General features: G+C 45.4%; 3 protein-coding genes across 3 annotated transcripts; 1 reads left to right on the forward strand and 2 right to left on the reverse strand.

Moving 5' to 3' along the window:
• Positions 1 to 248: 248 nt before the first annotated feature.
• On the reverse strand, positions 249 to 6634 carry LOC142765599 (uncharacterized). Its single transcript, XM_075866852.1, has 2 exons — positions 6477 to 6634; positions 249 to 4806 (listed from the first exon to the last, which is right to left on the reverse strand). Exon 2 carries the CDS (start codon positions 4680 to 4682, stop codon positions 582 to 584), a length of 4101 nt encoding a protein of 1366 aa, XP_075722967.1. The 5' UTR covers positions 4683 to 4806; positions 6477 to 6634; the 3' UTR covers positions 249 to 581.
• Positions 6635 to 12107: 5473 nt separating this feature from the next.
• Positions 12108 to 31247, reverse strand: LOC119168398 (peptidase M20 domain-containing protein 2). Its single transcript, XM_037419803.2, has 6 exons — positions 31016 to 31247; positions 26246 to 26391; positions 24111 to 24260; positions 22639 to 22780; positions 15969 to 16211; positions 12108 to 12436 (listed from the first exon to the last, which is right to left on the reverse strand). The coding sequence occupies exons 1-6, from the start codon at positions 31245 to 31247 to the stop codon at positions 12108 to 12110; spliced, it is 1242 nt and encodes a 413-aa protein (XP_037275700.2).
• Positions 31248 to 46821: 15574 nt separating this feature from the next.
• Positions 46822 to 57036, forward strand: LOC142765600 (uncharacterized). Its single transcript, XM_075866853.1, has 2 exons — positions 46822 to 47148; positions 55632 to 57036. The coding sequence occupies exons 1-2, from the start codon at positions 46867 to 46869 to the stop codon at positions 56820 to 56822; spliced, it is 1473 nt and encodes a 490-aa protein (XP_075722968.1). The 5' UTR covers positions 46822 to 46866; the 3' UTR covers positions 56823 to 57036.
• Positions 57037 to 72089: the final 15053 nt, after the last annotated feature.

The following is a 72089-nucleotide window of genomic DNA, read 5'->3' on the forward strand; positions in this document are numbered from 1 at the left end:
CTGCTTTTCTTTCAAAATATCAGTTCCACCTAATTCTAAGGCTGCATACATTCAAGATATTCATGGATGTCACCCGATAATATCTGGTTGTAAATGAAACAAGAACAGGTGCAGTTGAAATTGCAACGCTTCCTTTCTGAAGGTTAATTTCGTGTGATAGATTTTTAGGTCATCGAATGCTGCAATGATCTCTCCGCAAAATATTCAAGTGTCATTTTTATAGTTCAGTGTAGAAAAATTATCAGGTGTAATATTTCTGACGACTTTATTACCGACATAATGCCTGTATACTGGTCGCGTTTCACACACATGCGCAAACATTGAATAAGTGGTACAGCAGTGCAATTACGCGCGTTAAAAATGCGTTTAGTGGCCTTCAGTAACGCGAATCTACTCAGTGGAGTTCCATAACCAATAACGTGCTTCGATCACTGCGAAAACGTTCTTCACCAGTTTATAGGCGAAACACCTTAGTTACATGTAGGCCGCCCTTGTTGCATTTTGTCCAGTTCATCGACCAACATGCGCCTTCCGGATAGTATCAGTGTTGCCAACAGGAATTTTTTTACTAACAAGGATAACTAAAGGTGTGGCGGGGAGGTTCCTGACAAACTTGAGGATGGCTGTGTCGGCAAACTGGACGTATTTACGGGCATTGATGAATTTTGTGGTGATGGAGCAGCTGGAGACTGTTGTGGTGGGGATAGTGCTGCTAAGCCTGGGGGTTGTAAACCAGGCAGATTAAAGAGACTGAACAGATTCTGTGAAGATGGAATAGCCGGGGAAAGTTGTGGCTGGGAAAAGTCTGCGAAAGGTCGTGATGGTTGCGATGGGAAGCTATGTAGATTAAAGGGGTATGATAAACTCTGGGTTGACGGAACCGGCGGAGAAATTTGAGGTTGAGAGGGTATTTGTAAACCTGGAGGTTGCCGAGTTTCAAATCTAGGTGCATTAAAGGGAATCGAAGGATTCTGTGGTGATGGAGCAGCTGGAGAGAGTTGTGGTTGGGTTAGGGCTGCTGAATCTGAGGTTTGTGAACCAGGTTGAACAAAGGAACTGAACACATTTTGTGGTGAAGGAATAGCCGGTGAACGTTGTGGCTGGGAAAAGGCTGCTAAAGGTCGGGATGGTTGAGGTGGTAAGCCATGTAGATTAAAGGAGAATAATAAACTTTGGGTGGAGGGAACCGGCAGAGAAGAAGGAGGTTGAGAGGGTATTTGTAAACCTGAAGGTTGCCGAGTTTCGAATCTAGCTGCATTAAAGGAAATCGATGGATTCTGTGGTGATGAAGCAGCTGGAGACAGTTGTGGCTGGGATAGTGCTGCTAAGCCTGGGGGTTGTAAACCGGGTAGATTAAAGGGACTGAACAGATTCTGTGATGATGGAATAGCCGGAGAAAGTTGTGGCTGGGAAAAGGCTGCGAAAGGTCGGGATGGTTGCGTTGGGAAGCTATGTTGATTGAAGGGGCATGAAAAACTCTGGGGTGACGTAACCGGTGGGGAAAGCAGTGGTTCCGAGGGTATTTGTAAACCTGAAGGTCTAGGTGCATTAAAGGGAATCGATGGATTCAGTGGTGATGAAGCAGCTGGAGACAGTTGTGGCTGGGATAGTGCTGCTAAGCCTGAGGATTGTAAACTAGGTGAATTAAAGGGATTGAACACATTCTGGGGTAATGAAATAGCCGGTGAAAGTTGTGGCTCGAAAAAGGCTGCTAAAGGTCGGGATGGTTGGGGAGGGAAGCTCGGTATATTAAAAAGGAATGAAAAACTCTGTGGTGACGGAACCGGCGTAGAAAATTGAGGTTGAGAGGGTATTTGTAAACATGAAGGTTGCCGAGTTTCTAATCTAGGCACAATAAAGGGTATCGACATATTCTGGAGGGATGGAACAGCCGGAAAACTTCTTGGCAAGGAGGACGTTGCTAAGCCTGAGGGTGACGAGCTTCGTAGTCTAGGTGGATTAAAGTGAAATAATGTATTCTGGTTTGAGTAAACAGCCGAAGAAAGTTGTGGCTGGGATGGTGTTGCTGAAACTGAAGGTGGCGGTGCCGGGAAGCTAGGTGCTAAAGGAATCGACATATTCTGTGGTGGTGGAAAAGGTGGAAAAGGTTGTGGCCAGAAGGGTGCTCCTATACCTAAGGGTGGCGAAGGCAATAGTCTAGGTGCATTATTGTGGGTCGACATATTTGTCGAGGATGGAACAGGGGGAAAATCTTGCGGGTGGGATGGCGCTGAGAAATTCGAGCATGGTTGGGTTTGCAAACTCGGTGCGATAAAAGGGAACATGTTCTGGGGTATTGAAGCAACCGGAGAAGGCTGTGGCTGTGTGGGGGCTGCTAAACCAAACGACAGATGAGTTAGGGACCGTGGTGAAGAAAAAGCCGGAGAAGGCTGTGGCTGGTTGGTAGGGCTAACGCTTTGGCTTTGTATATCAGGTGGTAGAATTGTCATGGAGGACATAGAAGACGTAGCTGTTGGAAGTCGAAAAAGTGCACTACCTGGCATGTACCACGCCTGAAAGCGTGGTAGTATTGGTGACACAGATCCTAACGCTGACGCAGTCACGGGGGATTCGCCCTGGGCGTTCACGTTGCCGCCAAAAACATAAGGGGACGACGGGGATTGTGATAATCGGGGCAATAAACGTGAAGGCTGTCTACCTGCCGAGAGGTTTGACATCTGAGCATTTTGAGATGCTAGCACGTGCGGCGGCGATGGCACAGAAGTTGGTGGTGGAAACTGGATAGGCGTGGGCACATCTCGCATTTGAGCAGCTGACAGCATTGGGGAAAAAAAGGATGAAGATGCTGTTGAAGGTGCTGCCTGGTTAGGCATAGGCGCACCACGCATCTCAACAGCGGATGGCACGCATAGTCGAGGAGATGGAGGGGGTATCATAGAAGCTGGCAGTTGGAAGTTCGAGGAAAGGCCTTGAAATGGTACGTGAGATATCACCTCCGTGGCCGATTGCGAAGGCAGAGGAGAAGCAGGCAGTTGCGTGGCTTCTAGGAGGCTGTGCATCGGCAAACCTGACAGTATATGGGCTGAGTTTAGCGACCGGTTGAGAGCGGGTAATTGTTGTTGGACACTCGGAGGAGTTACAAACGCAGGCCATGACCCTGCTGCGGGAGATGGGAGTAGCGTAGACCTAGACGGTACCTGTGCCGATCTACCGATCTGCTGCATTGCAGGTGGAAATTGTGTGACAGAGGTCGAAGATGGGGTTGTCGGTGGTCGGAGCTGGGCGTTTAGTGCGAAGCCGGGTATCTGTATGTCCGAGAATGCTGGTGGCACAGCGAACGGGGATGCATTCGAGAATCCTAGCGACTGTTCACACACTTCTTTTCGCGCCTCTGTGAAGGGCAATGATCCAATGGTCCCTGCATGTCCTGCTGGAGTGGTTGTGGAGGCGCCACTAACATGTACGCCAAGTTTTGAATGACACCTAATGCACGTTAGTGAGATGCTCACTCGCCTAACTGTGGCGTCTTCTGAAATGGACCGCATCGTCACGTCGGAATCCGATAGTGACATCCTTATGACGTCATGCGCAGTCAAGCTTTCCATATGAACGTCCGGCTTTGTAACTGAGGCCCCTTCGAAATCTTGACATTTTGCTGCAACTATTGAAATTCCGGAATCTGTTGAAGAAATCATTGCCACGATGGCGTCAGACTCCGCAACGGCTTCTGTTGCACACGGTAGGAACGCTGTATTTCTGCTCGCAGTCTTGCCTAACGTCCCGCCTTTGGCTCTTGAAGTTGAATCAGCAGCACTTGTGAAACATGCCTCGCCACTGCTGAGCTGTGTCATACCTTTGAAGCTCGTGGTTGAAGTGGTCACGCGTTTGGAAGAAGCCTCACCTGTGTTGTTTTGTGTTTTGCATTTGCCTCCTGCAGTTGAGTCTGCTACACATTTGGGACACGTCTTCTTTGTGTTGTACGTCATCCTAGCTTTGCTTTCTGTTGCTGAGATGGTGGCACTTTTGTAGCAGGCCTGGTCTAGGCCGACGGCTGCGCCACTTTTGCCTCCTGTGATTGAGTCGATGTCACATTTAGATACCCTTTGAGTGTTTTCCTGCGTGTCACTTCTGCCTCTTGTGGTTGGAAACATTGCATGTTTGAAACACGCGTTGTGTCGGTGGGTATGCGTGCCACCTTTGCCTACTGCGGTAGAGGCGACAGCGTCCTTTGAAGGACTTTCCTCGCGCTTGTCGTGCCAGTGACCTTCTGTGGTTGAGCCGGCTGCACATTTGGAGGATGCTTCCTCTCTGCTATCCTGCATCTCCCCTTTGCCTCCGGTTGACGAGTCGCTTGCAGATGCCGAACACGCCTCTACTCTGTTCTCTTGTGTGCCATCTCTCCGTCCAGCGGTTGTGTCGGTTACAGCGAATTCAGCATGCCCATTGTGACAATTGAGCGAGTTAGACGAAATAGCGCCCGGCAGTTGTAGTTTACTTCGATTACCACAACAGCAGTGTGCCCCATTTGGTGCATTGCCAGCGGTCTGTTTCATCTGAATGCTCAGGTCATCCGCATCAGTGTTCACCATGCTTAACTCACTTGCGGAGGTTCTGGTCTGAATGTCGGGCTCATACATCTGTGTACCTTCCGCGGCACTTTCCGCATTCGGCATCGTCTGGAGGCCCAAACCTTCGCGACGTCGATGTGGCCTTCGCATCATTTTTATATTTTCTCACAGTTTCGACGTCCAAAGGAAAGCGGCCTGGCGGGTAGCCGCAACCACCACTTGAATTTTTTTCTGTATGTAGTCCCTTTCCTCAGCGTCGCAGTAAGCACCGGGCAGCCTGCAGAACAAAAGTTGTTACATTATTAGTCAACCTTCGTGACGTACGGACTGTGATTTTGTTGTAGTTTACTGCGTGAGGGGTTAATGCGCTTGCAGAGTTACATGCTGGCGAGATTGTGTGTAGTATAGGTTACATTATTGAGAATTGCTTGGCTATATGTCAGGCTAAACTAAGCGTGTTATTTATCTTTGCTGGGTATATCTCTGCTTACCTTCGGAATTTTTTGTTACGTCCGGCACGCATTCTGTCATCCAAATTTCTTAAGCTATTTGCAACATAGGCAGTAATACGAAATTCACTGCTTTACAAACATCAACCTATTCGTTGCTACATAAGGGTCACTAATTCTAAGTAATACAGTATGAGTACTACAGAGGATATGCCATAGCCCCGCCGGGGTGGTCTAGTGGCAAAGGTACTCGGCTGCTGACCCACAGGCCACGGGATCGAATCCCGGCTGCGGTGGCTGCATTTCCGATGGAGGTGGAAATGTTGTAGGCCCCTGTGCTCATATTTGGGTGCCCGTTAAAGAATTCCGGGTAGTCGAAATTTCCGGAGCCCTTTACTACGGCGTCTCTCATAATTTTGGGATGTTGAACCCCCCATATCAATCAGGACGTGTCATAGTCGATGGCAAAGTTGTTTCTACATATTTTATTTTTCGACAGCTCCTCTCAGCGTGTAACACTACTTACCCTCTTGAGCACAAGATTTTACTTCACACACAACTAGTCATTCCTCAAATTCCAAATAGAAGCCATAATATTGATAAATTATATCATCAACTAATCTGGAATGGCACGTCCTTCTGAATGAACGGCATTTCTTATTTTAGTGATGGACGCAAGTGATATTATTGTAGAGGGTTCACACACCTCAGAGTGAAGACTTTTACCGATTATGGTTTCTGTAGTACAACTTTATAGCAGAAAATTCATTTTGAACAAACGGGAGGTTTAAAGCTGTTTACGCGATGAGCGCCTATAAGATAATGCAAAAACACACATGTCTGCTCGAGCTGCGACGCACACACTTCAAGCTTTTTTAGACCCCTAGTATATGTTCTGTCGTAGGAACGACAAGAGTACAAACGAGGTGATTACGCAATGCACGATAAATATCTAAACTGACGTAAGTGTTTCATTCTTATAGCTAAATGATTGTCCATAACACAATCTTGTGCTGTGGTACTGGGCACATTGCTTCCTCTGGAGAGTGGAACTGAGGCTGCATGTATTACCGCATTTGATTCACGTGACAATCACGCACGCTTTTATTGGTGAGTGAAAGCTGGCGGAGTTCAATTGGAGCGGCTGACAGTTAATTTAGGCGAAAAGATTCGATGTCCCGTCGAGTGCGCAAAATGATCGGCGTTGGTGCAGGAGACGTCCCCGTGCGTCGGCGTCGACAGGAGTGATGGAAGAAGTCATCACGTGATAACGCCATCATAAGCCATCAGCCCTTCGTCACAGACCGCACGACGTCACCATGACGTCAGGGTGCCGTCACGTAACATCAGTCAGCGCATGAGATTACATAGCAGAGTTTTGTGCATATGAAGGTGCTTGTGCGTGGCCCCTTATTTTTAAATTGGTATATGCCATTCACGGAGACACCGGCGATGCCGTACGGGACGAACACAAGCAGAACTATGAGTGTCAGCTTACCAATTTTGATGAGGTTGTTTGTCGGAGCCAGGAAAGGTTTTGCGTAAGCCCCATCTAGAGTGTAGCGATGGAGGGACGGGGCTTGGTGCTGAGCTGCCCGGCGCTGGCTGGCGCGTTGCACCACCGCCGTCGATGGCTGCGGCCGCAATGTTTCTTGTTCCTGTTCGCCTTCTTCTGTGGCTTACACCCTCTGCGGGGGATCGGCCATGAAAAGAGTGGTCTTACAAACTCCTATGAAGTTTTGGACTATTGGAGGTTACACAGAAAAACATTACGAATTTTAGTATGATGTTTTGATGCTAACTGAACTGTACAAAATATAAAGCTTTTCATTATTAACAGATAAAAGTTAAATCAACACCATCATTTTTCAAGAAAACATAAACAAATACAATATAACCTATGTATGTGTTTACACTGAAGGATAATTTATAGATTAGTTTGTTAGTCTTTTGGTTTCGCTCAGTATTCTTGATCTGGTTTTCCTTCTCACACCTACGGGCGCACACCCACTGTGGAGCAGGTGCCAACAATTTAGTTGCCCTATGAAATCTTGCTGATTCGTTGCTCTGTTCTGGCTCTTACCCACTATGGAGAATGGGCATATAAGCCAACCATTCATGTAAATGCCAAAATTACGACGAAGGTTCGAAAAGAGAAAGGTGTTACTGAAAAAATGGGGTGTGATAATTTACGTGACGTAGAAAATAAATAAGTAATTTTGTAATAAAAACATTATGAATTAAAAACGATTATTCGTAAAACATGAGTACTGATTGGGTTTCAGTGAATGAGACTAGAATAATCATGAAATAATGATTATATTTTTGGTTTGAGATTGATCATTAATTGTGATAAGTCAATGAACAAGGTAACCTCATTGTGTGACCTAGAAATTATCAGAAGACTCTTCAGACAATCTTTGACTATATTCCTGTCACGCACTCAGAAAGGAAAGAATATTTAGGATAACTAGTGGTAGACCTAGTTTACCTCATAGTGACGGCAAGAAGCGGTATACCTTACGGGGCGCGCTGAAAGTTTCGAGCTGCTTGCCGTCAGTCGCTTGACATTACAATTCATCGCTGTAGCATTCATTTTTTCGCCCTTACGGCGAAATCATGGACAATAAACGCTCGACTTCCTCTGTGGTGACATGTTTAACTTTCGTGTTATAATGATTCCTAGACAGAGGAATCAGCCACGTTTTTTTATATACTCTTAGAGGTATAGTGTACAAGGAAGTAATCGATGGTCGTGATGCAACTGCCATATAACGACATAAAAAATTGGCATCAATTGTAATGAAGGCAGGGGACATGCGGCGTGACTAAGAGGAAAGAAATACTACGACGAGCGATTGCTGCCTGCTCTGCTATCCCACTGCAACGCGATTCATAGCCAATCCCCCGTAGTGGGTTGAGCCACTCCGCTTGGGTCCCACGAACTAAACAACCAACCAACCAACCTGCTGCTAGCAGCCCTTGTTGTAGGCAAACTTGTGTCTATGAGTCAGGAAAACTGCACGCAAGTTTTCCTATCACATGGGCTAATAGCAGCGTGGGTAGCCGTCACTTGTAGTAGGCTTGTTTTCACAAACGCTCCTCGACTAGAAAGTTCACCTCAAAGGATCCTTGAGGAGTGTATAACGTTACAATTTTTACAACGTGAAAAGTCTCAAGGGTCTCTTAGAGTCCAGTTTTGAGTTTAACAGCGTTTGGGAATACAGGCCGTGTTCTTCCTTTTCTATCTCGTTCTTTTTTTTTCTTTGCTCTTTGGGGTACCACTTTGAGGCAGTTATGAGCTCTGACGTGGTCAGCCTAGCTGTTAGGCCACGCATTCCCTTCGAAATATCATGTCAGATCCCGAGACTGCCTCAAAGGGTCGCCCAGCCTAGCGTAAACCAGCTGCTCGCGCACTCTACCCAGAAGTTGCCATGGGTGTATGTTTAGTGTCTTCCCGCTTATGGTCCTTCTGGTATCCGGGAGACCCGATTCGTTCCTTGTTTCTATGTGATCGCAGCTTCAAGAGTCAAAGAAGAAAAATCCTGGCATGTCTACGAAGTGAATTGTGACGAGTGGGCGAAGCTCCGGGGAGTTTATTCATTTGACCACCTATGCATCTAAATGAGTGACAACGCGTGTGTACAGTATAGGCAATGTTTTATTGAATATAACTCGCACGCATTGCTGAGCTCTTCATTCCGTTCTGCCTTCAATATTCTTGATTTGTGGTTCCTGAACTGTACAGGCAATGGTTCTCTCACGGGATCAAGCCTAAAGTTGGCAAAGGTGAGGTCTGTGCACGTTATTTATAGTTATTTGGGTCTGGTATAGGGGTGCAGTACCATACAGTATTACATTACAGTACAGTAGTTGATCCAGTACAGGGGTGAGTCTTCTAGGTACTTCGACCACGCATGAATGCTTGGTCTCTTGTTTAGGCCAGACGTGTACGTGAGCTTGCTTATCAGCTTTAGCTCTATCTGCCTGTCGGTGGCTGCGTAGTACGGAAACATTGCACCATTCTCTGAACGTCTATGGGGACGTTCACCACTCGACCTTTGATTCCGCACGGCTTCTTGCATTGCGTGAAACGCCTGAGGCTCACGAACGGGATCTGCGGAGCGATTCATCGCTGCTACCCGAGCTCTCGCCTTCGGGGTAGCTGGCTGTCTGCGCCGCCTCCGGAGTATAGCAGCTCGTTGTCGGCATTCCCGCGTTACCACTGCTTCTTAAACTATCGCCTTTGGGATATCTTGTTTTCTGCGTCGGCGTTGCATTTCATGGGCGAGAGTGCGTTCATATTTGTTTTCATCTATGGCTGGACGAGAATGTGTGGTCTGGAAAGGGCTTATTCTTCATCTTCATCAGCCACTGCACCAAGTGCTCATAATGTCTTACAGATGTGTAGTGGGTACCTGGCTTATCAGCAGAAAGACGAATGACATAGTGGCTGCATCCCTACTTCATGAATGTTACTGGTGGCTTATAGCGGGTACCGTGCATATCCTCTGCCGTGACGGACGTGTGGTAGGCATGCAGGGGGTACCTTGGGTGCACCGTGCCGGAAAAAGGACAAGCCTAGATGCTAGGGTGATTCAACTCTTAAAATATCTGTAGATCATCTCCGAAAGCTGAAATGAAAAAAAAAAACTTTATTCAGTTCTGTGGCATGAAATAGTTCATAGCGGCCCGCTTACAATTCGGGACAGATAGGCCTATATTCTTCGCCACACCGTGGGTACATTGGACTGCTCATAGTTGTGCTTCCTAATCCGGACTGCGTAGCGCAGCATCCCACTTGAACATGTAACGTCTGCGTCAACCCACCAAGCGGGGAACTACCAAAATATGTGATCTAAGCAGTCAAGTCTCAGCAAAGCGCGCAACTGTTTGACGTTTGCATTTCGCGATAGAAGTTGTGCAAGAGTGCGAGACTAGGATATGCCCTCACGGTGGAAAAGGCACTCAGCGTCAGTTACTAAGGCCTTTTCAGTTTACTGTGTGTCTGTCGAAGCTTTCGCCTCCTCAGATAAAAGTTCTCTGTGAGTTCAGTTTACGTGGCTGGCCCTGGAATAACGAGAACCTGTTTACCACTCGTTTGGGGCTTCTATTTTAGGGTGCAGCCATTTGAGTATATTCTGGGCTACTAGGAAATATATTTTATAAATTAAACCAGTGCTTTGATAAAATTTTCCACTATAAAAATATTGGTGTTGATGATGTGTGAGCCACAATGGCTTATTATTTCGCTAAGCAGTTTAAAAGTATTCACCATTAAACTAAATGTAAAATTTAGCCCGAAATTTGTTCTATCCTCGGTAATGAATATCAGCCATCGCATTGAGGCCAAGAAGAATAACGAGCGCGCCACGGGTCCTACCATACAAGTCCATCTGTAAAAGCTTGCATGTCCCATTTTAACTAGCCAAGTGTACCGCCTAGCTGAATAGCTAATTAGCCAGCCGCACGCACTCGGGTGCTATCCAGTGACGCCCTGCCGCTGTGGTCTAGGGGATAAGGTACTCGGCTGCTGACCCGCAGGTTGCGGATTCGAACCCCGGCTGCGGCACCTGCATTTTCGATGGAGGAGAAAAGGGTGTAGGCCCGTGTGCTCAGATTTCGGTGCACGTTAAAGAACCCTAGGTGTTCGAAATTTCCGGAGCACTTCATTACGGAGTCTCTCATAATCATATGGTGGTTTCAGGACGTTAATCCCCACAAATAAATTAATCTATCCGGAGATGAAGGCGAGGAAGACGCGCACTGGCCGAGCAGCGAATGTACTATCGTGAGCAATAGCAGTTCGAGCCACGACCATCTGAACACGCAAACGCGTGTTAAATAGCCCCAAACTTTGCATCGGCTGATCCGTAGCTACCGCTGTCAGAAACGCAAAGAGAAGGGAGCTGCGATTCTGCTAGCTGTTGAAACTCTGACCTTTATATCGTTGCTACAAGATGCATCTTATAGCGTATAAGTGGCTGCTAGCTGTGTTACGAGCACAGATCAACGTTCACAGCCAACAACGATGACCCATCAGGCTATAGATCTACAAAAGTATCGGCTGCGTCATAGCCGGCCGTGATGCACAGACCATGCTTTAATTATATCTAAGTGGTGTTTGCTGAGCGTTTTGTCACACATCTTTCGCTTATTTAGTTTCTGGTGCATTTTATGTTCGTGTTATCAATACCAGTGACTCATAGTGCGTGATTAGCTGCCGTTTCACAGCAAAGATTATGCGGGAGTGCCTAAACTCAGTGGAAGACCGCCATCCTTTCTCCTCTCGTTTCGGCAGCGCCATCCACGTATTACGTTTTCTTAATTTTCAGGCTATCTTCCATGCGCTCGTGCGTTCGAGCACACATTTCTCACTATAGTATGCAGGCTGGCCATGAAGAAGAGCACGTGGCCTCAGGTTTAGGTGCAGTCACCATGTTGTGAAGCCCTCAGCCGGAAGGAATCTCAAGGGCTGCTGTACTGGTTATTCTAAAGCAGACCTTATGCAGTCCCTAAAAGCTTCAAAATGAATTGAAACAGCTCGCGCCTTTAAAGATTAAAATCAGAAGAAGATTCAGACACATTTAAGGCGTGGGTGTCCTTTTGCATCCGGTGGAAGGAGAAACAAATGAAAGAAATTGCCTCTGGTTTGAAAACCCCGCCCAAAGTTGTCAATCGTGCTTGACGCGATGCCGGGTTTCATCATATTCGATGAAACGCAGCGAGTTAAGGGGTGAATTCGACGTTTTCGCATTGTTGGCTCATCCACTTGGGGACGTCCCAAGAGCTCGAAAAGATCTCGAGTTTCGCCAAGCTTAGGCGATCCTACATAGCACCCCATTTCTTGATATTCACAGTGCCGAAACGTACCACTTGTACCCTGTAACGTTAGCCAGGTAGACGCTTATGCGATGACCTTTATATCGCGTGTTACTGTAGAAATGCGACTGCCCGTCGTGGATTGGGTTTTGTTTGACACCGATAGAACTTTTCGGTGTTCTCCTCGTGAAAGGCCGTGCCGCATTATCTCAAGAATGTACCACCAGCTATCCCCAAAACGTGTTTTGTTAAGGGGTGGATATTGTCAGCTCCAAGCCTGGCTATAAGGAACCGCGTGAAGTTTTATTCAGCGTGTCATTCTTTCTATCTGCGCATTCGATTGCAGCTGCAGATTATCAAATTCGGCCCGCGCTTTGCGCATCAGCTCAACGTCTGTCAGCAGGTCGAGCACGGTCAGTGCAAGCACTTTGGCCGTTCTCAAAGTGGCCGGCTGGGCTTCCTCGGATCCGGCCAAGGTTGCGAACTCGCGCGTGTGGTTGGATGGTCCCCGCAAATGGCCGGCGCCAATGGTGTACACGGCGTGCAATGTGGGCACGTGATGAGCCACGTTGCCACAGTCGGTGCAAGCGCCACTGACCGGCAGCTTTTTCACGTAGTCGTCGAGGAAGGACAACCCTGCGTGTTAAAAAGAGGAAGGCCATTACTTTTCCTGTTAGAAAGACTTCACTTGTATTAAATATTGGTAATGTTGCTGCTGTGTTCACCATGATACCATCCATGCAAGTTTTCTACTCTCTTTCATAGGATTTATTACGCGTTTACAGACTTTAGGACTCAAAGGTTCGTTTCTCTCTACACATTTTCCCTTCATTTATGTATGGCAAGGAATACTTGCAGTGCAGGCTTTTGTTCGAACGAGATGGCAATAGACCTTTTTTGTGTATTTTGTTTGTGCTACTCTTTTTAACCTCAGGCTAGGTCTGAAAGCCACCTTACCTTCCTGCCCTTCAATTTCGGCTGTTTTTCAGCCGTCGCTATATATATATATATATATATATATATATATATATATAGCCACGAAAGCGTAGTTCCATCGACATAGTGACAATCAGATATTAAACATACGCAATTTACCGCTAGCCGTAAGGTGGTTTCGTAGAAAAAATTGGCCCCGTATCTACATGTTACACTGTAAATTTTGTCGAAAGACGATAGTCTTGCCTCTGGAGAGAGGGAACAAAACGTTTACTTGATGTTCTGCGCAAGAAAATCGGTGTATGGTATTTTGGAGGCGCTGCGTTACAGTGCTTCGAGCGTGCAGCGGAGGCGAACGAGCGCATCAAGTCACGTCACACGTGAAACATAAGCGCTATCTGACAGTTATCTTGGAAAACAAAGCACGCGGCGTGCTCACTCGTCTCGGAGGTGTTAATAATTAGAACGCAAGGCGACGGGTAGGTGCCACCACCGTGCCGGCTTAGCAATGCATTGGAAACACCTGCCTTTTCGTGCTAGCGTTGTATTGTCAGCGCAGCGTGATGAACGCTCCTATCCTTAGAATTGCTTATGTGTGCCTTTTCTAGTTAAAAATACACACATACAGACTAGTGACGTTTTGTTGGTGCCTCAGATATGCGCAGTAATTGCTTTTTAATTGACAACCGCACAAGTATGAACACTGAATCTTGAGCGATATTGGTGGGCGCTGCTAATGGGGTCGGCCGTTTGGGGTATCGTTTGGTGACGTTTGATGTATCGTTTAAGAAGGTCAAACAGACAAATAGGGAGACATACATACATACATACATACATACATACATACATACATACGTACGTACGTACGTACGTACATACATACATACGTACGTACGTACGTACGTACGTACATACATACATACATACATACATACATACATACATACATACATACATACATACATACATACGTACGTACGTACGTACGTACGTACGTACGTACGTACATACATACATTCATACATACATACATACATACATACATACATACATACATACATACATACATACATACATACATACATACATACATACATACATACATACATACGTACATACATACATACATACATACGTACGTACGTACGTACGTACAGACAGACAAAATTTTTTTCCGTCGAAGGTTGCCAAGAAAGCCTTTAATAAAAGCGTCTTGTCAGCATTACCAGCTAGAAGGCGAGATGGCGCGAGAAGGGTGCCCGGCGTACATGCTCAAGCTCAGCACCTCGCACCCATAGACTTATACTTCCCTCTACAGTGCGTGGTCGTTTGTGTGCGCGCGCGCTTATCTCACGGTGGTGAAGAACGCTGCATGCATCTTGGACTCTCACCGGGACGATTGCTTTGTAGCTACGGTATGCAAGAAGGTCACTTCGCTCGCTAGAAAGTCCCCCATAGCGAAAAGAGCGCACTTTTGAAACACTGCGAAGTAACAACCATGAAAATTGTTAGTTCGCCCTGATCCAGTGTATACCTTTGCGTGTATATGTTTCGTGCGTACTTCGTGTTTGAGCAGCGCGTCGAGTGTTTAGCTGTGAACGTGAATAGTTCGCACTGACCTTGTGTGTTTTCTTTTGGCGTGTTCTTCGCGAGCAGCTCATTGCCCGTTTTGGTCTGGTGGCTGGTCGCGTGGAATCACAGTTTGTTGCTCTCACATACATTGCTTTGACCTTGAGCCATAACTGTGAATTTTTATGCCTTTCTAGTTTCCTTTCTCGTCAGCCAAAATACCCGTATATGTGTTTAGAAAAAGTGGTTAACGATTGAGAGTACTTGGTACTCTACTATGGAAAGGCATAAAGCCATCCCGTGTGCCTTGAAACAGCGCTCCGTGCACTACATTGTGGTAGGTTGCATGGTTATCGGTTAAAGTATATGACGTTACACTGATGTTTTAGATTCGTGCTCACGTTTCCTTCTTGTTTCTCTGAATTTCCATACGCGTATATGACGCTGCATTATAGCTCTGGTTATGTCCTCTGATAAAGACCAGTCACTTGACTTCTCAGCAGTATGTTTGCTTGAGCAATTTATGCCGTTAGATAGAAAAAGTTAGATAGAAAAAGAAATGAATGAATGCAAGGCGTAAAATAGAAACAGCAGGTAATAATGGTGAAATAAGTAGTCTGTTATTTCCTTCAAACCCTCCTGGTTCAGTGACTGCTGTTGGCTTATAAGCATAGGCATGCACAGGGTTCTCGTTCGGAGGGGGGGGGGCGTATAGGTTCATCGCTGTGCCCCCCCCCTTCATATTAAGTGAATGTATGGATCAGATTTTGCGCCTCTCCTCTTAGGTGACTAGGAAGGGAGGGGGCGACCACTCCCTCTGCCCTCCTTGTGCTGACTCATATGCTTATAATTTTAACGTTTTCTTTTCCCAAAGAAATACTTTCAAATAGTTCAAGTCTTTGCTTACGGTACAACAGCGATGTCGAACAGGGAAAGGCGTAGCGACACATCATTTTCTCACTTTATTGCAATATTTAGCTCTCCCTCTCCATAAAGTGTGTTGGGAATTCTGCTTGAATGCTTCAAAAATGCCTGGAAGTAAACCTCGGTGCCTTTGGAGGCGCTGAGAGCTTTTGGACACGGACGGACACCGAAAAACTAAGGTTGCGTAACATTTACAGCTTCAATGTAGAAAATAACCCAGTACCTTTACGGGCATTTGTCCGTCGTGTACTTCTCGACGATGCCGTCAAGTGGCACATGGGGTACAGAAGGAAGTTCAACAAAAAAACACCGCTAAGTTGCAGGTATTTACATGTAGCGTTTATAGACAGATGCTATGCAACTTGGAGATGAATGGTGACTGAGGTGATCTGCAGCCTAAATGCTTATCACAATTAGATGTACACTAATCTTGAGATTATTTTTCTTCAAGCTTTTCAGGTTCCGCAACATGCATGGGGAGTTGTATATTAATAATGCAAAATGTAATTTCTAAGGGCGATTAACCTGGCGAATTTTGTTTTAAGTGAACGCCTAGCTTGCGTAATTGATCGCCATCAACGTGGGTTCCACTAATAATGAAAGGAATGTATCTTGAAAGTATTCAAAGTTGAAGTGTTCACCCGCTACAGGCTGTTATTGTTAGGCACTTTTTACAAGGTGCACGTGCTCATAATACTTTTTCGCACGCATTTTCTATGTTCACTTCGCTTTACCTTACCGTGAGAGTGGCCGTGCTTTCGGTAGCACGCGGCGACTGCGGCGTTCTGGATGACGTCCATGTAAAACGGCTCCCTGCGAATGCCTACCGAGCAGCCTGTGGCCTCGGCTGCGCCCTTGAAGCAGGCTTCTACTCGGTCACGGAGAAGCAGCAGTTCCGCGTTAGAATCAGAGCGCACACAGAATTGAAGCTCCGTTTCCTCTGGAATGACGTTCGGGTACCTTCCGCCTTCTGTGATGACCCCTGCGTGAACAAAGATGAAAAAGAAAGTGCTAGCAGCCAGAGAACCCTCTACTTCAGAGTAATGTTATTGGATACAGATACTACGTAGTGTAACTCAGCAGTGCCTACTTCTCTTTCTGTTTTAATTACCCTGCTACGTTTCTATAACCCTCTTCTATTTTATCCACATCATCGAACCCTCGTGAAAAGCAGAGAAACACGGCAGTTTGTATACAGCTGCGACTTAAACCCGAGTACGAATCGTATCGCGTTAATACTTGGTGAGAAATAGACACAGCTGTCAAGACTACGAATTGCAGGATAAAGTTCGCAGCGCCACAAGTGGCTACACCCTGATTTGACTCTGGTTTTCGAAATTTGTTCCGAGCGCTCCCTGTTGTAACACGCTCATAACAGTTAGGCTGGTCGATACAAGTAGGTGGCATTATTGGATAATGCAAGGTTACTTATAGCCTATAGTCTAGTTTCAATCTTAGTTTCATTAGGTATGGCTATTTTTCAATTCTTCAGCTTAGATGGTGTAAGGAAAGGACACAAAAGTGCTGTGCTTAGGTACGATTTGTGGCTAAAAGGACTTGAAAGCGCCGAGGGACGCCAAACCGAAACTGAAGAAGACGAGCGGAGGGCAGGTGGCACGAAGGCGATAACAAGAAAGGAAAAAGAAGAGGAGAAGAAGAAGGAACGTGCGAAAGCGAGCTCGAGCGTGGAGGCCACGAAGGCAGACGAAGCAGTGCGCCGCTCGAGAGGACGAGTTCCTGGGAGCGTTCCTGAGCCGGACGTGGGACCCGTACGTGTCGGCCAGGTCGAGCTCCGGCGTGTTCGCTCGGGGTCGAATCCGCCGGCCGGTACAAGGTGCAAGGACGGGGCCTGCTGAACGGCTCCTGCCTGGGTGCAGTGGCCGGGAGCAGGTTCGTGGGCGAGGCCTACCGGGCGTGGTCCTCGTGAGCCGGGGCCTGACCCTGAACCTCTGGAGTTGCGACCCTGTTTGCTGGCCGCGACGTCTGACTAAACGGCGCTGCACACGGTAGCACATCCGTGTGCCGTCAGCCGTTCCAGCCGCTCCAGCCGTGCCACCTTTGCCCTCGCGCACGTCGACGAATGCATCATGTCGGTACGACGAGGACCCAAACTGTGAGGCAGCGTTTTTCCTCTTGCGAACTGAGAACTCTACGCGCTGGACTCGGAGTAAGCGTAGCCGCGAGCTCTCCGTATAATAGAGGTCTGACTCTCGTACAAGTTGCGTGACGCTTGGCGTGTAGGGTTGGACATATAGTTTTATTTTCACCTGCCACTTCGTTCTCTAGTGTACAATATAACGCTTCTTTTGTTCGCATCCATTGTTGATGTTAATCCTTTTTCGTCCGCTATCAACAAACACACTGACGAACGTCCTTAACCATCACAATTTCTGGCGTCCGCGACAGGACGAAGCTCTCGCCTCACATCTGAGAGCCTCACGTTGTTTGTGTGTGGCGGACGAGGATGGACGACAAGAGAAAGCTAGTTGAGCTAGGGAAGGAGATGGGGCTGAGTGGTGAGGCTCTGCTGGCATGGGTGAGCACGGAGGAAAAAGAAATGAGGGACCAGAGAGCGAAAGATCGAGAGGAGGCACGGCTAGCAGCACAGGTGGAGCATGAGCGTGAAATAGCTCGCATGGAGGCTGAAAGGCTCCAGCTCGAGGAGCGACGTCATGTCGCAGAAGCGCAGCGGCCGAGCACGAGTTCTGCGGACGATAGTATGGGTGGTGGTCAGAGTTTTCGCAGCCCACACAAAATGATTCCGCCCTACAATGAGAGTAGGGACGAACTGGATGCGTACATCCAGAGATTTGAGAGGGTTGCCATGAGCCAAGGCTGGCCAACCGACAAGTGGGCCCTGTCACTGAGCTTGTGTCTAACGGGTGAAGCCTTGACCGTGGTAGGACGGATGTCTGCAGAAGACTCTACGGACTACGCAAAGCTCGAGCAGACGCTCCTCCAGCGGTTCCGTTATACAGAGGAGGGATACCGCACGAAGTTTAGGGATGCCCGGCCCGAGAATACTGAGACAGGTCGACAGTTCGCGGGACGTCTCTGTGGATACTTCGACCATTGGCAGGAGCTGGCGAAGACTCCCAAAACATATGATGCACTGCGAGACAAGATGGTGTCCGAGCAATTCCTCAGGCGGTGTGACGAGAAGTTGGCTGTCTTCCTGAAGGAGCGAGGATGTCATAACCTGGACACGTTGGCAACGACGGCTGATCAATATTTCGAAGCTCAGGGAATTGTGAATCTCGCTAGAGGAAAAGACGAAAAAGGGAAACCGATGGCTACAGCTAAAGTTGACACTGTCAGCGAAAGCAAAGGAAAACCGCTTTGTTTTCTGTGCAACAAGCCGGGTCATCGAGCTTCCGATTGCTGGACAAAGTCTCGAGCGCCCAAGTCGACGTCGTGCTGGATCTGTAAGAAGTCAGGGCACAGATCCGATAGTTGTCCCTCAAACTCGGGAAAACGTAGAGAGGCATCATGTTCCGTCTTGGGATACCAGAAAGCGCAGCATGAGAAATCAATGGAAGATGCGCCTGACAATCAGGATGAGAAACATTGTCATGACATGTGTGATGGGACCCAAAGCAACGCAACTTGCGACAACGGGTCAAAACAAATGCCAACTGTAAAGGGCTATCTCGAAGGGAAGCGGGTTACCGTATTGCGGGATACCGGTTGCAATACAGTAGTGGTGAAACGATCGCTAGTTCCTGACTGCAACTTGACTGGCAACACCCGTACCGTTCGCTTATTGGACCGATCTGCAAAAGTCTTACCAGAAGCAGAGGTGTACATAGATTCTCCGTTTTTCAGAGGTCAGGTGCTTGCTGTTTGTATGGAGAATCCATTGTACGAAGTCGTGCTTGGCAACATTGCGGGTGTACTGTCAGCTGCCCGACCAGCCCCGAAGCAGCCAGCAGGACGTCCAAAACTAGCACAGATTCACCGTGATCCAGTATGCACTGAAGAAGAACCTGAAGATGCAACCTCATCAGATAGAAGACGACAAGATGACATGTCGGCAGCTGCAGGAAAAGAAAGGAAAAAGCCCAGTGAACTGATTGTTCCTCGGATCCAACCCCTGGATATCAGCCGGGAAGCGCTAAAGAATTTACAGCACGCGGATCCCACGCTGGAAACCTGCTTCACCGCATTGGGAAAGATCATATCTAAGAAGCCAGCAGTCACTGAGTTTGTGCTGGTACGCGACATTCTTTTCCGGCGCACTGCTTCGTCTGCCTTCGAGGCCTCCACGCTCGAGCTCGCTTTCGCACGTTCCTTCTTGGCCAGGGCACGAACGTCCTTAACCATCACAGATGGCTATTGGATGGAACATCGATTTGTCTTCATATAAGCTGCTTTGTTTTTGTGAAAGTGACATGGGTCCAATATTCTCCGCTAATTTAGTTGCAGCACGTCCAGCTTCGTGCTAGGTAGCATACCTGTCGGGTGTACGGACCTCTACGCAAGACTCATGGCTACAAACTGCATCGAAACGGCCAGGCGCAGCTCTTTTAATATAATCATTGTTGAGGATTAAACGTCTCAAACCACGTTATGGCTACGACAGATGCCGTAGTGGGGGGCTTCGGAAATTTCGCCCACCCGGGATTCATTAACGTGCACATAAATCTATAGGCACACGGGCCTCAAGCATTTTCGCCTCTGTCGAAAATTGGCTGCTGACCCACGACCGGCGCGTCAGCATCAATTGTGAAGCAGATTCACAACAGAGGAATCAATATCAAAGTTTGCAAGTTTAACTAAAGACAGTGAGCGGCTGACTACGTCAAAAGCCTTGCTCAGGTCACAGTAGGCTACGTCAACCTGTCCTCTCTGATAAATAGGTGAGGCTATTTGCGTCATGAAACTAGCAAGATTAGTGGCCGTTGAACCGCCAGAGAGGACGCCATGTTATTCCTGAATCCATGTGTTTTTTACGCTAACATACAATATGTTGCGAAGAGCTAGTTCAAAGATCTTCGATGTGGCACGCAGTATAGAGAAATCGAGTGATGATTAGAGACATCAGTTTTGCAGTCCGTTATGTAATAGAAAAACACGTGCTGGTTTCCACAACTGCGAAATATGGAGGCGTTTAGACAGCTAATAAATACTGCAATCAGTACTGGGGAAAATATGCTACCATAAGAAGTATATGACCCAGTTGGCGAAAGACATACCACCTGGGCACAGGATAAGGACTGTTTTAAGCGTCTAATTCACAGGCAAATGAGCATTTCCTCCTGATACAGACCACTACATGTGCTAATTGCCTTTTACTGCTGCCTTATCTGAGTCCTTGATTCTGAGGCCTTATGAACGCATAAAAATGAGTGGCGGAACAGTCAGCAACAACATTCACTTCGACGCCGTCAGAGTACAGTATACCTTGAAGGGCTCCCCCCTTTTGCTTGACCGTTTGCGTACATACTTCCAAAACTCAGCTGGTCTGACAGAAACGTTTTTTTTTTCAATAATGCTATATATTAACTGTGGTCCTGTTTATATAGGTATTTGGGAGTGGTCCTGTTTATAGAGGAATTTGGGGAAAGTTGGGAAAAAACCTGAACTCTTCCTTCCACTTGCTTGATGGATAACATTTGGCCTTCTCGTGTGCGCGATTTTTGCGCTTCAGTGCACTTATAAATTTCTGGGAAAACCAGTGAGGACAGGTATATATTACGAGAGAAACTTATGCATGCTACTTAGCACAAGCTCTGCAAACTACTTAACTTGTTCATCAACATTTGGTTTGTCAGTAACTGCTGACAAGTAGTGATAAAAGCCCGTGTAAACACCTCTATTGAAAGCCAATCTTGGAGATAGGTTAAAATGACTATACTGTAGCTCGTTGTTTCGGTACATAGAGATAATCTAGTATTAAGTGGCGGGTGGAATTTGTCAGGTCGAACAAGTGAAATGCCGGAGCGCGCAACTTCAACGGGTTGATCGTTTGACAGACAGAAGTCCAACACATGGTCTCTGCCACTCACAGCTGTTTTATGTTGCAGTAGGGAACTGAACGCCCAAGACACGAGAGCAAGCTGTACTTTTTCTCAATGAAGTGTTTATAATAAGAAAATGTAAGCGTGCTCCAGTCAATTTCAGGAGCATTGAAGTCACCAAGAATAATAGTTTTGTGTCCACCAAGAGACGGTGTCACATGTTCAATGAAAAAGATGACATCATGAAACACGGCACGAGAAAAGCTTGGCGGTAAACAGAAACACTCATTCGACAATATTTCCTGGCGCTCAAGGCTGATTTCTAACCAGACCGATTTTCCCAAAGCTCCCCGGTGTGTTTGTTCAATGGATTTCAGTGAACTTTCAATGGCAACCAGCAGGCCACCACATTTCTGTTTCGTTGCTTTCAAAATCTCGGTCACTGTGGAAGGCGGTGAAGTTTGTGGTAAAAAGTGGATAACAGATTTCAGGGCCCAACCAAGTTTCAGAAATAGCAACTGTAAGAAACGAAGAAAGGACGTTAGCGAAAAACTCGTTTGTCTTCGTATGCAGACTACGAGAATTCTGGTAGAATATGTTTACGTTACATATGGCACTCTACGCTAGATTTACGTGATCACTTCTTTAGCTGGTAATTTATTAGCAACAGTACTATCTCACGAACCACTGCGGTGCAACGCCTGCTATCCTGTTCGTACACTCTTCATCACGCCTGCGTTGTGAGTCGTGCACAACAAAAACTAAATTGGGTTTTCTATTTTAGTGCTTCGTTTGCGGGCGAAAGTGGTAAACACTATTACCCGGCTCCATGAAAGTATCGCTTTCAGCTAAAAGTGTTGGTGCAGCGTCCTTGGTTTTTTTTCGTCGACGGTAGCAATATTCTACAGCACAAAATCACAGCATTTCCAAGGAGTGAATAATGATGAGTGGGGTGAAGCGTCCGTCAGCCCGTCCATGCTTCCGTCCGTTCATTCGTTCTTGCTTCCGTCCGTCCGCACGACCATCCGTGCGTCCATTCATGCGTCCGTCCATCCGTCTGTCTGTGCGTCCGTCCGTAAGTTTGTCCATCCGTTCGTGCGTCCATTCGTCCGTACGTTCGCGCGTTTGTCCATCCATTCGTCCGTCTGCTAGTTTGTCTGTTCATTCGTCCGTGCGTTCATCTAGTGAACACTCCAAGTACCGCCATCTCCCATCTCGCATCCCCTGTGGTACATATCCACTCTAGAGCGGGTATGTGTCATTGGTAGCTACCTACTACTACTAGTACTACTACTACATACATCAGAGGATGGACAGACCCACGCCTTGAAGAGCTTCGCGCTTAAATGAAAATTAAAAAAAAAACAGTCGTAAGAACTATAAAAAGGAAAACGACACCGGCATGTAATATCCCAGTTGCGCTGAACGAAATAACACCAGAACTCATACCATGAATCCACGATGAGGGCTTGCACTGCTGACGGAGAAGACCGATATTGACGAAAGACGATATTGCAGCATCCAGGGCGTTCACACCTTCCCATGGGTAGGCTGCCGCGTGGGCAGGCTTGCCCTTGAAACGCACTTCAAGCTGCAAGGCGGTGAACGTCATCTATGGTTAGATCAACACTGCACGAGTTGTTTACTGTTCAAAAGGGTACATCTTGGGCCAGCCAGTGTTCTATATATGAACAGACGTGCAGTGCACATGGAAGCAAGCAGTTGTGAACATCATTACGCTCTGTCCCATGTTTCGCTACAGCGCTCATGTAGGCACGATCTGACCGTGCTTAAATGCATACTACCAAGCGTTTTGATTGAAGGGCCGTCGACGCCCATCTCGCAGTGGAAATCACATGAATACTACAACTGTTTCGTAGCCTTTTTAGGGCCTTCCCCATTGGTAGCCCGAATTGTATGGGCGATTTAGAGGGGAAATTTACGGCGCAGAGAATTCGAAAAAAAAATTCGACAGATCCCACGTACCTGGGAATCAACTTCATGCGAAGCATGCGGACGCGAGGTGACCGTGTTGGAATTTTCGTATTGCGTGACACGTCAAGAAATGAGGCTATATAAATGTGCAAATGTTGCACGCAAGGACATATGTTGAAGAGTTGCAGCTGTTTATATAACCAGTTGTTTGCACTTACGCAACGATGCCAACTGGAAAATGCGTATTAGTGACACCATAAGCTCATATTAAATGCTAATGCTCGCGAAGATGCTGGCCCTAGACACTAATACATGAATCAACTTCAGCGCACGGCAACTAACCACAATTGGCGTTAACCACGGCTGTACCAAAAGAGTGCATATGTAATGTTTATAAAATTGGGTAGGCAGCACTGCAACCACTATTCACGTTTCACAATAATTAGGGTCTAATTGAAAAAAAGATCTGAGACTAGGCGTAGTAGCTCTGTAGTAAAATGCTTGATTGTCACGAAGAATGTTTAGGTGCGTTTGCTGCGGGGACCGTAACATTTATTAATTGCACTCGTCGGGTCAACGCTACCGATGTCGGGTGTTTCTTAACGCTCACGCATTAAGAAACACCCGACATCGTATTCCCGACATATGTGTTCTCGTCGATCATTGGTAGATACTAAGTGTCAATCACCCGTGGAACATACCCGCATACCAGCGGCACATGGTATGTGCCGCTCATCAGCTATACAGAAAAAATGTATTACATATGGATGCTTTTTCCTAGCTGTTGGAAGTTCTCAATGAATAATCTACACCTTTTTGCCTCTTTTTTTTTCCACTCATAAGAAGTGGCGCTGCATTCCACCCCAGACGAAATCGCGCCGCTTGGCAACCCTAAAATTAAACACCACGCTGTCGAATCTCTGGCGAGGAAAACAAAATCACATGCTGCTTCTATATACTTGGCCTAATTGCACGCTTAAGCTCACCGCTTGCGACGCTGAGAAAAGAGGCGTTACGATATCGGCGGGAGACGGGTGCGCCATTATGGCCACTTCGATGCCCTCGAGTGCACCATGGTCAATGAGCAGCTGCTTGCCGGCTTTGCCCTCTTCACCTGGAGTGCCTAGGACCACCAGCTGCGGAGAGGACAGAGGAAAGACGAATTGTTGGCGGGAAATGAACAGAAATTAAGACAACAAGAATGTTTCACTGTACAGTTTCCGCTAACACCCAGTCATGGAATAACGTAGATACAGAAAAAACCACAGGGTTCATCACGCATTCACCTAAGACAACTCGAAGGTGAAAGCCTCCTATTTAGCAGTCGATATATTGGGCTTCTCTGGCAAGAATTATGTATATATCGAAAGTGTCTGAACAGCCTCCACTTTTGAACGCGTTGAAAGCTTGCTGCAGCTCTCCTGCTTTCGAAATGCCTCCGCAACCCATTACTGTTTGTAAAAGTGATGATGCCATGCAATTACTTCATGTGACGTCATAATGATATTATAAATTTTGCCTTTCATTGAGGGGATGACGGCATCATATTACCACTCATGCTGTCGCCGGTGCTGAATTTTCACGTTCAGTTAAGTTCAGCAAGAATTCTAAAATCATGAATTGTGGATTGCCACACTCCTTCGAAATGAAGGTAGAAACAGCTGCATCTTGCCTACGGTACTTACCTACGGAGCAGAAACCTGAAGGCTCACAAAGAGGGTTCAGCTTAAGTTGAAGACTACGCAGCGAGCGATGGAAAGGAAAATGATAGGTGTATTCTTAAGAGACTAGAAGACTGGGACAGAGAACAAGCTAGGGTTAAGGATATCTTAGCTGCAATCAACAATAAGAAATGGACATGGGCGGGGCACGTAGCACGTAGGCAGGACAACCTCTGGTCATGAAAGGTAAATGACTCGATTCTCAGAGAAGGCAAACGCACAAAGGGGAGACGGGAAGTTGGGCGGGCAGATGAGATTAGTAACCTTGCGGGTATAAAGTGGCAGCAGCAAGCACAGAATGACTGGCGGGACATGGGAGATGCCTTTGTCTTGCAGTAGACATAGTCAGACTGATGATGATGAAAGCAACCAAGGCGTTCGCATTCATAAAGAAATTAAACGTTTGATTATCTTCAATATTCGCTTGGAGGGGATAACAAAACCTACAGCTGCGTAGAAGCAGTTCAAGTGGATTATTGCCGAGTGCCCGTCGGGGTAGATTAGGGTTCAGCGAGAACTTTAGACGGAGCGCCAGTTTTTACGAAGTCTACTCAGTGGGAACCAGAGGCAATAAATTGGGAGGGGGGGGGGTGTTTAAAGAGAAAGAAAAATAAGACTTATACTCTAGAAACGTGGAATAGACATCCCACTTATTTTCTGCACGCATGCGGCAGTGTTCCGTTATACAAACATTGGTTACAAGTTGAAACCCAATTTGAGGTCGAAAAAGCAACGTTGGCCTTCAGGACGTGACTAGGAGAGGAGAGGTGTTCTGGCGCCGTGCCAGGAACCACATAACACTGCCTGGCGGACCACATGTTACCCGCGGGCCATGCGTTGCGCACACGTAGCGCATTAATATTGCTCATTTTTTGCACAAAATTACGTACGAGCATCGGAAAACTTACTGCTAAAGTTTGTTTTGATTAGAGCGACGGCACACGAAACTCTCTGACAAACTGAACAAGGGGTCGGCTGGCAACGGCGTTACACGGCCGATCCTTAATACGTGGGGCAACAACCGGTGAGATCGGTACACACCCCAATTACTGGGTAGAACTGTAGTGAAGAATAACCTTATTTTTTTCATTTAAAATAATAGCGGCCGTGTCAAACTAATTTTTTGCATCTTTGTTTTTATTCTATTATTACTTGTCAACTTGTAGCACTTGTTGCCTACTTCAGTGAGAAACAAATTGACATCGTAGAGCGTCAAAAAATGCCACTGGAAGAAGCCTATGTAAACATTGCATAAATAAATAAACGAATGAGAAGAAAATAGCCTTTGAAGCACGCCTTGCTAATCCTGCTAGCATTAGCACTGCCGTAACTGGTCACTATGGGTGATAGTCGTAATGCGGTGACTATGGTCCACACGATGTGTATTAGTGGAAATCCACCTTTCCACGAAAGTCCTTGGATGTCTGCATCACCTCCTGCACGGCGAGAGCGGCGCCGACTGACGCCTCGGCGATGAGGTTGTGCCCGCAGCCGTGACCGATTTCTGGGAGGGCGTCGTACTCGCAGAGCAGAGCTACGCACGGCCCTGTAAAACGTTTGAAACGCAGCAGATATGCGAATAGTCAGATGATTCGACTTGGAAGAAATTAATCTGTTCACGAGAAAGCGATTAGACTTTGAGGCTTCGGCAAATGGGAGGGTCTTGTTGCAGTGTATTAGTCAGAAAACACAAGCGTTTTTCGTTGAATATATATTCAAAACCGTAATTGGTATGAACCTGCCCTCAAACGAGTTCTGGTGCAAATTTATTTTTTCGACACGAACGTGTTTTCTGCTGCTGTCAATCAAGAACTCACAGGTATCACTCACGGAAAGAGGTCTCCAACATTACACAGTAGCTGCGTGACATAGCTCCATTCATTTGCTGTTTAATGTATCGGTCTCTCAATTCCCTACTGCTTCCACATCCTCTTTCCTGAATCATGTCCGGCTTCCACTTTACTGCATAAAGAAGTATACCTAAAGAGTACCCCTTAAAGGGGTCGTGAAGCGCTCGCTCTAAAGCGACAATGCGAACACACCGGCATCCACACGCACTAACTAGGTGACGTCATCATAAGTATTTCTTCGCCTATTGAGGAACGAGGAACTTCTTGGTACTTGCGTGCGTGCATCTGGGACACTCGTCAGTGTCTTAGTCATACACAATCAGCGCTAACTTGAACTGTGACGTCATATTAAGCAACGTCCTTGTGGGACGCGGATCGCGCATGGCAGACGCCGCTGAGCACCTCTTGCGCGTGCTCGATATGCCATAAAGTTCCGCGTTCCTCGATAGGCAAAGCTTCTATGCAGGTCCACTCGGGCTGATGATACAATTAGTGCATGCGGCTGCCGATGGTGCCGCATTGTCGTTGTAAAGCGACCGTTTCACGACCCCTTTAAAGAAGCCTGATCAAGAATGATTGCCGGAATGATGGACATAGTGTGCATCTTTCCCGGTTACCTAAAGAAAGAGCCACAGGCCCAACAAGATGCGCTGCTTCCCATGCGTCGCAAAATTAGGCGATTGTCGAAGCTGCGAAGGATATTCTATCAATTGAGATTACAAAAAGGGGGCGCTCGGTACAATGCCAATATATGTGCAAGCGGATATCTACTTTTTTTAAAGAAAGAGGTGTCTCGCTTAGATTGAACGGTCTTCTTCCAGAAACAGAGATGACGCAATGCCCATATAATCTAACACTGAGAACTCTCTGGCTCTCGCATGATGCTACAGATACAGGTGCAGCATATATGCTTATGCCAAGAAAACGCAAAGGTGCTCGTTCAATTGAATCTATATGCACGTGCCATGACCACCGTGTAGTAAAAACTTTCCCGTGGGGACCTACCGAATGGCATCAAGTATTCGTGCCATTTCTATATTTTTCGTATTATAGTAGCAGCGCTGAATAATTTGCTTTTCGTAAAAAAGCGGCTATAACTCGTTGCTTCGTTTTCCTGATTCTGCGCTTGCATATGAATACAATACATTGTGGCATTGCTGAAACTCAGCTCTGCGAGCCACACGAAGCTTAGCTGATTAGTTTTGGATCTCTGTGAGAACAGTTCATTTGGTCGTACTTGAGATAGATGGGTTTGTTTGAAGACGTTCAAGAAGCAACCATATCTTTGTATGCGGTCGTATTTTTCTTTCATTCACCTCACCTCGTTTGCCTACACACTTCACTTCAAGGAGCCATGCAACACTTTATAGTAGCCATAGAATGGGTTAATTCAATTAAAATATTGCCACACAAATAGACCGCTGCAAAAAGCTTTAGAATATGTCCAGTAAGAGCGGAGTTACAAAAATTTCTCACACGCTCCAAATGCATTCTCTCTTCTCTCGTCCAGGAAAGCACTGGAAGCTAAGGAGTAAGAGATAGCACGAGAAAAAAAAAACTAATCCATGCATGACTGGTGAACTTGAGCACTTTCTCTCTCTCTCTCTCTCTCTCTCTCTCTCTCTCTCTCTCTCTCTCTATATATATATATATATATATATATATATATATATATATATATATATATATATATATATATATATATATATATATATATTTATATATATATATATATATATATATATATATATATATATATATATATATATATATATATATATATATATATATATATATATATATATATATATATATATATATATATAGTCAAGTAGATCCTCCATGAGCGGTTACAACGTGGTTTATTTCGACGTTTCGGCCTAGAGTCTGGCCTTCATCAGAAATCCTGATGAAGGCCAGACTCTAGGCCGAAACGTCGAAATAAACCACGTTGGGACCGCTCACGGAGGATCTACTTAACTATATGCAACGCTACGGCCACTCAACCACCATGCCTGCCTATATATATATATATATATATATATATATATATATATATATATATATATATATATATATATATATATATATATATATATATATATATATATATATGACAAAGCAGGCGTTGAAATAAAGAAGAACTGGAACTGGACAGGGGTAGGCCGGTGACGTAGCACGTGGGCAGGATAGCCGCTGGTCATTAAGGGTAACTGATCGGATTATCAGAGAAGCAAACACATGAAGGGGAGACAGAAACTTAGGTGGACCGATGGGATTAACCCGTTGACAAATATTACATGACAGCAAAATGCACAAGACTGGGTTGCTTGTTGCTTGACACAGATCACGCGAGAGGCCTATGCCCTGCAGTGGTCGTGAGCAGGCTGATGATATATATATATATATATATATATATATATATATATATATATATATATATATATATATATATATATATATATATATATATACTTGCTTGTTTTCAAACACGCTAATTTTCGCGACCTCCCATGGCGGCCCCGCAGCAATGACCTAGTGTGCCATGCGCTAATTCACCAATTGCGGATAAACTGGCGGTTAAGAGGGATGTTTGAGCTTGTATGGTCATTTCTCGACACAAGAGAAAGCAATTTTCTAGCTGGATTTCAGAACTCATTCCAGGCCGCATTTCACGCTCTAATAGTTGGCTCGCGTGAACGCGGGAGCTCTGGCTACCGATGGGCAGCGTCTCCTGACCACGACGAAAAAGGGTTGTGGGGCCCCTTTCACGCTCAGTAGCAGAAATTTGCTCAATGCGAAAGTTTACGGAACCGTTATGTTAGGCGCGTCACGGAGGAAGAGTGGTTAGGTATGGTGCTCAGCGGCTGACTCGAAGGTAGCGGTTTCATTCCCGGCAGAATGCTTTGAAACACAAAGGGAGAACGTTTTAGGGGCGAAACTCCTTATAGCGGCACCCGTTCGTCCCCCGTAGTATGTAACAAGTATAACATTTTGACCTCCAAGGTGGTGCCGGTGAGAGACTTCTTCTGTGCGTTGTTGAACAATAAAAAATAGTGCTCAATGTACATGTAAATGGCTGTTAATGGGGAATGAGAGACAGGAGCATTCGGCTTTTAGTTAACGCGCAGGCTGCGATCACCATTAGCAGCCATTGGCATGTACATTGAGCACTATCTGACAAGAAAGGGTTGCTACGTTATACTCGCTGGGTGTAACCTCCTTAGCTTTAGAAAAGTTTAGCGAGCGTTGAGCCGCAGTGCCATGAATACAATGAACTTGTATATACCATGAATGAACTCGAGGTGGTTAAAAATGGGAAGTAGATACGAAGCGCAAGTGGTAAGAAAGTAAAAGCCGAATTCTCCGCCTCTCATTTCCCATTAGCAGCCATTGGCATGTACATTGAGCACTATCTTACTGAAAAAGTTTGCTACGTCATACTCGCTGGGCGTAACCTCCTTGGTTTTCGAAAGGTTTAGCGAGCGTTCGGTCGCAGTGCCATGAATACAGTGAACGAGTATATACCATGAACTCGAGGTGGTTAAAGGTGGGAAGTGGACCCGAAGCGCAAGCCGTAAGAAAGTGTACGTGTGCCACCTCTCGTTTAGTCCTTGGAATGTCCGCTGGATGGCGGTGCTTCTATATGGGGAATATATGATGAAAAGATGCGAGATGGTGGTACTTGGAGTGTTGAATAGATGGACGAACGGACACATAGACAGATGCATGGATGGACGCATGAACGGACGCAGGGGCGGCTGCATGGACGAACGCAGGGACGGACGCACGAACAGATGCACGCACGGACGGGCTGATGGACGCATGGACGGTCACGCTGACGGACGCATGGACGGACGGAAGCAAGAACGAATGGACGGACGAATTCTTCGCCCCACTCTCCATCATTCACTCCGTGGATATGCTGCCATTTTTTTAAAGAGGTGCATGGGACTTGTGTGTTTAGTAAAGTGGTTAACAATTTAGAGTGCTTAGTACTCTACTATGGGAGAGCTGAATGCCGTCCCAAGAATATAAGGCTTGATGTGTGCTTGGAAAAAGTGTTTAACGATTTCGAGTACGTTGTACTCAGCTATGGGAGAGCAGTTACTTTGAAACATTAAATACAGTGCAAGAACAAAACTCGGGAGAAAGCTCGTCACACAAACGCTAATTGCATTCTTCCGGTTCTCTTTGTGACTCCAGTTCTTTCACTGGTTTTTCTTGGACGTGAATGGACATGAGGCAAAACAAAACTAACATCTCCTATTTATGTGTCATTCAATCACACAGTGATTAAATCCGTTAATCTGAACTCACCATTTGATCCCGCTGGAGCGTCGAATTCCGCCCTGAAGGCAGTCTGCAAGCAGTACTGCCGCTGTACAGAAAAGCCTTTCCGTTCGAGAAACTCGCACAGTTTGTCGTGAGCCAAGACTTCTTCCAATGCCAACTCGGGGTTCTCGAACAAGAAACGACTCAGCTCCCAGAGTTCTTTCGAATGGTCCTCCACCACATTGTTCACTGTGGGCGCGAAATCGGCGGCAGACATGCCTATTTAGATGTCCAAGAATAGGCAAGACAGACTGGCCAAGTCTGAATTTCAGTTTTCTGAACCTACGGTTTGATATCCCTTACGACCGCACGCTATTAGATGCACTATATTAGTGATTTGGGCACTTAAGTTGTACAGAGCTTTCTGTAGTCTATTTTAGTTTGCCCTTGAGTCTGACTGATTTTATAAGGAACAAAGAAAAAGGTACTTTGTGCCCATGATTTCTACAACTTCCTCTCTCTTTGTGCACGTCAGTTTCCGGGCACAAGCAATGGATATAATGTCGATCGTGCCAGATCACACAAAATAAAACAAAGATTTAACTCGAATCCTGAATGCACAGCTGTTCTCCGATGACAAGTCCCCAGTGCCAGTGCTGCACTGACAGGCGAAATTTACTATAAATCGCTGTAAACAGGATGAGATCCCAATTATTTCGCGCACGTCGGAACAGACCTAGACACCAAAATTGAGACACATTTTTTCTCCACACGTACTTCACTGGTTTGCCGGCACACAGACCTATCTGATTTAAGGAGTTATTGTGGGGCGGCAGAAACACAAGAGCCGTGTATGAGGAATGCTCTCGTTAGAGGCTCAACAACAATTTAACCATCTCCTCAAGTGATCCACCCAAAGAGATTATCATGACAATTTTATTCGACCTGCATTTCAGCGAAACTGCTTTGCTTAGGAGCCAAAGCTATGAACCATTGTTACAATAGAAGCCAAGTGAATAACTGCGGCCGTAAAATTTTCTGAAATGAAAAAAGAAAAGATCAAGACCTTGTTCTCACTACAAGGAGCGATATACGCTTACCGCGGGTCAAGTATTGGGCTCCCTAACTTTAAGCACAATAACAGTAGCGTGGTATAATAAGTTTTAAAGCTTAAAAATTACACAAAGGCAGCTGCACAAAGATTAGCCGTCCAAATATGACTTCTAATAAACTGCACGCAATCATCATTCCGCGAGACAATTTTCTGCCGAAGACTTTTTAAACAAACTGCCAGACAGAAGGACGGACGATTCAAGGTTTGCCGATAAAAACCCTCCGAAGCTTCGCCCCATTTGTCATCATTCACTCCGTGGATATGCTGCATTTTTTTTAAATGCGAAGGATTTCTTAGTGAAATTCGGCGACTTTGAGCGTATCTATCTATATATCTAGCCGCTTACGTTTGGGGGCTCATGTGGTCACCCCGTTAACATGGCGTGAACCAAAATTAGCATGGAAGGGTAAGATGTTTTGAGGAATATGATGCGCTGGTCAAGAGATCAATAATGTCACAATACCATCGCGTACGTCATCAGACACTTCTCGCCAAACTGTGACACATATCCCCGGGCGGGTTTATGCTGCTGGTATGCGGGTATGTGCCACAGGTGATTGACACTTAGTATCTACCTAGGATGAATGAGAACACACATAGGCAATAATAACGCTCGAGCGTTAATAAATTCAAAAAATCGGTAGCGTAGACCCGACGAATGCAAAGAATAAATGTGAGAGTCCCAGGTGGAATCGAACCGAAGCATTCTGTGTGACAATGAAGCATTTTTCACGCAGCTACGCAGGGTCTTGGAACTATTTTTGAAATAGACGCTAATCTTCCTGAAACGTCAACAGTGGTTGCAGTGCTGCCCACCCAATTTTATAAACATTACATATGTACTACTTTGATACAGCTGTCACGTTGGGTTAACGTCAATTGTGGTTAGTTGCCATGCGCTGAAGTTGATTGATGTAGCAGTGTCCAGGGCCAGCATCTTCCCAAGCATCTGCGCTTCATCTCAGCTTCTGGTGTCGCTACTATGCATGTTCCAGTTGGCATCGCTGCGCAAGTGCAAACAACTGGTTATATAATCATCTGAACTTCTTCATATATCTGTGCGTGCAACATCTGTACATATATTTAGCGTCATTTCAAGACGTCTCGCTCAATAAAAATTTGCAACATGGTCACATTTGCTCCGCATGCTTCGCATAACGTAGATTCTCATTACGTGGGATCTGCCGATTTTTTTTTATTTCGGAAAGTGTTTCATGACGTACACGACGTGATTGTGACTTTATTCATCTCACAATCAGCGAGTTGTTCTCAACAAACTACCTTATTTTCCCGTATTAATTTAGGTGTACCCCAAGTAAAGGGGTTGATCATGAGAGCACCCAGACATAAACAGATAGATAGATAGATAGATAGATATATAGATAGATAGATAGATAGATAGATAGATAGATAGATAGATAGATAGATAGATAGATAGATAGATAGATGGCTAGATGGCTAGATGGCTAGATGGCTAGATAGATAGATGGCTAGATAGATAGATAGATAGATAGATAGATAGATAGATAGATAGATAGATAGATAGATAGATAGAAGGCTAGATAGATAGATAGATAGATAGATAGATAGATAGATAGATAGATAGATAGATAGATAGATAGATAGATAGATAGATAGATAGATAGATAGATAGATAGATAGATAGATATATAGATAGATAGATAGATAGATAGATAGATAGATAGATAGATAGATAGATAGATAGATAGATAGATAGATAGATAGATAGATAGTGGGGAATACTGGACACACTAGGTATGGAACATGTAGTCACTAATCTTTTAAAGGATATCTATAAAGGTAACAAGGTAGTTATAAAGTGGGAAAAACAGGTATCCAAGCCTGAAGAGGTAAAACGGGGGCTTAGGCAGGGGTGTCCCCTGTCACCCTTATTATTCATGATGTACCTACAAGGATTAGAGGCCAAATTAGAGGGAAGTGGACTGGGCTTCAACCTCTCTTTAGTCAAACAAGGAAAACTCATTGATCAGGCACTACCAGCATTAATGTACGCAGATGATATAGTGCTAATGGCCAACAACAAGGAAGATTTGCAGTGATTGATGGACATCTGCGGTAATGAGGGAAATAGGCTAGATTTCAGATTCGGTAAGGAAAAATCAGCAGTCATAATTTTTAATGTTATTGAAGGTAGTGGCCTCAGAATACAGGAGGTCACGCTAGAGATAACACAAATACAAATATTTGGGCGTATGAATAAGGAATGGGACCGAGTACCTAAGGGAACACGAAATATGCGTGACGACTAAAGGTAACAGGAATGCAGCAGTGATGGGAAATAGGGCAGTGTGGAATTACAATAGGTATGATGTTGTGAGAGGAATACGGAAAGGGGTCATGGTTCCTGGCCTGACGTTCGGCAATTCGGTCTTGTGCATGAGATCACAAGTTCAAGCAAGATTAGAAATTAAACAACGTGGAATAGGTAGGCTTGCCTTAGGAGCTCACGGGAATACACCAAATCAGGGAGCACAAAGTGATACGGGATGGACGTCAGTTGAGGGCAGGGAAGCTAGCAGCAAGATAAAATTTGAGAAGCGATTGAGAGAAATGGGGGAGGAGCGTTGGGCTAGGAAATTTTCAGCTACTTGTACATGAATAATGTCGATATAAAATGGAGAAAGCGAACCAGAAAACTGATGAGTGAATACTTATAAAACAGCAGAGGGCCAAACCAAAAAGAATTATCGGTTAAGAAGAAGGTGAAGAAAGCTGAGACCAATATGTAGAGAATCGGCATGATTAAGAAGTCCGCACTAAAGATCTACTGAACTTTCAAGCAGGAAATCGCCTAGGAAAGGTCCTATGATAATACTTGGGGTAGTTCTCTACTGTTTGAGGCCAAGACGGGAGTATTGCGAGCCAAGACATATCGGGCCAAATACGAAGGAGTAGACACGGTATGCAGTGTGCGTGGAGAAGAGAAGGAAACTGCCGAAACTTTATAATGTTCTGTAAAGGGCTTCACCCTATAGTTCAGGATGATGGCGCAGAGGTTTTCAAAGCACTAGAGTTTAGGGACAGGGAGAGCCAAATAGACTTTCAGCGGGGAGAATTTACTAGAAGAAAGTTGTCTGATTGGTGGCTAAAGTCAAGGCATGAGAGAATATTAAGCCCCTCACTGCAAAGCACCAATCCTAAATCACACTAGTTAAAGAAAAAAATAAATCAACTTTTTTGTTCACTAAAGATTATGGCTTGGTGGCGCTGGCCACCGCCCGATCTAAAGGTACAGCCACATCAATCAATCCATCCATCGATCTTGCCGCTCCACCGTGTGTGGCAGATCCTGGAAACTTTCTCGGCTGACAATCCATCACTTAGCAATTTGACACGACACATTCATAGACATCGATTTCGTTTATCGATATATCTAGCACGTCACTGCTTTTGACACGAACGCCAGTGGTATCTACTCTACACTCTTAGAAAAAAGTTAGTAAAAAGGTGGCAACTGCAAGCAGGGGCGTAGTAACTGCAGCACTTACTAGCTATCTCAAACCATTACTACATTTTGCAACCTGTTTACTACCTACGTTAGTAAACAGTTACTAGCTGCAGCCGTTACTAACTTTTTTGCGACCTGTTTACTGCCTATGTTAGTAAACAGTTAGTAACTGGAATGCATTCGTTACTACCTTTATTGCTTCGTTACTACCTTTTTGCCACCCGGCTGCTGACTATTCAATCCGAAACAGTGTGTGATTCCGATTTTGATAATTCAGGAGAGGAATCGTCTCGACGTGTCATCATTAGACGCAAAATTGACGCAGGAGATATCGATAGATCAAGAAAACAATTGTTTAAATTACGCGACCGAGATATGTAAACCTCATTCTGATATTGTCGAAACGAAGAAGTACAAGTCAATAAACCATAAGCAAGTGCTACTTGCGTTTTAATAGACAATTACAACAAACTTAGTATATTACAGAAAATTAACAAGACCGACGATTCCAAATAAAAAGACGGTCACAATTAATCCGGAGGACGGTCACAATTAATCCAATGTGGTGTTTCTCCAAATTTGATCGTTGTTTTGGCACGTGAAACCCCGAAAACGATTATTACCTTTTAACCGCTGGTATACTAGCTGTGTGAAGCATTCAAATGCACTGAGACTATGTTAATAAGTACGGTACCTTGTTTCGGCCACTGTAAATAATGCCTTTTTGTGGCCCTTTTATAATAAAAAGATATGACATATATATCATATATCATATATCATTGACATATATTGTCAATGAGACCAGAACAATACATCCAACCACTCACCGCTCGCAGTTCAAGACACCGGCATGCCGACTCTCTAACGCCCTTCAATGCTAGAACTAACATTTTCAAATTCTCCTTTTTCCCGCGCACTGTAACCGAATGGAATCAATTACCAGCATCATTCATAAATAGCATAGACTCAATTGAACATATTGTATCTTGACCTGTATTGTTAAAGTGTTAAATGTCTTTCTTATTCATTGTTTCAGTTATGTCCTTATTCTTCGCGTTTTTTATGTTCTTGATCTTCTGTTGTCCTTATTACGAGCTTTGTAAATACGTCCCTCCTGCTTGGGCCCTTCACTGGGCCTGCAGCATTATGTAAATAAATAAATAAATATATTTTTTTAAATAGGGCTCATTAAAAGTCTTGTGCTACGTCCCCAAACACACGCAGTAAGGTAGTATGTTATAGTGCTGTAGATTTATATTTGCTATAATTCATTCAGAAAGACAAGTGCTTCCCTGTGCCAGACATGCATTTGCAAAGTAGGGGCAATAGATATATACCACACGTGTACTTGCTCCTGTAGCGTAAAAAGATAGTGAAAACATTCTTTCGTCGGCACACACGCGCGTCGGACACAAGGATTATGTGCTCCGTAGGAGTGGCGTTTGCGGCACATACTAGCCGCGGTGACAAGATGACCGAAGACCAAGACACAGGATACGAGATTATTTTGCCATCACTGCCCAAGGAATGCGTTGCGAAAAAAAAACTTTGCTTTTACACGGTGATGTGCATGGCAGATCGTATCGAGTAGAAGATTTCTGAGACGTGCTCGGACCTACAAGACTGCTGCCGGAGGTGTTGGCACTGGGGGCCTATCAGATAAATCATGTCTGGGCAGTCACCACGAACAACGTGGACGCTACGAGACGCTTACTGGATGTGAAGGAGCTGAAAGTCAAGGGTCGACGCTGCATCATCGTAGACCCCCAGGATCAGCAGGTGCGGCTGCGTCTTCTTTGGCTGCTATATGGCGTCAACGATGAAAACGTGCGAACGGCGTTCGCGGCTTTTGGAAAGGCCGTACAAGTTACCAGGGAGCACTGGCGTGTTCAAGGAGTCAGCGACAAGGGGTCAACCACACGGACTGTGCTCCTTAAGCTCTAGAGTGGCGTGAAGGTTGAAGATCTCCTGCATCAAATAAGGGTGGCTGGTGAACTGGCACTTGTGGTTGCACCTGGTCGGCCAATAGACTTGCGCTTCCAAGGTACCGGCCATGTTAGAAGAGAGTGTAAGGTACCCCGATACTCGCGTTGTCGGCGGTTTGGCCACAGCGAAGATGCGTGCATGCGCACGTACGCATCGGCTATCGGATCAGCTGAAGGTGAAGACACAGCAGAGTTGGTGATGGACGCAACCGAGGCTGAAGACGCGGCGAAAGGCACAGGTGACGTGTTGAACCCAGAAGCTTCAACAGGTACAGCCACACCGACTGGTGTTGATGAACCAACAGCTTAAGCAGATATAGCATCTGGGGAGGCTACTGAAGAGCCAGCCGGCCAAACCGAAGAAGGCTTCACAAGCACCCCATCGAAGGAGCCTGAGCCGGTGGAATTAACCGAACTTCCAGTGTCGTGCAAGAGTATTAATGGTGGGGCGCCAAGCAAAAGACCCCGCGAGCAGTCTGCAGGACAGCGTGAGGTGTCCAGTGAAAAGCATAAAGAGGGGCCACCTGCGAATGCGACTTCGTTCAGACGCAGCAGCACAAGGCTGCGTCCCAACCCGATAATGGACAAACACTGGCCACCTTTGTCCTCCAATTGCACGGGTCCACCTGGAGGCTCCCAAGATGTCTAGCTCTATGGTAGACGCTGAAGGTAAGCATCATGCCCCGGGCTAACGTCTTCACTGTGTAGACATGGCTTTTGCACCGAAACTTAGAGTGGCAACGTTAAATGTTCGAGGTCCTGCCGCCAAACAGAAACAGAGCCAAGTCTACAGGCTGCTCGTGGATCATGATCTGGATGTACTAGCTGTACAAGAAACAAAAGTAGACGGCGAGGAGGAAACCCGGAGCATGGTGCTGAGGTTTACGGAGCGTTACTACGCAATTGTAAGTCAAGCAATAGGCACGTCTGCAGGCTGTGTTTTGTTCATTATGAAGTTACCGGGTCTGGTAGTGCAAGATACCTTCTCTTGCCCGTCTGGTAGATTGGTTTCCTGTGATATTGTGTTCAATGAATGTCAGTGGCGTATAGTGTGTATTTATGCACCGAACATTTGCGAGGAGCGATCACTTTTTTTTTTTCAAGCCTAAAGCAGCACTCCACTTTAGAAAGGAAATCTGTATTACTTGGTGATTTTAACTGCGTCCTCAACGGGCGAGATCGGGCAAACGGACGCGCCATTTAGGATAAAAGTAGTAGGACGCTAGCGGACGTAGTTACTGAATTTGAGTTAGAAGACGTGGGCAGCTGTACGGAGGCAACGCGGGATGTGCGTTTCACACATTTTCAGGGGAATAGCCATGCGCCCCTTGATCGCATTTACGTGTCGCTTGAATTAATAGCCCACTGCAAGACATATGCTGTCTACCCAATAGACTTCAGTGATCATTTTTTAGTTAAATGTGATATGGGAGAGAAAACAAAAGGTGGAACTATCTCACTGGAGCCGTGGAAGATGAATTCCACTTTGATCACTGACGAATATTTCTTAGATCAGGTAATGAACTGCATCAATGAAATAAAAATGGATGATGAAGCTAAACTTGCAGAACAATAAGAAGAGTTCAAGCAGCGAATAAAAATAAAAGCTATTGATGGTTCTTGCGCATTGAGTTACGAAAGGAAAAAGAAAGAAAAAGAACTCCGAAAGACTTTGGAAAGACTAATCGACTTGGAGGGCAAACAACCGGGAGAGTATAAAATTGACATACGCAATATTAAGCAGAAACTTGCACTGCATGACGAGGAACGCTACCGCGATGCACTCGTCCGTGCTAGGGCTGAGGCTTTAGCGGCTGGAGAGACGCCAACCAAAAGAGCGTTAGGGGTGGAGAAAACGAACGCTTGACGGAATCATATCGAAAAAATAGAGAAGGATGGTCACGAAGTAACCGATACGGACAGCATTTTATCCGTGTTTTCAAGTCACTTTGAAAACATTTTAGCGTGTATACAGGTAAACCTAGAAAGATTTAAAGAACAATATTTAGGACGCATGCCGCAAGTGAGTGAGGAAGTGAAAAACGCTTTGGAATTATCTATATCTGCATCTGAAGTTGAACGGCCGATTTATAAGTTAAATCCTGGGAAATCTCCAGGACCAGATGGTCTTTGTGCCAAGTGGTACAAATGTTTTAAAAGTGAATTGTCTTGAATACTTGCGGGCGTTTTTATAGAGGCATATGAGCGAAAGAAATTACCACCATCCTTTGGTGAATCGCGTACTGTTCTGATTCCGAAAACAGACGAGGTTGAAAAGCTCAGGCACGTCACAGCGTACAGGCCAATCGCACTGACAAACGTAGACTACAAAATAATAATGAAAATTGGGTGGCTAGACTTCAGTCAGTCATAAAAGATATCGTCGGTCCACACCAAACGTGTGGAATCGAAGGTCGGTCCATAGTTACAAATGTTCATAAAATGCGATCCGTGCTCGAATTTGTTGACACCAGTCAAGCTCGTGTGGCCATACTCCAGCTAGATCTGGAGAAAGCGTTTGATAGCGTTGCCCACGCTCTTTTGTTCGCAGTATTGAAGCACAATAATGTTGGTAAGGTAATTATTGACGGTGTAGCTATGGCATATTGAACTGGTAGTACGAGACTAATTATCAACAAGACATTGGGCTCCCCTATTAGAATTGAGCGCTCAGTGCGTCAAGGTCGCCTTGTTAGTCCACTGTTGTTTTGCATCTATATTGAAACTTTATGTCGGTCGATATATGGCAGAATGACATCATTAATGGGTTTAGAGTACAATATTCAGAGGTAAAGCTACTCGCATACGCTGATGATGTTGCGATTTGTAGCACTTCCTATGAAGTTATTGAAGAATCAATCAGAGTTTTTATATCTTTCGCCGAAGTTACAGGAAGCCACATAAACTGGGGTAAATGCCTCGGATTCTGGCATGGATATTAGCCTTCAACACCAGAATTTTTTGCAGCCATTAAATGAACACCAACGGCAGTTAAATATCTCGGAATACCGCTCAAGTCATACAAAAGTACTGATGAATATTGGACACAGCAAACGATAGAAGTTAGAGAAAAAGCGAATAGGTGGAATGCAACTTATCTGTCCATGTTTGCTAGGGCTCAGCATGCAACTGGTTTTTTTTTTTGTCTAAGCTGTGGTATGTGATGCAAGTGCTGTACTGTTCCCGGGTCAATGTGCAAAAATTACATCGGGTGTTTGCAATATTTGTGTGGGGGTCTAACAGGGAAAAGCGCAGTCGCACGAATTTGTTTAGACGGGTGAAGTGTGGAGGCCTTGGGGTAGGACATCTGTTTATCAAGCAGTTAGTAAATAGATTTTCCTTTTATCGCGAGACAAGAGATCCTTTCCTACTAACAGTGTGTCAATCAAGGCTAAGTAGACTGTTGCCCGAGTTTGTTGTGAGCACTCATGTTACCACAGGGGCTGTGCAAGGATACATGAAGGAAGTTGTGGCCAGCGAGCGGTTTTTGTGTGTTCGTTTTTCCACTGACTACCTGTGGTCTGTTGGAAAGAAAAAAAAACTGTACAAAGATTTATGTGACACGATGCTCCCCATACCACGGTACAGAGCGCTATATACAGCACGCAAGGGTCAGAATGTACTTAAACGAGTTAAAAAAATGCCAGCAGCTCCAAGTGCAAACACGTTCTTTTTCAAATTACGCACCGGAACACTTCCTGTAAAAACCTTCCTAGAGGAGCGTGGGTTTTATATGCCTTGGAGATCTCACTGTCTAATCTGTAAGAAACCGGAAACTACTGACCATGTTTTCCTGCACTGTTGGGAAGGAGTTTATTTTTGGGACGTATTACAAAGGGCAATCAAAAAGGAGTTCCCGTTAGACCCTCACGGATTCAGATATTTGGTAATAGAGAATGAGGACGCATTACCTTTTGATTGTATCATGATGACTGCCTTGCACATTATATCAGTATATGGCGCTCTAGAATGGCTGGATTTCATTGTGACGCAGACAAGAGACCAGCAAGAGAGTATTTTAAAAAAAGCATCTCAAGATCACTCGAGGTAGTAAGAACAGACGAATGTGTACCTTTATGGGTAGAAAGGGTAGAAGCCCTACTGAGCATGAAGGAATTCTAGGACGTGATGTGTTATAGTAATGCTTGACGGCCTTAGTTATTTTCAAGTTTTTTGTATTGTTCGTTGTGAATTGTAATATAATTATCTTAGCAACACGTTTGCGAAGTTTAACCGGAAATAAAAAAAAAGATAGTGAACTTCTTAGGTCTATGTATTCTTCGCGTTCATTGCACTCCACGCAAGGTTACCAGAAGCTGTGTAGTAATGAGGCATTGATTGACCTACATTAGCGATGAAGGAAAAGTATGCCAAGATAAATGAACAGGGTAGTATCGGTTGCTATTTTTTTGAAAACCTTTAAATGATACTGCCCATGGGTGGTAACGGCTAGGGTAGTAACAGTTACCGAATGCTGGTAGTAACAGCAAAGGTGGTAAGTGTTACCACACTCGCCGTTACTAACTGCGCTTACTACCAGGGTTGTAACATATTTGACAAACCGTTACTACCCCAAAGTTAGCAAGTACTACTACCTTTTTTGTAAGAGTGCATCGCAAGCACTTGTAACAGGGTTGAAAATCTTTAACAAAACGACCCTTTGATCACAAGCTGTCCACTGAAACAGGTTAGAAGAAACTAAGCACGCTCTTCTACATGATTCCCTGCGTATATGCGTATTACTCTGAATTCAATGGCGCAATAAACAAAGTTACAATAAATCATTCTGTCTGACTGGCATGATGGTGATGATGATGATGAACAAACTTTATTTAATTAGCAGAAAGATCCTCCTCCCCTTTCAGGTGAGAGAGGGGAAGGGAGGACCAAACCTAGACGGCGGCCATGATCCCATGGGCCCTGGCGGCGTCTTCGGCCTGCCGTCACTGGCATGAAAAAGAAACTTTACACAAGGCCCTGAAGTGTTTTTTTTTTGACAAAAAGAACACAACCCGCAGATGTTCCTGTGGCATGGATCACGAGCACGTAATACTGGCTAGTGAAACGGCGCATCATGCTCCTTCCTGGTCTCCCGCTCTTCGTCTACCTTGGTTTCCTGGACGGCTAGTATACGTCTACATCTTGGTGCGTCAACAGACAGAAGAGCGGACTTCACCTACGCCTAGCCGCCAACCCTTTTACGTTAAGCGTAATGAATGGCGGAGTCAGTGCCATAGTGAATTATTCGCCAAAAGAGTAGGCCCGGAGCACGGTGCTTAGATAGATAAATATGCGGGGTTTAACGTCCCAAAACCAAAATATTATTATGAGAGACGCCGTAGTGGAGGGCTCCGGAAATTTCAGCCACCTGGGGTTCTTTGATGTGCACCCACATCTGAGCACACGGGCCTACAGCATTTCCGCCTCCATCGGAAGTGCAGCTGCCGCCGCATGGTGCTTACCTTTCACGACGAGCCCTCAGCTAGTTGCTGCTTCCCGGTGCTGTTTTTTTTTTTTTTGCGTTGCCCACCAGTCACTTGTCGCTAATGATTTTCCGCTAAGGTTTGAAACTAAGCCGCCTCTATTGTGGCGCCTTTGCAGGTGGCTTCTGGTGGTTGGTGAATGACGCCCCGTTCATCTCCACGAAGTCGTCGAGTAAACGCTCCAGCTTGGCGCTGGTCACACACACCTCGTTATCACTGTCCGCCGTCGTCTCGCCCTTACCCTCCGTTGTGTCGGCTGCCTCAATTAGAATCACGTCCATCCCCACCCGCTCAACTGGATTGCTGACGGGGTGTTGGCTGGCCGGTGTAGTCAATTGCATAATTGCCTCCGGAACCTTCCATGTGTCCGCCGGCACCACCCCATCAGTCGTCACAGTGACCACTGGGCTTCTGACGCATTTGGCGGCCTCCTCCGCCTCGGCCGCGTCCATGACGTGCTCAGCCATCACCTCTTTCATCGCTGGCCCCGTTGCACTGGTGTACGTACGTTTTAACGCAGTCGGCTTTCACGTGTCCGAAACGTTTGCAGCGTGCGCAACGGGGAACCTTGCACTCTCGCCGGACGTGCCGTGTGTATTGGCAGTGCAAGCATTGCACCAGCCGACCAGGTACAACCAGAAAGGCCAGTTCTCCGTCGATCTTGATCCGGTGCGGAATGTCTTCGATTTTGACGCCGCTTTTCTGCTTCAGGAGGGCCGCCCTTGTGGTCAAGAACTTGTCGGACATTCTCGGGACACGCCACCACTCGCGGCTTACCTCCCCCGCCTTGCCGAAAGCGCTGTCCGTACTTCATTGTCATTCCCCCGTGCAGCAGCCATTGTATTCGAAGCCGCGCTTACTGGTCCTGTGGGTGAACGAGCACGAAGCACCACCCCTTCACCTACAGCTTCTTCTAAGCGAGTAGGTGTTTCGGGGGCGGGGGGGGGGGGGGAAGCAGCATCATTCAATGTCCCCGCTCACACGTGGTTAACCCGGTTTGCACCGAGGCTTACAACCTCCGGCAGCAAGAACATCGGCGCCAATGCGTCACTGAAATCTTCGACCTTGTATGGCCTCGCACGTACAAAGGTGAGCACTTTTACGGTGAACACGGCTGAGCGTGACAGTGTTCTGCGGAGCGCCAGCGCGGCCGCGCATGGAATCTAAGTGGCGCACACGAGCGCGCCGCTCTTGTTGTACTATAGACAAGCGAGCCCGACGGTTAGCTAGTACCGAACAGCGCACTCAAGTGACGTAGTTGACACTTGTGTCCACATGCGCGTTTGTTGCTGCGCTTCGGTGAGCGCCCGCGCCAGCACACTGGCGCTACAAGCAAATTATGTTAATAAATCACGAAAAAACACTGATTCTCTCTTGAGCCAAACTGTTCTTTGTAAATAACTTATATTTCGGGATTTATACATGTGAAATTATCTCCATCTTATGAAGCTGGGTAAAATACAAAAAGGACCAAACAAATGCACAACACCTTACCCCCGTGCTATCGCTAGAATTGCAATAGTAAAAATCATTTCAAGCAAGGCACTTTATGCTGGCAATTACCCAAACATTTATTACCCTATAAAAGATATTCATACCCCAAATATATTTGTTCGAAACCACAATAGGTTCGACCTTTTGCAGGCCATGATATTTGTATTTAAGTCATTACATGGTGCTTTGTTCGTTGACCTAATTGAATTGACTTGTGCTTAATGTTATTCTTAGATATGAGCACGAAAGCAAAGGTAAGTACAAGTGAAGAGAGTGCACGCACACAGACGCTGTGTGTGTGTACTCTCTTCCAACAAGAGGAGCTACAGGGGCTGGTTGATGTTATGTCAGCCCTCTTCCTTTGTCTTTGTCCTTTTTTTTTGCCCACACATCTACGAAGAATAACATACAAAACAAGCCTGCATCGCTAGCATTGAGCTCATCAGTACGTGTCCTAAAAAGAAAAATTTTTTTAATTATGAACGTAGTACAACGGGCGCAACTTACCATCTTGCTGCGCAGCATTGCTGCCAGAAATCGCCACGCTGGCTTAAAATCGACGAGTGATTTTTTCTATACTTTCCCAGAAACGCGCGACGCGACAAGCGGCGGCAACAGATGGGCCTGCCGCTTGTCGCTGTAACTAAAAAATGGTGTTCATGCGATGGAGCCTTGAATGGTTTAGAAAACACACGATGCAATTAATGGCCCTACAGCTGATAAACAAGTCCAATCTTTGGAAACATCTGATTCCGGAGCAACGGCAGAGAGCAAAAAAATTGCCCGCAGCTTCCCTCGGGGGAACACTGAGGAGGATGCGGACCATATAATTGGTTAACGGGGTGTTAAAGTGCGACTTACTTGGGTCGATGGCTAAATTGGTTAACGTGGTTGTGAAATGGGGTGTTAAATTGCGACTTACTTGGGTCGATGGCTAAATTGGTTAACGTGGTTGTAGGAGGGGGTGTTAAATGAGTGAACACGTACACACGTATGCGAAAGGGCGGCGCTGGTCGAAGGGACGTCGATCATTGTGTTTGTGGATTCGTTGGAATTCATTTCACCGCGACCTTGGACGTCGACGCGCCGTACAAACCAACCGACGAGCGGCAACTGAGCGAGCGAGCGCCGACCTTGAGTATATATACAGCACGACGGCGCATGCACTGTCAGCTGTTGAATGTTCTCGAAGCGCGACGCCACATGCGCGTCCACTGGAGAATCAGGAGAATTGTAGATGTCGAACGCGGTGTGTAGAGGAGGAAGGGTGCACAGATGGTGGAGGAGTGAAGCGCGCACGGTGTGTAGAGGAGGAAGGGATGCACAGATGGTGGAAGAGTGGGCGACGGCGCATGCGCGCGCGTCAGCTGTCGAATGTTCGAGAAGCGGTGCGGACGGCGCACTACAAGGCGCGAGTATAAGATGCTCCGCATCTAAAATAGACAGCCAGATGTGGGGTGGCAGCAGTGAATATTTTTCGCTGCGGACGCTATCCGTGGCACAGGTTTGATTCTGTTCCGGCTCCTTCTCCGACTTCATTCTTTACGAATGTATATACAATAGAGGCCACACAACTGTGACACGTATCTCAAAGCGCGTCTTCAGTTAGTTAAGCGATACACTACTGTGATGAAACGTTGAACTTGCTTCGGTCCTCTGTAGGAACTGTTCAAACTGGAGTGTTGGCTGCAGTTTTGGTTAGGTATGGACAAGCTAGAGTATGGAAATAAAGTTGTTCCACTTAAAGTGTGCATTAATGTGAACTGAAATGACAAATCATTCATCTCACATGAGCTAGCTCTGTCCATGCCCCATCATGGCGGTCTAGTGGTTAAAGTATTCGGCTGCTGACCCGCTGGTCGCGGGATCAAATTCCGGCTGCGGCGGCTGCAATTTCGGTAGAGGCGAAAATGCTGTAGGCCTGTGTGCTAAGATTTGGGTGCACGCAAAGAACCTCAGGTAGTCGAAATTTCTGGAGCCCTCCACTACGGCGTTTCTCCTAATGATATGGTAGGTTTGAGACGTTGAACCCCACATATCAATCAATCAATTAGCTCTATCCATTCGCGTCTTCCAAAATATAGCATAAATGAGGTGTTTTCTGGCAGTTTCTTTCGGTGCTGTGTAGTGATACTTCGGCCGATAAGCTTTGCCTGGTGACCGAAAGGACATTGTTATAAAAAGATAAAAAACGGTCGAGTACTTGCTATGGCTACGCGATAACTCTTCCGGCTTATCTATGGGCACGCTGATAAGTCGTCGGACCAGAGAAAGCGTTACACTTCCCTAGAGTTTGTAAAAGGTCGGTGTGCTTGCACTCACCTGTCACCATGCCTCCAGAGCTTCATTCGTATGCTGTATTCGGATTCTCCGAAAACCTCGACTGGAGTACCTTGCACTTCGTGAAACCAATCGATGACATCAGAGTATGCAGTGCCTGCAAAGTTGTTGCTAAGAAGGCCGCCTTTTTGCCGTGTCGACATGTTTTATGCGAGCCTTGCTACGAGCGGTGGAAACCAGGGGTAAAGGTGTGCTTCCTCGATGGCGACCTGTGTCCAGAAAGCGAAGTCCATTGGAGGGTGTTCCCGGTGGAGAGAATGATGAAGTCTGAGGTAGGAAGCGCATTACGCTTATCGATGGGTAGCAGTCGGAGATATTACGACGCAGCAACAGAAAAAGACCCATGATTCGGAGGAAATAGAGCAAGGTTATTAAGGGCAGACGCAACTTCGCTGCTAGGGATAAACGTACTGTAGGGATAAACGTACTGTATAGGGATCGATGCTGTAAGTCACAGCGACGTTTTGGGTAAAATCGCCAGTGGGCGGTGCCTTCAGGTGTTGATAAAATCGCACTGCTCTGATTGAATATGCATGGAATAGGAGGAATGTGTGGAAATGACGCTTTGAAGGAACAAATCGTGGATGTCACGGTCATCATGAGTCATGTTTAAGGACAGTGGTTGATGTAAAAAGCGTGTTCTTAAAGCCTAGGCAGTGCAAGTGACCGTGGTGCAGTGGATAGCGTACCCAGCGCCAATTTTCGTCAACCGGGAATTCATGGCTTTCAAACGCGTTGAAGGAACTTTTCGTCTTTTGATCGTCCATATTGTTCGACACCCCTTTGCGTTGTAAATACGTTACTGCAGCCTCGATAGATTCTGTTTTAAAGCACTTTTGTCTTAATAGTGACTTTGGCTTTCTAGATGTGTTCGGAGAATACTTGAAAAACCGGTTCGCATAACTTTTTTTTGGTTGTTACCTCTTTTATAACTGTTCCTAGCGCTTTTACGCGGCAAAATCTACCCATGCTGCAGTCATTTCAAGCATTCGATGGCCACCGCATGCATTGTCATCCTATGAGAGATGCCGACATCAGAGGACTTTCGCAAAAAAATTACGGCATATTCACGGGGTGAATGATGATGAATGGGCGAAGCTCCGGAGGGATTCATCGGTAAGCTGTGAATCTTCCGTGTAATTCGCCCAGTCGATCATCATGTAAAGACGTGAGAAACGCTGTGTGCGTATATACACAAATCAACTTTTATTTGTTCTTAGACGATGGATGGCTTGCGATGTCCCTTGCCTCGCGCGCTCGCACATCAGGATTCTGTCTGCGAGCGCGCGCTGCTGCCGCCTTGCGCTCTCTCCGCTGTGCAGCCTTATCCATCCGGCGACTTCGAGCGCGCGCCAACAGCGAACGGATTTTATTACAACGCTCCCCCTAGCGTACGTCGCCGCACTAAATCGAACGATTGCCTTCAACCAATGACACGCGCCATATGTGACATCATTCCTATTTTATAAGATCTCGCGTCTTTCATCAACTACAAGTACCGCTTTCTAGTTTATAACATCTTGCATCTTTTCATCATCAGCTACAAGTACCACCATCTAGTAAACACTACAAGAACTAAACGAGAGGTGGCTACATACAGGAGACGGTACCGCCATCTAGTGAACACTGCAAGAACTAAACTAGAGGGGGCTACATACAGGGGACGGTACCGCCATCTAGTGAACACTGCAAGAACTAAACTAGAGGTGGCTACATACAGGCTACAGAGGACGCACAGCCCACGCCCTAAGGAGCTTCGCCCCTAAAACATTGTAGTCTTCTGATAGGGTAAGAGGAATGTCAAAAATAGCAGCATACCAATGGTATAGCACGAGGCGAATCTGGATAATATGCGTACGCATAAATACCCCAGTATTAGTTTCACATCACTAAGTGAAAGGATCACCAGCTGGCTTTTCACAGACTTTTCAGAGCACCAATGTTCGGTGAAAAATATGTAGGCAGCCAAAAGTCATATTTGTATCATTCACACATTGAACAAGAGAGAGATGCGAAATGAAATGTTTTTTGATGAGATACCATGTAAAACTCAGCGCTAGGCAGTAGATCTATACAAGAGTATCATGATAGCATTATAAGTATAGTATTCAGTGTTCATATTTATGTATTAACATACACTTGAGGAATGTATTCGTATCACAGGAGTGAAATACATTTAGGATATATCGCTCGTTTCGTGATACTGCACAACATGGCTAACTTTTTTTTTTCGGAATTGAGCTGTGGTGTATTTCCAAAGGGGGGGAAATAAGTTTCTTTTTATGTGAAACACTGAATTATAAAGCGAATGTCGAATTTGTCACGTTTTTGGCCCCCTCTCTAGCGTGTGAGTGTGCGTTTCTAATTGACCTACAAGGATGAAGAGGCCATCTTCGTTGCCACGCTGTCTACCCGACGGAGCCCTCTTCGCCTGTTGCCTCTAGCTGTAATGGGTGCTCGTATAGTATCGATGGTACCCGCATATTCATTCAAGAGTGACCCATACGTCCCAGGCGGACTCTAATTACTGTAGTTCCTGATCGGGAACTTTGAGCAGCTGTCCTTGTTTCCACGTCCGTTTAGACAGCTGGCTGGAGCGACATGGTATGGTTCAAACCCTCTCAACACCAAAGAACGGGATTTTAGGAAATTCATGTTTCAAAGATGAGTACCGAAGACGACTTCCGTATACGGTCAGAACCGACCCTCCTCATGAGAGCGGAAGTGTTTCCGTACCTAGAAAACCATAAAAATATATTACAATTACGCAAGACTATCCGGTTATTAAGGTGCTACTAATTCACTTTGGCGCCTGTTTTGGTCAGCTACTGAGTAAGAAGAGTTTTTTTTTCTATAGTATTCTGCTGAGGCAGAACCAACGCTGTTTCAAACTTGAGACTATTTGTTTGAGAAGCTGCTGTGGCTGAAATGCAATCAAAACAGCTATCCTAATTGCAAACTGGATCTTAGCACAAAATAAATTTTATTTATTTATTTATTTACAACATACTGCAGGCCCATTTAAGGGCCCCAGCAGGAGGGGCAAGATCATAACATTGCACACGGGTGTAAAACAGCAAGAACAATAAAAGGACACATCATATACAAAAGATACAAAAACGTAGTCATGGTTAAATACGCTCAAGTGCCTCTAAAGGCCGGTTAACAATTGAGGTAGGCAGTTCGAGTCGTTTATGGTTCGAGGAAAGAACGAGTATTTGAAAATGTTTGTTCTAGCAAAATACGGTGTTAATGAATGAGTTTGCCGATACCGGGTTTGTCTTGTCGTAAGCGGTTTCAGGTATAAATCACAGTTTACTGACAGCTTGTTGTTATTTAAAAGAAAAAGAAATTTGAGCCTGTGAATTTTACGACGTTTTTCAAGTCTGGGTATACTGTTTTTTTTCATAAGGTTTGTGGGGGAATCAGTTCTTCGGTACTTGGAGTAAATGAAACGGACCGTTTTGCGTTTGATTAGTTCGAGAGCCTCAATGTTTCTTTTTGTGTATGGGTCCCAGACGATTGAGGCATATTCCAATGAGGGGTGTATAACAGTCAAATAAGTTAGTTTGTTTACAATAGAAGGAGCATGCTTAAGTTTGTGTCTCAAAATACCAAGTTTACGGAAAGACGATGCGCAAATATTAGAGATGTGCTTATTCCAGCTGAGGTCGCTGGTTAGAGTGACACCAAGGTACTTATACTCAACAACCTCAGCTAGTGTCTGGGTACCGGATTCGTATGTAAATGGCAAAATATTTATTTTTGTTGGTTACTCGCATAAAGACGGTTTTGTCTGTGTTTAACCTCATCTCCCATTGCTCGCACCATGCAAAGATATTTTGCAGGTTAGTGTTTAGCAATACCTGGTTGTCATAGGAAGTTATTTCATTGAACAGCACACAATCATCAGCAAACAGTCTGATCTGGACCGGCAAGGAAACAGTATCAACAATGTCATTATATGAATCAAAAATAATAAAGGCCCAAGTACACTCCCTTGGGGAACCCCAGAAGTTACAGGGAGCGGGTCAGAGCAATTACCGGCAATGCTTACCAACTGAACGTGGTCAGACAAATAGGAAGAAATCCAGGAAATTATAAATTCTGTAAGGCCAATCGATTCCAGTTTTTTAATAAGCTTATCATGAGGAACAAGATCGAATGCCTTCGTGAAATCCAGAAAGATGACATCAACTTGACCTGCCTTATCTAAAAATTGTGAAAAACTGTGCACAACAAAAAATAACTGCGTTTCTGTGGAAAACCCTTTCCTGAAACCATGTTGAACATCCGGAAGTATGTTATTTTCATTAAGAAACGTTATGATAAATTTAGCTATGATATGTTCAAGCACTTTGCAAGACGAAGACATTATAGAAATTGGACGGTAGTTTGGCACCAGATCTTTATCACCCTTTTTGTGCACTGGAGCAATGCGTCCCACTTTCCAGTCACGAGGCAAGCGGCCGGAACGGATGGAAAAGCGGAAAATGATTATAAGAAATTGTGATAGCATCTCGGCATATCGTCGTAAAAAAGTGTTGGGAATTTGATCAGGACCGGTTGAAGTTTTAGTTTTCAAATTCGGGAGCAACGAAACAATACCGGGTAAAGGTAAAATATCTGGAACGCCGTCATTACTTCGAGAAAATCGGTGCAGTGGCTCGTTAGAGGCTGAAAAAACGTTATGGAAGTACAAATGGAAATGATTGGCAATAGTTTTCTTGTCGACAATAGTTTCTCCTTCATGTGTTATTTGCTCAACACAATTGGTCTTTTTGCTCAAAAAGTTTCAAAATTTTTGTGGGGCAGACGTAATAAAGTTGGGTAGAGTATCCTGAAAGTATCTACACTTAGCTATCCTCACAGCCTCGTTCAGTGTGTCCTGGGCAGAAAGAGTAACATTGCGTGGAGCACCCTTGCGTTTAAGCCGCTTTAGTTTCCTTTTCATGTGCAAGACATTTCGCGTGATCCAAGGATTTGATTTGCGCGTTTTTTTACTTTGCTAAAAATAAGATTATTTAGACAATGCAGGCATATTTCTTTGAATTTGTTCCACAATACTTCAGGGTCAGTTCCTTGAAAGCTGCTGAGGGAAAGATTGAGGTGGTCCAGAACACTCTCGTTATTTGCATGCGAAAAATCTTTCACAGTGATTGATTTGGCATGGCGCGTAGTGCAAACAGCCTGCATGGGACAAGAAAAATAAACGATGTCGTGATCAGAAAGGCCAGGGTCGACCGATAAAGAAAAATGTTCAATCAATCTTGTTATAAAAACCAGGTCAAGCAAGGATGCACTTGCGCCATGCACCCGTGTCGGTTGGGTAGCAATTTGATGCATGTATTGGCTTATCATAATATCAAAGAGGTACGATGCATGCTCATAGTTTTTTGTGTTCAAAAAAGGAGAGCTCCAATCTATTCCTGGCAACTTGAAATCGCCTGTTAGTATTGACTTATCATGCCTGCATGTGTTCATGTATACCTTTTCTCAAATGTATACCTTTTCTCAATTCACTGGTTTTGGTTAGGGATTCGAGTAATTTACTCGCATAGCTAATTTTGTTCTCACAGAATATATTGACCTCAACTTCCAGTGTTATGAATATACCACACTTCCTTATTGCAATTGATACCTGTGAAAATATCAGTACTACAAACGCAGTACTTTGTAAAATCCCCCTTCCTGTAGACATTGTTCGTTATGAAAGGAATACATAATTAAACTGCAAGCTTCACTGCGCTGTACCTTCATTCGCAACTTTATGTGGTGCCTTAAACATGTGTTTGCGATCATTAGCATCGCCGAAATAAGAAATATGTATTTCAGTATTTGTGTTGCTGCATTTGAATATAGAGATACTTTTTTTCGTCCATTCACAAAACTATCTCGAAAAATTAGAATTACATCAAAAACCAATCTATCTCTGTAGCAGTATTTTAGGCTTCCAACTCACTTATTTAAATATTTCTAATCCGATATGTTTTCCTGAGTATCTCTGTCCACGTTGAAGGACATCTGTGCAATCCGATGCTTCTGTCAAGGTGATACGCAGTCAGGCTTGTTTCAAAAGTGGTGACAGCCCTAATAAACATGCATAAAATATGTAAGCACACACATAGCTGGTGAATATCAGAAAAACGTTCGAACATCAACTAGCTTGGCACCATGAAAGACCCCTCGTGGCTTCCACTAATCTGTAACAGTGTAATAGTGATGTGGCGCAGGTTCATTCTGGAACCATTGTCAAAACAAATTACAAAAAAATATGAGAACTTGTCACATGTTAAGCGAGGATTCCTCTGCAGCTCTATTGATTTGCGCAAAGAAAACATCACCTGTACCAAAGACATAGCAAAATCCATAACATTAAGGATCGCTTCGTTGAAGGCATGAGCTCTAACACATGTAACGGCAGGAACCACTGTCGTAAAACTCTCTGTAATTTTATCAAGTTGTCGAAGTCACTGTCTTTCCCATTACATCGAGTCTACCATGCCTTAAAACGTAGTACATTCTCATTTAGAAGATAAGGTCATGGTTCAAATATGATCACAAAACACAAACAACTATGACCCCGTCAACTGTGGTGATTCTTTGTCTAAATTATGAGATCATAAACTACTCGCTTGCATTAAAAGCCGGTCTTGAGACACAGTCTTCGAGAGGCTAGCTCAGAGAGAGCTTGATGTGGGTGAGTTTGTGCAGCGTAGTAGAATGTTTTTGAATTCGCAAACATCAGCTGCCCATACCTTGCTGAAGCACTGCTGCATTAGCCAATGGAAGAGCTGGCTTCAGCGGACAAATCGTATCACAGAGCTCACGACGAGAATTACCACATTACTATGATGTATCTAATCATTTTTAAGAATTAGCAAAACGATTTAAATAAAAGTACTTTTCAGAGCTTAGGGGTCATTTGTAATTAGATTGTATAGCATAGCGAGCAAGTACTGAATGTATGTGCAAATGCAGTCAATAGCCTCTATATTCTGAAAAAGAATTACGAATATTTTCTGCCAGCTATACTTGATTCATATTAATTTTCATTATGTCACTGTCACGTAAGTTACTGCCTCAAATCATGGTGTGACGTGGAAATTTTACATGAATGACCTGAAACGAATATTGCGAGCTATAAGCCAAGGCGAACTAATAGCAAATATTTTACAACCAGAACATGTTAACTCCGGTGTGGCGCGGCTATGAAAACAATTTTTCAATTAATAACATGACTAACTATAACTTATCTCAGTATGCTGATCTTTTCTTCTCTATTACAGGAAGTAAGAAATAACCCATATACTACGAACGATAGCTTCAATCTGCCCCGATTTCATAAAGTTTCGGGGGAAAAACAAACGAAATTTAGTAGAACTACAACATGGAACATGATCCCCTAAATATAAAGTAGACGTATTTCCAGCTTAGCATGGAAGTTTTTTTTATATGTTACCAAGTGCAAGTATTTTAAACATGTTAACGCTCGTTTACGTTAGAACAAACTGTCTTAGTTGATGTTTCTTGCTTTGTTGTTTACATAAGAGGTTTCTAATACCATGACAAGAATAAATTTATGTGCATGAATGTATATATGTTTTAAAGACGACAGTCATTCTTGGGGACTTTCGACGCAAAAGCTTAAGTCTGTCTGACGAGCGCCTCCGGTATTCCATTCACCGATTCTCTTGCGCAGAACATCACATAAATTTTTCGACGGCATTTGCAGATTACATGCAGATACGGGCCATTTTTTTTTCTTTTCACTTAGCTTTATCTATATACTTAGTGACATATTGTATTGCACCAGCCACTGGCAACATTAACCCATTGACCCAAACACTGCGTGTATTTGTAATTTTCTCATGCAAATTAGGTTCCATTGATTTAGTTATTCATTCATTGACGGATCACAAAAAAGTTACCAAGAATAATATTAATACTTGTCGACGAAGAAATTCTGGCGCTCTGTTACTGCAAGAACAAGTGCCTGAATGGCAATGAAAAGTAGGAAAAAAATGCCTTTGACCTCCACTCTAGCAATGTCATGTACGGGACGAGCCATTTTTTGTGGTAAGAAATGCATCGTTATGGTAAGCAGTTGCCAGTTGCACCACTGATAGAATTCAAGAACACAATAATGATGTCGGAAATGTACGTTATGGTAATAAAAATGACAACGCAAGAAACAACGGACTAACACACAGAGACAAACAAGAGCATAGGCCAGATGGGCAGGTGCCTTAATTCTAGATTATTTCAGCACAAGTACGATGTTAAAAAAAATATCAGCAAGGCAGTCTAGCTCATCATTGTTTTCGTGGTGGCTGCGTTTTGTATTATGGGAAGTCGATCGTCGTGGAAAAGATCACCCGTGGAATTACTTAAGCGTACTTGATAAGCTGTGTGCTCAGTGCGTGCGCACACCTTCGATAGCTTTTATTCATTAAAAAAAAGAGTCTTTGCGCATGTAGGTATCATGTTTCTTCTGATGAGTCACCGCTACAAATTTTGTGTCTTTACTGAAATAAACCAGTTGAAACATCGCTTGGTTGTCTTCGTGTGTTAGCCTCGCATTTCTTTTTTGCGCCGTTATTTTTACGATCATGATTAACCGAACAATTTCAGTCATCGCCATTCTGAAACACGTAATGGGCTAGTTTAAACCACTTGTGAATTGTGTGGCAGTCGGTGATTGTATTTTCATATTTTTTTCTCAAACGCATTGATAACTTTCATGTTTTAACAGGTCAGCTGCTGGAACAGAGAGAACGGCTGTGAAACCATCACCGACGTTTCAAAGATAGCCGACCATTTTCACCGAGACTGCGAGTACCACACCACATGCTGCCCGGAGTGCTCGTCGACGGTGCTTAGAAGAGACATCATCGCCCACCTTCAATCACACTGTGTCAGGCACGTTTTGAACAGCATGTCGAGAACGCCACCTACGGAGGGCTTCTCCAAGGAGGTTGAAGACATTCGGAAAGGTCTAAGTAGCTTAGAAACGGCATTTCAAAACACATCCCAGAATAGTACCTCTCTGCTGTCAAGAATTAACGAAATCGCTGCAAATCAAATAGGAAATCTCAACCCCCTTTCGAATATGGAAGTTGAAATCGAAAAGGTATCGCAGGTGGCCACACAGGCCTTGAGTGCCATGAAAACAAGCAGCCAAACGTGGTGTGATCGGACAAAAGATCTGAAGGCTTTCGGAGCATGTCTCAGCGCTGAGTTGGATGAAATCAAAAAGGCCGCGAATGAGTTGGCGTCTTGCGAATCCACCACAGTCAATCATGAAAAAATAGAGCGTGAGGAGCATGCCAAAAACTTACAGCTGTTACACGGGAATCTGCGAAGTGTGTCAAGCAAACTGGAAAAATGGAACATAGATTCTACTGCAATTATAGCGCAGAGCACGACCACAAAAAACTTGACAGAGGCTTTGAGGTGCCACGTCTCCATTGGACGTGTGGAAGTCGCTGATGGAGGGTTTTCAGTTCAGGCAGCCGCCCGTGTCTTCGAAAATGCACTGAAACTTCCCACCAAAGTTGTCTGGTCTGTGAATAACTGGTCTAAACTCACACATGCGATTAAAACATATAGGTTCTTGCTCTGCTACACAGATATCGCTGTCGACAAAAGATACAGAATACGTCTGAGCATGAGGGTTCGTCCCGGAAGAAGATGGTTTGAATTTCAAGCTCAAATGTATGAAACAAATGGCACTACTCTGGCAGCATCACCCAAAAAGATGAAGTTGCATTTTCAAAATGCAAGAATCTGCGGAGTCGAACACGAGATTGATGTCAGTGATGCGGGACTAGAAGACCAAAGAGCATGGGAATTTGTGTCGGGAGATTTCAGCGTCGAGGATCTTGAAGCCAGCGGAAGCATTAGGAAGGATGTGCTAAATATATGCTTCACATTTTTCTATTAGTTGCTGAACTGGGCAAGTAGAGATAATGAAGGTCGCATATGAGAAACTGTTGAAAACGATTCAAGAACTTCTTGAAAACAACCACAATATTCTCGTTCCCGTTGTGTTTTCTGAATGCGTCACAGAATTCGTGACAAATCTTGACTGTACGCTTCGTTAACATCCAGTGACATTGAATGCCGTTAAATGCAAAGAAGAAGCTTTATTTTTTAAACTACCATGCTTATTCCTTTGTGCTCCATTCGCAACCTATCTCTCCGAAGAGAGCTGTTTTTTAGGAGAGTTGGAAATTGATTTTCGGAAAGGTAGTGCTAGTGGACACGGACGAAAAAAAGGGAAGTTTTAGGTTTGTCAACGAGTACGTATTCATCCATGACGAAGCTCTAGGTAACAATAAGCAGAAAACAGAGATTTCCGAAAATTTCCGGAATTGTCTTACCCAACTCATTTTAACCAATGAATTACCAGTTGACAATGCTTTACAGCTTATCCATCTTCTAACCTTTGGCGAATGCTGGGTTTATTACTCCGAGCCAACATGGTGCTTTCTGCGTACAATTAATTTCGTTCAAAGTTAGCAAAGCTCATTATTGTCAGCCTCTGCTGCACAGATCTTGTTTAAGAATCTTGCATTCACACAGTGGCAATCAGCCTGCATGAATTAGAAGCGACTGGGCCCTCGCAGGATACCCTACGCAAATGTTCGTCTTCGTTGAGAGCAAAGTGCTCACGAAAATTCGCTGCCCGAATGGTGAACCTGCCAAGACATCTAGAAAAAAGGAAAAGGTTGCAGTAATCCACTATACACATAAGATCTCACACCACCTGCAGAATGTAGCAGCTCCGGCTGGCGTAAAGGTGGTTTTCCCAGCACCCAGTAAGCTGAGCCAACTGTGAAAGCTCAACGACCCAGCCACGAAAAAGCCGGCAGAATGCGAGAACAAACACGCAGATCATTTCGTGTCATGCGCAGAAGGCGTGGTGTACAGTTTACCACTGACATGTGGCGGGAAATAATTGGCTAAACGGGCACGTGTACCAACGATCGTTCCCGGAAATACTAACAGAACGTTGTTCGATATAGATCTAGATGGGCTCCTATCCACATATTGCAATGACAGTTGTTGTACACATATGCATTCAAAGTGTACCATAATCAGCTGCCGCAAAGGCAAGTGCAATCGCGAAATCATCGAAGCAAAGATCATATTCTTCGAAGGGGTGAAGTGTGTCAGCACAACGGCACACCGTGAGAAGTGTTATCAGGGAATTAAATAATGTTCTTTAATTCATCAGTCCTGTGAAATTGCCACGCGGCCAAAAAGGATGTACATATGAAAGGCGTATTTCCAATAAAAAACTTGCTGCTAGAAGCACTTTCATCTGTGGGTCGGTGTGCCTTACTTTCGTTCATGTCCACTAGCGCTGCCGTTCCAACTATTTCTTTCCATTGTACTTTATCGTCGTTACTGTGTTTCTTTTGTTTCATTTGGCTCTTTTGGCTTTGAGGCGCAGCAGCGATCAACACCAGCAGCAGATATGAGTCCCTCCGTATTTCATTGAAGATACTCATTGAAGATACTCATGTGTAAACTTCAATTGATGACAACCAAAACGTATTAATGGGCGGACGCTTCTGGAACCGTCCATGTTTTTTTTTTTTTTGAAAAAAGTGACGATCTGGCAATATTTTCACCGAGAACGCACCCCTGATCTAGCACATACATTAGTCAAGTAGTAGTTATACCTTTTTGTTTACAAGCCCCCTCGGTTATGCGCTAATGTATGATTTCGTATGTGAGCAGCGGGCTTTCAGCAACGCGAGCATGTTAACTTCATTTCATATTAGTTCAGCACATCTCAATGCTTACAACGTAGCATGTTTGTCGATGTTTCAGTGACAACATTCAAAATACATTTGTTCACTCATTATCTAAAGTATATATGCACATGTATTTAGGTAACTGTTATCGTCACTTCATAAAACAACACAGTATGAAAACACCGTAAATATGAGCAAATATTGATAATAACATATCCCACATACTGATCTCATATACAACACCACCATGCCAACAACGAATCACCATATTATGCTCACACTGACGCAGTTAAATAGTTGTGTATTCATATTTTTTGAGAACAATTAGTGAATTTATTGGTCTTACAAATACATGTGTTCAGACTGCAAATTGACATTATTCACCTTTATTATTTTTGTGTCTTTGCTGCTACTTTTGTATGGGTATTACCCACCATGCACGGAGCATGAATGACTCTGCAGTATAGAATAAAAAAAAATCTTGACATGTATGTCAAATCTACGCAACATGATAATAAGAAACACCTCAACAAGAAAACTATATATGTACGATTTCTTTTTGGTATTGCTGCACTCATAAGGAACTATCGTTCCAACCGCGTATAGTCTATGCAGTCGTCAGCCGAGAAGATAAATGCGTCGATGATGCGTCCATTCACTGTACTACAAGCTTGCACAAAGAGAGCGCTGCTATCGCGTCTTTACTGCTGCTGCGTATCTGGTGCTCTTTGCTCTTCCTCGGGAAAGTAGCAGCATATCATCCGCAACCTTGTTTAATTCATCTATCTTTCCGGTCTTGATAAGTAGTCGCTGATGCAGTTGTACCATTTGGCTCAGGTGTACTGCCTTCTGCAGCCTCTGCAGTCCTTCAGGCGTGTAAAGACCGCGTACTTTGTGGCCTATTTCTTTCACAAACTTTCAGTTATGGCTCGGCGAATACAGAACGTGGTGCAGGGTCAAATCGGGCACAGTTATAGTCCCACGGTTCTGCGCAATCTCTTACACCGTTTGAATAAACATTGAACACCTTTAATGGTGAGTGCGCAATTGTCCATACACATTCACTCATACCTCTCCCAAGGGGCAGTATAGAACACTGCGCTATATTGCAAATGTTCCACGCAGTATGTCTGCAATTTCTCTGTTTCACCGCTATAAAATAATTACTAGGAAACACACGTACAACTTTCGACATATTCATGGCTACTCATTTGCTAAAAAACAGTTTCAAACATTTCATAAATATTTGTCAAACATAAGTATACAATACACGGATTCACGGACCCGAAGTGCGGACAGATGGCTCGTTCCTCGTCCTCGCACAAACTATTTCCTACACTCGCTTAGGTACACATTACCCTCCTTACTTAATAAATATGAGAGTAGTGACTCCAACTTTCTTGTGTTTTCAAAAATAAAAATGCGTGATTGTTTTGTCACCCTTACATAGTATTCTTTGTGGTGTGTCTTTATTATCCATAATACGGCACCGGAATGAAATCATTCGGCTGGCGTATTTGCACTCTGTATCATAGGACAGTTTATATGGCGTTCATGAGTACTGTTCATGAGTGAATATTCAGTTATTTAGTTTGATCTATGTCTGTTTGTACCACTGCTCAATTTGTACTTATAGTTTTTGTTCATTTTTCCGGCTAGCAAATGTAAAAGCTTGTATTCCCAAACTGCTGCCATGTATGCAGGGCATCAAGCATTCTCAAGTGTTTTTTTAACCGCTTTTCGCACAGGGAACCCCCAACTTGTTGAAAAAAAAAAACATGTTGGAAATAAATAAATATGAATTATTTATTAATAGATATACTATTTAAACAATTAATTATTAAATAGTTATTTAGTGACTGAATGAATATGCAGGCTAAGAGTGCGAAGCATCGGCACAATATTCACAGGAGTTAACACAACTCTAATATGGTATGCTGGCTGTGGCTGCACAACCATGACCGAAAAAACGTACAAACACGCACGCAAATCAGTTTTATAGGCCAATAACCAGAAGTACCTCTGCTCGTATAAAAAAATAGCGTCAGCCTATATTGTACGATCAGCCACGAAAAAAAAAAATGGCAGCATATCCACGGAGTGAATAATGGAGAGTGGGGCGAAGCATTCGTCCGTCCATTCGTTCTTGCTTCCTTCCGTCTGTGCGACCGTCCATGCGTCCATCCGCCCGTCCGTGCGCGCGTCCGTTTCTGCGTTCGTCCATGCATCCGCCCCTGCGTCCGTTCATGCGTCCATTCATGCATCTGTCTGTGTGTCCGTTCATACGTCTATTGAACACTCCAAGTACCACCATCTCGCATCTTTTCATCATATATTCCCCATATAGAAACACCGCCATCCAGCGGACATTCCAAGGACTAAACGAGAGGTGGCACACGCACACTTTCTAACAGCTTGCGCTTCGGGCCTACTTTCCACCTTTAACCACCTCGAGTTCATGGTATATACTAGTTCACTGTATTCATGGCACTGCGGCCCAACACTCGCTAAACCTTTCTAAAACCAAGGAGGTTACGCCCAGCGAGTATAACGTAGCAACCTTTTCCTGGCAGATAGAGCTTAATGTATGCTAATGGCTGCATGGGAAATGAGAGACAGAAGAATTCGGCTTTTACTTTCTTACGGCTTGCGCTTCGTATCTGCTTCCCCCCTTTAACCACCTCGAGTTCATTCATGGTACATACTCGTTCATTGTATTCATGGCACTGCGGCTCAATTCTCGCTAAACCTTTCTAAAACTAAGGTGGTTACACCCAGCGGGTATAACGTAGCAACCCTTTCCCTTCAGATAGTGCTCAATGTACATGCAATCGCTGCTAATTGGGATCGCAGCGTGCACGTTAACTAAAAGCCGAATGCTCCTGTCTCTCATACCCACTATCAGCTATTGGCATGTACATTGAGCACTATTTTTTGTTGTTCAACAACGCACAGAAGGAATCTCTCACCGGCACCACCTTGGAGGTCAAAATGTTTGCAGGTTAAAGCGTAAGAGTGGTTACATACTACGACGGGACGCGGGACGAACGGGTGCCGCTATAAGAAGCTTCGCCCCTAAAAAATAAAACGCTTCCTTTGAAGATGAATCGAACTTCGAAACAGAGCTACGAGGGGCCTCTATCCTTTCACCGTCTCTTCTACACTGCGCTTTAGCGTTCTCAACATGCGAACAAATTAACTACTTTCCATGAAGACCTTACCATCGTATACAGAAACGCTTCTTGGCTTGAACATGACTAGCCACCACCTTCTATGCAACTCGTTTGAAACGCGTTTGTGCTGCCCTGGCGCCGCATAAAGCAAAGCGTTCGAAACGAGCTTTCGCTGTATCGAAGACGGTGGTAACTAAAGTTGAAGTCAAGCGACGTTTCTAAATACAGGGATAACTATCGGAATTCGTGGCTCGGGCTTTGTAGTGCTAAAGGTTTCATCGCTTCCGAACGCATGAAAGCAGTCGGCGTGTCATACACCTAATTGCTGGGAATATTGGTGCATTTTTTGTTTCAGTATGGTAAACACCTACGCTCGGTTTGTACTCCAAAAATGTTCAACCAGAAGCCCAGGCTTACAGCCTCTAAAAATGTTCATTTTAGTTTTCAATATTGATGTGTGGTCATTGTTTGAGAGGACTTCGGCTGCATTTTCAACGAACAGACTAAATATATAAGGTTAGGAAATCGTTTATTTCTATGTTTTAGAATGAACCCGCCGCGGTGGTCTAGTGTTTAAGGTTCCTCTGATGCCCTGCAGGTCGCGGGATCGAATCCCGGCTGCGGCGGCTGCATTTTCGGTGGAAGCGAGAATGCTGCAGGCCTGTGTGCCCAGATTTGGGAGCACGCTAAAGAACCCCGTGTGGTCGAAATTTCCGGAGCCCTCCACTACGACTTCTCTCCTATACATATAGGAGTTTTGGGACGTTAAACCCCACACATAAATGATTAAAATATCTTTTGAATTGTTTCATCGCATCCTAAAAGATAAATAACGGAAATATTTCTGACCAGCAACACGACAACAATAACCTTAGGTGCCGAATTCACAAGAAATGTCCTTGTTAAGCACTGTTTCTCATTGGCCCGCACGCATTGCTAAATGTACATCCGTTCCGATCGAGGCGCTTGCATGTTAATTTAGGTGCATGTTCAAGAATCCCGCGTAGTCAAACTTTTTGGAGCCCTCTACTATGGCGTCTCTCACAATCATATCGTGAATTTTAGACGTTAAATGCCGATGTTTATTAATAAACTTATGTTAAAATATGTGATTATTAAGAAAAATATAACTGGCTAAAGTATTCTTTGACGGATATTTTATTAGCGACGCTGTTTAGCAAAATATTCCTTGGAAGACGAACCGAAAGACTATTTCGATGATCAAAAGGTATGCGCGACGGAAATTGTGTATATTGAATAGCCACTGGTCCACTGAAAATGAGAAAGGCAACAGTTGTCGCACCTCCGAATGGCTGGGAAGTCACGGTAGTGAGCCTAACACTCCTGGTACGTCTAGTGGGAAAATATTGTGACGGAGCGAGGTCTTGGCTTACAGGACAGCGTCCACCGAGAGTCGGCAGCCGAACAAGATGGCTGAGTTGCCTCTCGTGCAAGCGCCTAACGCACAGGCGTCTTCTTCATCTTCGCTAAGTGCCACGCTTGCTCCTGTCGATGATGCACCGTAACATCACTCCCCTGCGGCGGAAGCGCCGTCACGGCGCTTAGTACGGCGGTGACGAACGAGGAGGGTGATACGGTTTCAGTCTGGAAACGTGTACAACGTCTGTCTGGAGTGAGGTGGTCGAAAAGGCATTGTTTAGGGGTGCGATCTCGTAGCTCACGTCACTAAGTTGCCGTAACACTTTGTAGGGGCCATGGTAGTGTGATAGTAGCTTCTCTGATAAGCCGACTTGGCGGTTTGGTGTCCAGAGAAGTACCAAAGACCCCGGCGAGAAGTGCACGCTTTGGTGGCGACTGTCATAGCGGTCTTTTTGCTGCGCTTGCGACAAGTGCAGCCGATCACGGGCAAGCTGACGGGCTGCATGGGCTCGAGAAACGACATCGCTGGCGTACTCAGTAGACAAGGGGGCAGCCGAAGGAAGGAGCGTGTCAAATGGTAATGCTGGATGTCGGCCGAATAGCAAATAAAACGGCGAATAACTAGCTGTGTCGTGCCGTGAAGAATTGTACGCGAACGTGACAAAGGGGAGTGCTTTGTCCCAGTCACGGTGATCTGGCGAAACGTACATTGACAGCATCTGCGTCAGCGTTCGGTTCAGACGCTCGGTCAATCCATTTGTCTGTGGATGATAAGCGGTGGTAAGCTTGTGCTCAGTGGAGCAGGCGCGGAGAATATCATCCACAACACGTGAAAGAAAGTACCTTCCTCGATCAGTAAGCAGCTGCCGCGGAGCGCCGTGATGAAGAATGACTTCATACAAGAGAAAGTCAGCGATGTCAGTGGAACAGCTTGTCGGCAGTGCTTTAGTGATGGCAAAGCGTGTGGCGTAGTCTGTGGCGACTGCAACCCATTTATTTCCGGAGGTGGACGTAGGAAACGGGCCCAACAGGTCAAGGCCAACACGGAAGAATGGTTCCGTTGGTATGTCAATGGGCTGTAGGAGGCCAGACGGTAGCACAGAGGGGCGCTTGCGGCGTTGGCAGCGGTCGCAAGCAGTGACGTAGCGAACCACAGAACGATACAGTCCGGGCCAGAAAAAGCGACGTCGCACACGATCGTAGGTACGAGAGACGCCTAGGTGACCGGCTGTAGGTACGTCATGTAGTTGTTCGAGAACGCTGGTACGCAGGTGATGGGGAAGCACGAGTAGTAATTCCGGGCCATCAGCGTTGAAGCTGCGACGGTACAGAATGTTGTCGTGCAGTTCGAACAGGCGAACGGAAGGGTCTGTCGGAGCAGAGGTCAGACGCTCGATAATGGAGAGTAACGACGGGTCACGTCGTTGTTCGGTGGAGATATCACCCAAAGCGTGGATGGAGAGAACGCAGGGGTCTGAATCAAGGTCTGTCAAGTCGGGCGTTTCAACCGGATAACGTGACAAACAGTCTGCGTCTGTGTGAAGGCGTCCCGACTTGTAGTGGACCACGAATGAGTATTCTTGCAGACGGAGCGCCCAGCGACCAAGACGTCCAGATGGGTCCTTTAGCGATGACAGCCAGCAAAGAGCGTGATGGTCCGTAACAACGGAAAAAGTTCGGCCATACAGGTAAGGCCTGAATTTCGCCACGGCCCACACTAAAGCTAGGCATTCACGCTCAGTGATGGAGAACTTCCGTTCGGCAGGTGAAAGAAGACGACTGGCGTAAGCAATCACGCGGTCCTTCCCGTGCTGTCGTTGGCCAAGGACCGCTCCAATTCCATGGCCACTGGCATCGGTCCGAAGCTCTGTAGGTGATGCTGGGTCGAAATGGGCCAGTACTGGTGGCGTAGTCAGCAGATGGATAAGAGCCGAAAAGGCGTCCGCTTGCTCTATACCACATGCGAAGGGAACGTCCTTCTTTAAGAGATCAGTAAGCGGTCGAGCGATGTCGGCGAAGTTGCGGACAAATCGACGAAAATAGGAACATAGCCCTACAAAACTTCGGACGTCCTTGGTTGAGCGTGGTTCAGTAAATTGTTGTACTGCTCGCACCTTTTCGGGATCTGGTTGAACACCATCGGCACTGACAAGGTGGCCGAGTATGGTGATTTGGCGACGTCCGAAATGGCATTTTGCAGAATTGAGCTGGAGAGCAGCTCTTCGGAAAACATCCAGGACAGCTGACAGACGTGTTATATGGCTGTCAAAGGTGGGCGAAAAGACGATGACATCGTCTAAATAACATAAGCAGATGGACCACTTATATCCTCGGAGAAGGGAGTCCATCATGCGCTCGAAAGTTGCCGGCGCATTACACAGTCCAAACGGCATGACTTTGAACTGGTAGAGGCCGTCGGGCGTAACGAAAGCGGTTTTTTCACGATCCATGGGGTCGACGGAAATTTGCCAATAGCCGGATCGAAGGTCGATAGACGAAAAGTATTGGGCACCATGGAGGCAATCGAGGGCGTCATCAATCCGAGGCAAAGGGTAGACATCTTTGTGGGTCACTTTGTTTAAATGGCGATAGTCCACGCAAAAGCGCCAGCTGCCATCTTTCTTCTGAACGAGCACGACTGGGGAGGCCCAGGGGCTGGATGAGGGTTCTATTACGTCTTTAGTAATCATTTTATCCACTTCATTTTGGATTACTTGGCGTTCCTTGTGAGATACGCGATATGGACGCCGCCGTATAGGACTGGCATTACCAGTGTTGATCCGGTGAGTCACTGCAGTTGTTTGGCTGAGAGGGCGGTGGTCAAAGTCGAAAACGTCTCTATATGATGTTAGCAGACTACGGAGGCTGGCAGCTTGCACTGCAGTGAGGTCAGGAGCAATCATCTTGTTAATGTCATCTGCAGGCAGAGTGTAATTGCGGCCAAGACAGGGGGATGTAGTATCGGTGTCCAAACTAGTAACGTTGCAGCTGTCAAGTGGAGATAGGGTGGCCAAAGACATGTCTTGCGGAATAACTTGAGTCAAGAGACTCACGTTGAGTAGTGGTATAACCACTGTATTATTAGCGACGGCGACAACAGTGTGAGCAAGGGCGACGTCTCGGGCCATCAGTACGTCGACTATAGGAGTGACGAGGTAGTCACCGTCGGGCACATGACGTGAGCACGAGAAAGTGACATATGTAGCAGCTTGCGGAGGCAAGCGAACGTGGTGACGAGAGCGTAAACGGGGAGAATAGTCTGCTGGAAAATCGGCAAACTGCGGCAGTTCAAGCTGAAGAGCACCAGTGGCACAATCAATGAGCGCAGAATGACGTGACAGGAAGTCCAAACCAAGTATTAGGTCATGAGGACACATTTCAATGACGGCAAACTGAACTAATGTAGGATGACCAGCAATGGACACACGGGCTGTGCACATCCCTTGAACATCAGGGGTCCTCCCATCAGCGACACGAAGTTTGTGGGAAGCGGCAGGCGTGAGCACTTAATGTAGGCGTCGGCGAAGGTTCGCACTCATTACAGAAATGTGCGCTCCAGTATCTATAAGGGCAGAAATAGGCACACCGTCAACGGCAACGTCTAACAAATTTTGTCTCGTCGGAAGCGTCAAGAGAGGATTTGTGGAGGGAGTCGTAGATGCAGCGTCACCTCCGGGCGCTGCACCGTTTAGTTTTCCGGGTAGGCAGGAGCGGGGTTGAATGGAGATGACGGCCTGCGAGTCTGCGGTGAGCGAGACGACTGGCGACGTCCTGGAGGCGAACGCGACTGATGACCATGCGGTGACGGAGATCGGCTGTTGAACCTTCTGTAGTTGTTTTGCGGAGAAGGCTGCACGGCAGACGCGAAGCGGGTGCTGTCCTGTCGGTAGTGAGGTTGAGATGAAGTCCGAGGTGGCGAGGACCAGCGGTAATTGCAGTAACGGACGACATGACCGATACGGTGGCAATGAAAACAAATTGGTCGATTGTCGACGGTTCTCCACGCCGCAGGGTCGCGAGATCGGGCCGTGAACTGCTGCTCGCGATAGGACGAGGGTGGACGCCATGAAGCTCGCTGCGGGCTGGGCAAAGCGCACACCGAGGGAATACCTATGCTGGCGAGTTCTTGGCGGACGATGGCTTGAACCATGTTAGCAGTGAGTGGGGTGGTGTCACTTGCAGCGGTGTGAGCCGGAGCAGAGGCAATGGCTTCAAGTTCGCGCCGTACAATTCGGGTCACCTGATCCGATGAATCTAGAGGTGGTGGCTGTGTTCTTGCACGGTCTTCGCAAGATGACGTTGCAGCCGTATTCGGAAGGCGGGTGAACACGCTGTTAATCCGCCGGCTCTTCGCTTGCTCAAAGCGCCGACATTCTTTTATAATGGCGTCCACTGTAGAAAAATTTTTGCAGATGAGGAGGTTGAATGCGTCATCCGCAATCCCCTTAAGAATATGCCCAACCTTGTCAGCCTCCGGCATATCGGCATTGGCTTTGCGACACAACGACAACACATCTTCTATATAGGAGACGTAAGACTCGGTCGAGGTCTGCGCCCGAGACGCGAGCATTTTGTTCGCGGCCATTTTTCTTCCAATCGGCTTTCCGAACAGGTCTAGCATTTTCTCTCTGCACACTGCCCAACTCACAAGTTCTGTTTCATGGTTCTCATACCACGATTTGGCGGTTCCCCTAAGATAGAATAACAGGTTTGCCAGCATAAGAGTCGGGCCCCATCGGTATCGAGTACTCACACGTTCGTACTCTGCCAGCCAATCTTCAACGTCAACTTCATCTGGATCGCCGGAACCGCTGAACGTGCCAGGATCCCGCGGGGGTTCGAGCACAAAGGTTGTGGTCGCAGAAGGAGATGTAGTTACCGCATCATCTCCGGCCGCAGGAACACCAGGAGCAGATGCAGACGCCGTACTCTCCGTCATCGTTGTGGAATGACCCTTCAAACGTCGGCCGCTGCGAAGTTCCGTTGCGAGGCGGTTACCCAGCACTTCCACCAAATGTGACGGAGCGAGGTCTTGGCTTACAGGACAGCGTCCACCGAGAGTCGGCAGCCGAACAAGATGGCTGAGTTGCCTCTCGTGCAAGCGCCTAACGCACAGGCGTCTTCTTCATCTTCGCTAAGTGCCACGCTTGCTCCTGTCAATGATGCACAGTAACAATATGGATAATGGGAAAGCCAACAGTGGCTACGAGAATACCCGGAAGCAGTGGATAGCCCACACCAACGACACGTGCCCGTGGATGCAGAGGCACTAACACTTGATTTCAGCGCGAGTTTCTGTCTATGGAGTTGGAACGTCCGTGTCATTTCTTTTGGGTATGGAACGTACAACATTCTAGTATCGCCTACTTCGCGGCTCACAACAACTCAGAAATAAGAATTGCAGACTGGACGTGTTAGTTTTGCATATTTGAACTCTAGGCGTGACGATGAAAACGGACAGATGGAGAGTACATAAACATAAAGCACCACATCCAAAAACGTGGCTGATCCGCATATATAGGAATTGGCGTAACATGAAAGTTGAACATGTCTTTACAGAGCTGGTTCAGCGTTTATTGTGTATTGTTTTGGGAACAGCAACAAATTGCAAAGTCACGTCAAGAACAGCAAGCCACTTGAAACTTGCAGCGCACAACTGAAGCATAAAGCAGACGAAATTAGCATACACAGGACGAATGTGGACTAACAACTGTCACAACACGACACATAAAGTGCACTTTTCAAAGGAAAAGAAAGACGCACGAAACGAGCGCACAAGTATACAGGACAAGCGCGAACAACTCTAACAATTCCTCCTGCGCTGTTTGTCAGCAGCGCGCTTCTTATGTAAACGCGGCTGTGGCAGCGTGCGAAGTGACCTTTGTCTTTTCCCGAATTACGAGTCTTATAAGCGCGCGCGCCGGAGAGACCACGCTTTTAGAGGCGGAGCTCCGTGGAGGCGACCATGCAGCTTGAGAGAGCACTCGCCACTGAGAACAAAAACGCGCTAAAGTTTCGAAGCTCTGAGGACTGCCAAACGGTGTATGGTGTATATAAATGGCTTGTCATTAGCATTGCAGGTAAGTACATTCTTTACTGTAGTAACTAGCACCGCGCGCTGAAAATTGGGAGGTTTCTGGTTTGATTCGGCGCCACACGTGCTTGCCTTCTGTTTCTATGTAATTTTTAGTATATATTTTTAATGTCACTTTCGTGACGGAAGTTAGTCAGCGGAGCTGTGGGGGATCCTGGCATAAAACACTTTTGTGTTAAAATCTTGAAAAAAGTACCGTAATTATAAACACCATGCGCTGTCACAGTGCCTCAACACACAGTTGCATTCAAATAACGCGACTCCTTAGGCGATAGTGAAATGGAAACCATGCCAATGCACTTATCGCCTGCTTAAACTATTTTCTTCACCTCAATTATTAGTATCACAAAATTACTGCGAATTCGAGCGAAAATTGTGTAGGCGTGATTTTCGCGCTTGAATGCTAAAGTCAGGAATACAATGAGAATTAGGGCTATAAATCGCGAGCTGGCCTACTCTGCCATTTTGATGTTTTTTTTGTTTTTACTTAAAGACTTCTGGAGCAATACAAAATCATTATGGTGCTTGTGGCAAAAAATAACGTTGAAATAAACGTCACCTGACTAGGTGTCTACCTTCATACATGCATTCACTGACTAAAATGCTCGCACGCATGTGGTAAATATTGTAAGAAAAGTTCTAGCCCTCATAAGTAAACAGTAAGAATGGCATGCAGACAGTGATGGAATTCCTGGTATATACTGTCGTAGCCTATTATTTAGGCATTGATTGGTTTGGCCTACAGATGCGAAATTGCCGGAAATGTTGAGCAATGAGTTAAAAATCGCGTTTTTTTTTTCAAGTAGTTTTTGAAATTTTCGGAAAATTGAATGATAAGAAATTTTCTTCAGCATATGACGACAATTTGTTGTCATACTAGGCTTCATCTGTATCTTTCTTCATTGGATTGAGATGTCAGAATGGGAAACGCGTGGCTGCTGTCACAGTGCTTACAGACAGCGAGTCCCCGTTTCCCGCCACTGGTCTCCTCGATCATTGAGTGCATTCATACGTCATGAATCAGCCAAACCGTTGCAGAATCTGCTTGCGCACGGCTTCACAAGTAGACTACTGTCACAGGTCGCCGAAGTGTGCGGGAAAGTCAAAACTGAACAATGACGGATACAAAAACATCAGAAACCACCCTTAACATAACCACGGCAGACCACACTAGAACGGCGATGCTACACTGCAGAGTCAAGCTTATCAGACATTGGAGGAGCTCACTTCATTTGATGTCGATGGAAAGTGGTCAGCCGTCGTTCAGTGTTTCGGTATCATGTGCGATTCTTTGCTTTCACGATCAACGCTGGGTGTTGCGTGAGCTTTATTTCTGTAGGTTTTACCCCACAGAAATATTGGCTAATTTTCCCAACTGCACCGAAAAAAAACCCAAAAAATAACTGTTTCTTTCCGGAATTTTCCTGTTTCTTTTTCGCACTTCGCATTTCTAGTTTAGCCTGCGTGTTTTCTACCTCACGACAAGGGCGATCTCATTGGCCCCACCTGTCTGACACAGCTGACGTGCTTTTCGAGTTTTGTGGTTCACAATGCGGGCTGGAGCTATTCTGAGGCAGTTGTGTCATCATGCGGAGCCTGGAGATTTTAGTTGAAGCAGAGAAAATTACGTTCACATAAGCATGTTTGGCTATCTTTATCTAATCATTGGGTACGTAGTGTAAGTACGAAATCATAACTAGCTCAACATTTTCTCGGGGTAGATCTTGACTGAAGTGACAGTTCCACGACTTTCTTGGCATCTTTTCCGCCACAGACACCAGAATGTGCTGTTGGTAGCCTGTCTGACTGCTTTGATTGATATGAATAATTTAACGTCCCAAAACGATTATATGATTATAAGAGACGCCGTAGTGGAAGGCTCGGGAAACTTCGACCACCTGGGGTTCTCTAACTTGCCGCCAAACCTGAGCACACGGACATGAAGGATTTTCGCTTCCATTGAAAGTGCAGCTGCCGCAGCCAGAATTCGATCCCACGACCTGCGGCTCAGCAGCTGAGTACCTTAGTCACTAGATCCCCGCGGCGGGGCTTGGGTAGCCTGCCTCCTCTAGACGCTTGAAGAAACCATCTGCTGCTCTGTGTACGCAGGAATTCTTTGAGACCGCCTCGGTGGATCAGTGGCTAGGGTGCTCTGCCGTTGACCCGAAGCTTGCGTGTTCAATCCTGGCTGTCACATTTTGATGGAAGAGTAACAGTTGAGGGCCGTGTCCTGTGCTATGTCCGTGCACGTCAAAGAACACCAGATGGTCAAAACTTCTGAAGACCTCCTCCACGGTGTCTCTCAATTATATCGTGGTCGTGGGACGTAAAAGTCCACACAATATAAAGGATTTTTTTAATGCTCTGCAAGCACATGTTGGCGATGTTATGTTTGTCAACCTTCGAGAGGAACAAGCTGAAAGGTAGTAGTTGTTTCTTTTCACGAGGCCCGTATTACCAACTTACATCATTTGTTGTTAAAAACAATCTTAGGTCTAAAAATTCTATAGTTGAATTGACCGAAGGATTGTCAATCACTCATATACAGAGATAAAACACGGTCACATCACCTAGAAGCAATCAGATTAGTATACCGGGTTGTCCATTGTCGCTGTTAGTGCAAGCATAACCCATTTTTAAGGAGCAAGATCAAATGGTGAATACGGACTCTATTGTTTTATGGGAAAAAATTTAGCATGTAGTTCGATGTAGTGAAGAGCCCCGAAGCTTAAAAAAACTGGGGTTTTTTGACTGGATCTAATATCACGCTGAAGACCAGCCTCTAGCATTTAATTGTT

The sequence above is a fragment of the Rhipicephalus microplus genome, chromosome 6 (assembly GCF_043290135.1).
Source record: "Rhipicephalus microplus isolate Deutch F79 chromosome 6, USDA_Rmic, whole genome shotgun sequence".
Lineage (NCBI taxonomy): Eukaryota > Metazoa > Arthropoda > Arachnida > Ixodida > Ixodidae > Rhipicephalus > Rhipicephalus microplus.

Bases quoted from the DNA above. Each gene is read 5' to 3' on its own strand.
- LOC142765600 (XM_075866853.1), top strand. From the start codon at position 46,867: ATGCCTCCAGAGCTTCATTCGTATGCTGTATTCGGATTCTCCGAAAAC. The intron at 47,149-55,631 runs GTAGGAAGCGCA...ATGTTTTAACAG, and splicing joins AGAGAATGATGAAGTCTGAG to GTCAGCTGCTGGAACAGAGA.
- LOC119168398 (XM_037419803.2), bottom strand. From the start codon at position 31,247: ATGTCTGCCGCCGATTTCGCGCCCACAGTGAACAATGTGGTGGAGGAC. The intron at 24,261-26,245 runs GTGGATTTCCAC...TCCTCTCCGCAG, and splicing joins CCAAGGACTTTCGTGGAAAG to CTGGTGGTCCTAGGCACTCC. The intron at 16,212-22,638 runs GTATGAGTTCTG...TTGTTCACGCAG, and splicing joins GCCCTCATCGTGGATTCATG to GGGTCATCACAGAAGGCGGA.
- LOC142765599 (XM_075866852.1), bottom strand. From the start codon at position 4,682: ATGATGCGAAGGCCACATCGACGTCGCGAAGGTTTGGGCCTCCAGACG.